The sequence below is a fragment of the Desmodus rotundus genome, chromosome 4 (assembly GCF_022682495.2).
Source record: "Desmodus rotundus isolate HL8 chromosome 4, HLdesRot8A.1, whole genome shotgun sequence".
NCBI classification, from domain to species: domain Eukaryota; kingdom Metazoa; phylum Chordata; class Mammalia; order Chiroptera; family Phyllostomidae; genus Desmodus; species Desmodus rotundus.
The window spans coordinates 26,603,807-26,663,350 of record NC_071390.1 but is presented as its reverse complement, the minus strand read 5'-3'; the positions used below and the strand labels follow the sequence as shown (position 1 = coordinate 26,663,350).

At 41.0% G+C, this 59,544-nt stretch overlaps 2 protein-coding genes and 2 pseudogenes across 3 annotated transcripts; 3 read left to right on the top strand and 1 right to left on the bottom strand.

Moving 5' to 3' along the window:
- Nucleotides 1-7,756: 7,756 nt before the first annotated feature.
- LOC112307378 (NEDD8-activating enzyme E1 catalytic subunit pseudogene) lies at nt 7,757-8,872 on the bottom strand (annotated as a pseudogene).
- Nucleotides 8,873-15,321: 6,449 nt separating this feature from the next.
- On the top strand, nt 15,322-17,059 carry LOC128780720 (vacuolar protein sorting-associated protein 37A pseudogene; annotated as a pseudogene).
- A 593-nt stretch (nt 17,060-17,652) lies between these two features.
- LOC112310264 (cytochrome P450 2C19-like) lies at nt 17,653-46,720 on the top strand. Its single transcript, XM_053922837.2, has 9 exons — nt 17,653-17,864; nt 21,749-21,911; nt 22,087-22,236; nt 29,828-29,988; nt 31,140-31,316; nt 34,776-34,917; nt 37,753-37,940; nt 44,789-44,930; nt 46,204-46,720. Exons 1-9 carry the CDS (start codon nt 17,694-17,696, stop codon nt 46,383-46,385), a joined length of 1,476 nt encoding a protein of 491 aa, XP_053778812.1. The 5' UTR covers nt 17,653-17,693; the 3' UTR covers nt 46,386-46,720.
- A 4,150-nt stretch (nt 46,721-50,870) lies between these two features.
- On the top strand, nt 50,871-53,911 carry LOC128780695 (PDZ and LIM domain protein 1-like). Of its 2 annotated transcripts, XM_053922839.1 has the most exons (3): nt 50,871-51,786; nt 52,886-53,003; nt 53,444-53,911. In XM_053922839.1, exons 1-3 carry the CDS (start codon nt 51,765-51,767, stop codon nt 53,628-53,630), a joined length of 327 nt encoding a protein of 108 aa, XP_053778814.1. In that variant the 5' UTR covers nt 50,871-51,764; the 3' UTR covers nt 53,631-53,911. The 2 variants fall into 2 exon arrangements, with proteins under 2 accessions (XP_053778814.1, XP_053778813.1); XM_053922838.1 differs by lacking the exon at nt 50,871-51,786 and having other exon boundaries at nt 52,283-53,003.
- Nucleotides 53,912-59,544: the final 5,633 nt, after the last annotated feature.

The window sequence follows — 59,544 nt, the reverse complement described above, 5'->3', positions numbered from 1 at the left end:
AGAATATCTCCACTTTAGGGAGATTCAGTCAAAGAAAAGGACAGACTGCAGAGCAGGTTTTTGTTTTGTTTTTGTGGTTTTAAACTGGAAATGTTTACCAATCACAGTTATGCTGGCTAATCGTCAGGACGTCAATTGGTTGCCTAGTTCTACTAAGTTTTCCTCTCTCAAATGAGAATGTAATGGTAGGTTCACCTCTGTCTTCACATCTCTAATACCTTTTCCCTTTGAACCTTGCTCCCTAGATACTAGATAATAAGTGTCAGGAAAGAACTTTTGAAAGTTGCCACCTTTGCATCTCTATAAGCCTGCCAGTATCTGCCCATGTATCCTTATTACAATGGAAATATTGTCTGTCCAAGCTAGAACCAACAGAAAACCCTCACTTGAAAGGTTGATGACTATATTTGCTTTTTTGATTCTCTCATTCTTTGTTCCCTGAACCCACTGTGGTTGGATTTTCATCTCTCATTGTCCCATTGGAACTGTTCTTTAAGGTTTGCAGTGGCCTCACTGACCTCATTTAACTTGATATTTCAGTAGCATTTTAATAGTTACTTGATATTCAGCCTCTCATCATCATGAGATTGGGCACTTAATCAGCCTTTTAATCTGGTTTGTTCACTAAATATTTAGGAGCATGTTGGAAACATGAGACAGGAATACAGTTATAATGAACCGAATGAACACACTGGATAAATACTCAGTTTTCTAGAATTAAGGAAAAATGAAAGACTTCATAGTAGATTAGTTTATCAAGTGCTATACAGAAGAGATGAGGAAAACCACTTGGCTGCATCAAAGGAAAATCTAAAACTAGATTACTTATAAAGAAACAAAGGTCACTTAGCAGATGTCTTACTTCAAGAGTGAGTAAAATAAGCAAATTTTCAGTATGCACAAGGAAAACAAATTCTAACCTAGAAGCTGATATTCAACTAGAGTACATGAAGGTGAAGGGACAGTCAAGATTCAGGCATGCAAGTTTTATGCAAAAAAAAGTGAAGGTACTGACCCAACCCTGCGAAGTGTTAGAAACAACCTAATGTGGAATCCATGTGTCCTAATGTGGCCCTTAAGTACCCTACTGAGGATCACTTCAATATTTCCAACCATAGACGATAAGCAGCAGGGTTATTGGCAGATGGAGGTGTGGATGGATTTCAAGGCAGAAGCTGATGGGACATAACAGGCAGCCTATACTTCCAGGATTTGATGTGATCCAGGTCTGAGGAGAGCTTTTGAACCACTTCCCTTAGATGAGTTTATTGTTATCACTTTAGTTTTAATATATGCATTTATCTGAATTGGAAGTAAGTGCTTTTCTGGCTGTCACATAAAGGTGTTTTTGTGATTCTGGTTTTGTAAACTCATAACACAATTACATTTGGCTCTCATAACTATAAAGTACAAGTTCAGGGAAATACTAGTAACCTTACCTCGGGGATGTAGTAGGGTTTCAATAGGATCTTGCACAAAATGGCATACATTAAATTTAAGTCTCAAAAGTACAGGGAAATGAAGCAGTGTGCATAAAATGCTTAATGCAATGTCTGCCTGGTAATATTTAATAAATGACAGGTACCATCACTTCTACTACCTATTTTATTAATAGCAGTTTACTAGTGGTCATTAGTAAACTACCAAGGAAATGGTGCTCACATGGAAGAGCCAACATCCAAACCAGACTCCATTTGCTGCTAATATACCTTGCAGAATACCAAATATAAGTCTCCATTTCTTGGACAAAGACATCTGATTCTCTGTAAGGGAAAACAGTTACCTTTTTGGCCAAGTAATACTCCTTCCGTTACTACTGTGAGCATGTAGCTGCAATTCTGAGGCATTTTCCTGGCTTGCAGAACCCAAAAATAAGTTTGGCTTGAGCACATTAAGTGAGAAGAGCAATTCTTTTAATCCAGAGTCCAGACCTTTCTAAAAGTTTTGACAATTAATCTGGAAAATTTGGGGTTGTGGGTATAGAATAAAACAATCTTGGTTTTAGCATATAAGGAAAATCAGATTTGAAATGAGAAGACCTGCATTTCAGTTATTTCTCTGTCCAATATACAAACTTGGGAAAGGCAAACTATGTAAGTCCATTTCCTCATACCAGTGGAGCTGATGTTCCCTGCCCAGCCTAGTTTACATGTTTCTTTTGCAGACTAAATACGTTATAGTATGTGCACAACCCTCCAAATTACCTAGAACACAGACAGCAAGAGTCCAGTTGAAAGAAAGGAGGCCATTCTATGTATACACTGTCTGGGGGAGTCATATTTATAATGGAAAAACAAAGTTTTAATTTCAGACTAAAGCCCAAATTATAGCTCTCTCTAGATGTATCTCATATATTAGTGTCTCTAACTGTTCTAGAGCTTGCAGACAAAAGATCATAGAAATAAGAGTCACAAGAAGCAATGCAGTTAAGAGTGAATTACAGAATCAGATTTGGGATCAAATCCTCATTCTATTCCAAGTTAGCTGTCACCATTGAATGGAAATCACTTAACCTCTCCAGGCCTCAGTTTCCTTATCTGTAAAATGGGGGAACAGTAGTAATTCTCAGATTGCTGTGAGGATTATGTGCAAAAGTGTTCTGTGTAGTTCCTGTCACATAAGAACCTCAAATACTGATACAAAATATATATTATAATAGATTTCAATGTGCTCTAACCAAATATCACAGAGGCAGGAAGAAAAAGAAGTTAATGTATCTCTGGGTCAGCCAGCACAGGACACTCAAATTGCGGTGCGGAGTGCACAAGATCCTTTCAGGGAGAATGCAGATCAAAAGTATTTGTCTTTTTCTCTCATTCTCTTACAAGTGTAGAGGCATTTTCCAGAAGCTACATAATCTGTGATGACGACATTGCTTTGATGTCTAGTGGAAGGTGTGTTTGTATGTTGTGTTGCAAGTTGTCTATTAATTTCTAATATGGCAATGTGGATCAATATAACCCTCACAAACAAAAGTTCTTTGGGATCCTCAGTAATTATTAAGAACGGAAAGGGATCCAGAAATCAAAGTGTTTGAAAACTGCTGGTATGAAGGGTGAGCTGCCTTTGTAATGTTCTGTTACTGTTCCTCTTCACTACTGTATTTTCAAGCTCTGTTTGTATTATTGTCTATACATTTAGTTCTATATTTATCCACGTTACACTTATTCCCCTATAGTTCTGTGCAAGATTTTTTTCTGGTACTTTTCAGACGGCTTTACAGAATGGTTGTATGAGTTCACACCCCACCAGCAGTACTGAGGACCCACTTCTCCACATCCTTACCAATACCTTAATTACCTTGCTAATTTTTGCCATTCTGAATGTTGTAAAGTGGCTGCTTCTTGTTTAAATTTTGTATTTCTCCCATTTTCTTCATTTTTATTTTTTTGTATGGGCATTCTTGCCAGAGCTCTGCTTCTATTAATTAATCTTCCCAAGGATCAGCTTCTACTTTTGTTAAATCTGATTCTCTTTACCATGTATCATTGGTTCTCACTTCCATCTTTTTTTTGTCTCATTTCTTTATATTTGATATAAGATAAGCAAACATTGAGTGCTTTTCTTCAATGATTATTGTTTTATAACAGTATTTAATGATGTAATTTTTTTCTCTAAATACTGTTTTAGCTGTATCTCAAATATGGAAGGTAGTGTTTTTGCTGTTACTTAATTCTGTTTTCTAAATTTTGTGATTTCCTATTTAACCCAGGGGTTCCTTAATTGTATATTTAGTTTGCAGATATTAATTTTTTAAAAGATTTTATTTATTTTTAGAGAGAGGGGAAGGGAAAGAGAAGGAGAGGGAGAAGGAAAGAAATACTGATGTGTGAGACAAACATCGATTGGTTGCCTCCCGAAAGCTCACCCATGGGGGACTGGGCCTGCAACCCAGGCATGTGCCCTGACTGGGAATCGAACTGGCGACCTTTTACTTTGTGGGATGATGCTCAACCAACTGAGCCACACCGGTCAGGGCACAGCTATGAATTCTTTTAAGTTGCCTATTTTATTGCTTTCCCCCTGTATTTCATTATAGTCAGAGAACATGATTTGCATGAGGTTAATTTTTTAGGCTATATTGATGGTTCCTTTGTGACCTAGCATAAGGTCAGTTTTGTAAATGTTTCCATTTGTCCTTCAAGATACTGTATATTTTCTAATTATTGAGGATAAATTTCTCTATAATATGTTTCTGTTCAAAGTAGAAAAATCTGATGCTGATGTTATGGAGATAAGCTCATGAGATTTAATTATACTAAAAGTGTCAAAAAATAGAAAATAGTACAGTAGTGAAGGAAATATCCTCTGAGATGAGGACTCAATGGAAATGAGGATGAAAATGGGAAAGTTACATTTGTAAAAGAAGTCATGTTCGTGAGGAAAAGTTTATTGGTCCAAAAAGGTATATTTAAAAAGAATTTTTATTTCCGTATAACTTTTTTAAGAGAGTTACTTTGGTAGAGAAAGATTACAATTTTGTTGAGTCATTCTTTAAATTCCAAATGCATTTTGAGTAGAAAGATCTTTTACCAAAAACATGTTCATCTGGACATAGAAGGCATATCAAGTGATATCTTTTTATGGAAAGAAGAAGGCTAATTCTTTCCAGATCCTGTGACAAGTCTGCTTATTCATCTGGTCTGACCCAATACAGGGACACTCCACCATAGCAGGGAGAACAATGACCTCTGCTGCTATTTAAATACTTTTTTCTCTTTTTGTACCATAATCTAATTTGAATTCATCCAATGATAGAAAGATGTATCAGTGATGGAAAATTTTCATGTGCATGGTCTAGGCAGGTGAAGAGTAGGATAGTCGTCAGTGTTGCCTGCAATGGCTCCCCGGAAGTTCATCCTGCCCATCATCTGTGATCTTAACCTGTGACTTCTGGGTGCTTCAGCAGGAGCAGGACTCCGCATTTCAGGGTGGAGCTTGTGGTCTCTGTTCCCACACTAAACACACCCAATATGGTGCTGATCAAGTGGTCCATGGTAAACACAGACTGTTTAGTGTGCTTTTCCTAGGAATGATGTATTAGAATTACTTGAGAAATAAAAGCCTTAGAGATACCATAATATAACTCAATACAACATCTTTATTTGCTTAACTTCCTTATTTGACAAATTAAGTCAGACAGTACAATAGCTGAAGGTGAAGTTAAATAAGTTGTTAAGGTTTCTTTAAACTGTGGAAAGAAGCAAGCAAAATATAACCAGGGACATTGAAATAAAGAACAAGCTGACAATAACCAGAGTGAAGGAGGTAGGGGTGATGAGGGGAAGGGGAAGGGTCGTCAAGGAACATGTATAAAGGACACATGGACAAATCCAAAGGAGGGTAGGATCGGAGGTAGGGATGTGTGGCGCAAGGTGAGTGGTGGAAGGAAATTGGAGACAACTGCACTTGAACAGCAATAAAAAATGCCATTAAAACAAACTTAATAAACATTAAAAACTCTGGGAGTGGGGGTGGTGACAGGGCAGGGGAGAGCCATGGGGGAAAAGATGGGACAACTGTAAGTGAATAACAATAAAGACTAATAATAAAATCAGATTTATAAACTCATTTGAGTTTATAAATCTGATTTTATTTTATTGAGTCATTTCCTATATCCCCACTTTCTCATTCATGAAATCCAGTCAGTTCTTCCAAACATAATTTTTATCAAGTTGTCATGGCTACTCACTGTCAGTTCTAGCATCTCTTGTCTATTTTATCATGTCTAAATTTCTCATTCAGGCACCAGAACCACCCACCCCACAACTGCATCACTATTCCCAATGTCACCAGTCATTACACCCATGACAGTTCCTCAGTTACAATCAAGATAACCACTGAGAATTCCACACACTCGATCGTCATTCCCTAACCTGTTGTGTCACATCTGATAATCTAAGCCAGTGTCCCCTAACACTGCCTCATCTGGGAAGATGTCCTACTATCTTTCCAAAGGTAAGTCTTTCTCGATTCCTATCCATTCCTGTGTTCCCTCACGTGTTGCATCTTGCATTCATGGAATTTAGTTTATGAATGACAATGTTTACCATTAACCTTGAATGTGTGTGCTTGTTTGTATGTATGTATGTAGTTCAATCTGCTCACAATAAAAACCAGCTTTAAAAAGGTAAATATAAACCCTTGTAAATAATTTTTAGTGAGAATTTCAGACTATCTCAAGACATCAAACATGGTTTGCATTAGTAAGAGGTTGCATAAGCAATTAATACCTCTTTAGGAAGAGGCATTTGTTTTAATATCCCAATTTTACAGGATAGATCAAAACTAATCCACGAGTCACATCACAAAGAGGAAAACTATGGTAAATTTACACAATGGAGCACTGCAGCAGAAAGAAGGGGCTCCTGCCTTTCATACCACCATGGATGGATCTGGAGAACATTATGGTAAGTGAAATAAGCCAGCTGGTGAAAAACAAATACCAATGATATCACCTATAAGGGGAAACTAATCAACAACAACAAAGCAAGCAAGCAAAATATAACCAGAGACATTGAAGTAAAGAACACCCTGACAGTAACCAGAGGGGAGGTGTGAGGGGATAATGGGTGGGGGGGGGGGGAAGGGGTCATCAAGGAACATGTGTAAAGGACACATGAACAAAGCCAAAGGAGGTTAGGGTGGCGGGTGGGACGTAGGGATGGGTGGGGCATGGGAAGTGGTTGGGGGGAAATTGAGAAACTGTACTTGAACAACAATAAAGAATAAAGGGAAAAAAGATGAAATTGCAACAGGGTTTATACCTTTTCCATTTTAACCAGAAAGTAGTCAAAGTCCCAAGGGCTATTGATGTCTAGGGATTCCTGGTGTTTTTTTTACCTTCTCCAAAATAAAGTTTTTTCTGTTCAGCAGTGTTTTTAAATAATTCATTATGACTTCCTGGGAGACAATGTATTAAAAAAAGGGAAAGAATTGTAAAGCTGCAAGAGTAAAAAGCCATTCATTAGTCGCTCTGCCTACATGGACAGGCCTGTATTGCAAATCAGAGACTTTGTTTTGCTACATACTGAATAAATAAAGATAAATAAGACTCGACAGACAAGGAACTGATAAAATGGCTAGAGTCACAGAACACACAATTTACAAAGCAATTCCAAAACCATTTACATTCATTTTCTAATAACTCTCTGAAGGAATTCAGGAGCATACCACCTCTTTCCAGATGAGGCTGTTGAACTTCAGAAAGGATAGTCCACCAGCCTAAGACAAAATAGTGACAGAGCTAGAGGCCAGTGTTCTCCACAGTTTACACCTATTTCTACAGGCACCTAAAAAGTTCGTAGCATTCATACCCTTGTTTTATAATGAAGAAACAGTACATTGGGAAGATTAAGAGAATGCCTAAATTACTTACTGTATTTTTATTTAGGAATTTACAGCCTGAAGAACCTGCACATTGCCTGTAATTATTGGGCCATTCCCGTCCCAGAGTTTATTGTCTTTGCTGTGCCGGTACCTTCATGATTTAATAATACCCTTGGTAGGCACTGAAACAATTCATTCAGGCTGGTAACTTGTATCAAACTAGATAGAGAATGAAGAAATATAGATTCTAGGTCTGACGCGTTCTTTGTGACGGATAAGCTGCTTTGGAAAATATGCATCATGTGTTGGTGATAGTTACTGCTCTACAAAATGAGGAGCTGACTATTTGTTCACCAAGGACTTTTCCAGGTGGAACATAGCATGATCTTATAATCCACACAGGATTTTAGTTGTTAATGATCACACATCATAGAGCAATTCCAGCAATTTCATCTGGAGAAAACTGAATATTTTGTGGAAGCTGGCTACAAGCTGGGCAGTTTTCCTTTCTCTCTGCTTCAAGTGTGTATGTGTACAGTCCATCTACATCATTGAACACCAAGTAATTACTAAGGGGAATATATGCGCTTGTGGCTATTTTAAAAACCTCAGTGGCACACACAGCTGCAATGACTGCATTTGTGGAAGCTACTGCAGGAATGACTCGTTTCACGACCCCTTGAGTGAGTCTGTATGTCACACCCCTAATACTATTATTGTGATGCTCTGTCTAGGGATTTTTGGAAAATTCATTGAATATGATCAGGATCATCTCCATCTAATGGAACCCGTTCTGCAAAAGGTTGCTCTTTAGGACACTGCAATATCCTTACATATTCCACACAGTGTTGTGGTAGCCTGGGCGTACCTGCAATGGTGCACATGGGACAATTGACCTGCAGTGGATAAAGTTCCAGTGTGCATTCAATACAAGCAGTCATTCCAAGCAGAATCACCTGGGCATTCCCTTTAAAACCTTCTGTGCCCCCATCTATCAAAGGGACAATGGAGCTTGCATCTAATGCACCATCTTCATAATTTAGGAGAGAGATCAGCAAGCCATTTATCCATCTTCTGGCTATGATAGAGTCTAGTCCACATACAATTATATGATACTGTTGATAGAAAGTGTCATTAAAATCCTGGATCTTGTTGAAATGGGGAGCTACATTGCAATTAGGAGCTCTGTCATTTAGAAATTCTGCAGCAACTTCAGCTTTAGGTCTTCCAACATCTTGAGGCCTAAATAAAAACTGCCTATTTAGATAGGAAACATCTATAGTGTCCATGTCTATAACATGAATTTGTTTAAAACCAGACAATGCCAGATTTTTCAGGAGCTCACACCCTAAGCAGCCAGCTCCAATGACTAGAACTTTACAGGTATCTAACAAAAACGAGATTCAGTGCTCAGTTCGAAATCAGGGTGTGTGAAGGGTCCAGATCGCTCGAGGAACTTCTTTACGTGGCTCCAGCAACCGTCCCAGTCTCCAATGTCCTCACACCCACCATCAACAGCCATTGGCACCTCGCCATCCGCCATGTTGTTCTCCGCCTCTTCCCAGGTACCCCACGGCAGGGGCAGGGTCGCCTTCCATTTTAAATGAGAAGCTTCCTGTGTAGAGAAGTCTTGTTTGCTGGGCCTTGCTTTTCATTACTGGAAGATTTCATGCCAATCCCTTCTGGTATGTATTGTTTCTGTTGAGAAATCAGCTGACAGCCTTATCAAAATCAAAGCGTGCTTGTAGGTAACTAATTGTTTCTTTCTGTCTTTAAGATTCTCTCTTTGTTTTTTAAACTTTGCCATTTTAATTGTGTTGTGTCTCAGCATAGGCCTCTTTGGATTCATCTTGATTAAGACTTTCTGTGTTTTCTGACCTTGCATAACTTCTTCCTTCAAGTTAGGGAAGTTTTCTTTCATTATTTTGTCAAACAAGTTTTCTGTAACTTGCTCCGTTTCTTCTCCATCTTGTATTCCTATGGTGCATTTGTTGTTACATTTCATGTTGTCCCAAAGCTCCCTTAAACCCTTCTCATTCTTTTTAAGTCTTTTTCTATTTTGTTGCTCTGACTCAGTGTTTTTTTTCTATCTTGTCTTCCAAATCACTGATTCAATCTTCTGTTTCACCCAGCCTGCTTTTAATTCCTTCTGGTTTGTTCTTCATTTCAGATATTGCCTTCTTCCTTTCCATCTGGTTCTCATTCATAGTCACTATGTCTTTTTTCAGGCTGATGTAGTTGTCACTAAGTTCTCTGAGTTCTCTCTAAGTTCCTTGAGCTTCTGATAATTTGCTTGCCTCAATTTCTTTTAGCTCTTTTTCTGAAAATTCCTACTTTCCTTTCATTTAGAGGTTGTTTATTTGTCTCCCCATTTTAGCTGTCTCTTTGTACTTGTTTTTATGTTTAAATAGATCTACTTTGAGTCCCTGTCTTGTTTTGTCAAACAAGTGACAAAGTTACTTGAGCTCCCCATCTTGAGTGGGGTAGCTGTATGTGTTAGGAGTTCTGTTATGGTAACCGGTGATGTTGACTCCTTGATCTCCTGATCTGGATGCTCTAGGGATGTCCTTTGTGTGGGTTACGTGGGCCTTCCTGTTGAATTTGGGTCCTGATTATTGTTGGGTTCATTGGTGGCATCTCCCCTCTGGCTGACTGACTGAGAGGCTCAACTCTCACAATGTTGTGAAGGCTTTTGTACAGGTCCTGACAGGACAAAGCAAAACAACACACAAAGTGAAACCAAAACAAGCAATCCCCTCAACCACAACAGCAATTTCAATGACAAAAGATCAGAGAGTAAGAACAATGTGAAGAGAAATGGAATATTATGAAAAGGGGGAAATAAAAGAAAAAGAATAAGAGAAGACCAAAAGATGGGAAAGTGATTATGGGAGGAGTAAATGGGGCAGAAATCATATGAATAATGATGAATTGAAAGAGGAAAATAGGAAAACAGGAGAAAGGGAGAGAATGACAAATAAAGGAAATAAGGGGAAAATTAGGTAATCAATGGTAAGAGTAAAATAAAAGATATGACAGAAAAAAATAAAGCAATAAAAATGGATGCAAAAGAAATGTTAGAAAAAATACTAATGGAAAGACTGTGAGAAAGAAAAAATAATGAAGATAACAAAAAATAACAAAGTGGAATTTGTCTAAGGAGACTTTGATGCTTGCCTGCTGGATTCTCCCTTTGGCTATGGCTCTCCTGTAATCTCAGTCAGGTGCTGTCCACATCTAGCCCTTGGCAGTCTGTCTGAAGCTACCAGCAATCCACACTTTGTGCCTGATTCCTCCAGGCTTGGCTGGACCCAGGATAGGCCATGTTGCTTTGCACAGCTCGGTTTTAAGAACAATATGAGTATGTCAGCAAACAACCAAAGTCACTGGAGGATCTGCTGTGTTTGTCTCTGCCTGCTGGCCTGCTATTGCCTTAGCCTAGTCATAGACCTTAATGTTTCTGAGACAGCTTCTGCTGGTGTCAGGGGGAAGGGACTCCTGGATCTCCCATGGCAGGTGCATTTGAGACTTAAGACGGTGGGTGTGTTCCTCCACCCCTGAGTCAGTGATCTGAGTCTGTTCAGGATTATTTCCCTGTATTCAGCAGGGTGGGGCCCCTCGTAAGCTTTCGGGTGAGACCTCCAGAGTCCAGATTTTGGGTGTGCTGGAAACTTGGAGGGTGTTTCTATGGCTTTTCCCCGAGGTGGAGACACCAGTCTGTTTCCTGGGAGAATACATGGTATGGTTGCACACTACAGCCAACCTCTGACACACTCTTAGTCTGCCTATGCTGTTGTCTTCTCAGCAGGGTTTACAATGAGGCATGGAGGAAAAGAGAGAATAAAAGAAAAGAGACCCACACAAAACTAGCAAAAAACTGAACCACAGAAAAGGGGAAAAAGTTGAAAGGTGGAGGGAGCAGGATTCCAGAGGGAATGTGGGGCGATGGTAAGAGAATTGCTTTTCCCCTGGGAGAGGCTTGCTTTTTTTTTTTTTTTTTCTTTTTTCTTCTTTCCCCCTCAAGCAAGATGGCTGCTGCAGAATCCAGGTATGTCCTGGCACAGAAAGCCCCACAGCCACTCGCCCGCATCACTCCCTAATGCCTCCCACACTAGACTCTCCTTGTGAGACTGCAGTCTGTACTGCCTTCACTTTGCTGGGGCCCATGGTGAGTGGTTGCAAACACAAGACCTGTGCTTTGGCCCCTTTGAGAATTAAGAAAGAAAAAAGAAAAAGTACTAGTGGCTTTGTGTCTAGCGGGTCTCATCTCTCCCTAGTAGAGACAAACCTCATGACTTTCACTGCTTGGCGCTTCATGCTCTGCTTATTCCAGCCCTGGAGTTCTGTGTCTGGGAGCTTGGTTTGTATTCACCACTTACGTTCTTTCAGTTGTAAGCTCCCACAGCTGTGCTGCTGTCCCAGCTTGCTGCCCTTGTGAATGGACTGGCCTCTTTAATGACCTCACTCTTCCCATCTGTTGTGATAGTTTATTGTTACATTCCTTGGTTAAAAGCCCCCTTTTCAAGTAACCTTCTATTTATTTTAGGTGTCTAGTACTTTCTTTAGTTTTATTTCCAAATTGGTTCTAGGAGGAGGTATGCGATATACCCTCCTACTCTGTCACCATCTTTTCTCTCCCACAGGAGATTAACCTTTTTTAGAATATGTTGATCCTTCATTTGTGGCCTAGCACACGGTCAATTTAGTAAATGTTTCCATTTGTCCTTGAAGATACTGTATATTTTCTAATTATGGAGGATAAATTTCTCTATAATATGTTTTTGTTTAATTAATATTATGCAAATCTAAATATTTCTTATTTTTCTACTGCTTGCTCTGCTTGATTATTTTCTGAAAAATATGTTAAAATCACCAATTAGTGTTGTAAATTTAACAATCTTAGCTTGGGCTTTGTATAATTTAAAACTACCATTAGATACATATGCATTTCTTTTGCCAATCTATAATGTGTCCCTGGGATCACTTTTCATTTGAACTTTGTTTTGCCAGTTATTAATGTTGCCACATTAGCATTCTTTCACTTGATATTCGCCTGGGGTGTCGTTCCATGCCTAGTATGTATGGATTCCTTTAGTTAATGTCTCCAGTAGTAAATGTATTGCTGGATCTTATTTCAACAATGTATTCTAGGACTCTGTCTTTTTTTTTTTTTACTCACCTGAGAATACATTTATTGATTTTAGAGAGAGAGGAAGGGAGAAAGAGGGAGAGAGACACAGAGACAGGGAGAGAGAAGGAGGGAGAGACAAGGAGGGGAGAGAGAAAGAGAGGGAGAGATGTGAGAGATAAACATAGATCATTTGCTTCCTGTACACGTCCTGACCCAGGGTAAAACCCACAACTTAGATATGTGCCCTGAATATGGATCAAACTGAAAACCTTTTGGTGTATGGGACAATGCTTCAACCAACTGAGCTCCCCAGCCAGGGCAGGAATCCCATTCTCTTCATTATTATTCCTTTGTTGTATAATGATGCATATTATTTTTGCATATAATCCTTGTGCTTTTATTTCTTTCTGAATTGTGTTTTCAAGGTTTAGGTCCATTTAAAATTTCTTTGAACTTTTATGGTTGAGATTTACCTATTTATGATTTATTTATTGGGGTGTCAAAGCTTTAGACGGGAGTGGAGAGTATTGATGCAGAGGATAAAACTGCCTTGCAATGGGACCTAGAGTCGAGGAGAGAGATAAGGGGCACCCTCATTAAGGGGCAGTCAAGCATGGGGTGTCCCAGCAAGGAGAGGTGAGGCAGGCACCTCCAAGGACAGGTTGGGGAAGCTGCCTGGTTCAGGGAGCCAAAGTTCACCCAATCTTATGAGAATGACCACATAAGGGAGGCTGTTTGACCTGGGGAATCAGAGGCTGAGCAGGAGAAGAAGGGCTTCCTCTCAGATGGGTGCCCTGGGGTGGAGTATCAGAGCTCAAGCCATGTCCACATCTGGAGCAGTCTGTTGCAGAGTACCAGGGCCTCGTCAGGACAAGGTGGGCATCCACAGGCGGGGTGGCCTGTGACTGTTGTAGCCCAAGTAGGGAAAGGAGAACATCCTTACCCAGGGGAGGGTATGGTGGCAGACATAGAAGATTGGCTCCCTAAGGGAAATGATCAAATAAGTAAATATATTAAGGATAAAGGGAGGCAAGTTCATCATTGTCAGCAAAGGGAGGTATAAACACAGAAAGAGAAAAAAACCCTGTTGTATTGGATTAGAATAGGATATATCAGTATGACTTCAAAGTACCTAGTATATGTTGATAAATACAGTAATAAATATAGATACAAATACATACAATATTACACATCTGTCTCTCTCTACATATGTATGTCTCCCTCTCACACATATGTGTACGTGTGTGTACACACACAATGCATATACTCCCTAGTTATGCTCACTGAGAAGCCTGGCAGCTGTGACACTCCTAACAGTGGGCATACCTAGTGCACAGAGCTTGACTTCTAAGCCACACTTTAGACTAAGAACCATGGTTCTTTGGAGAAATGGCCCACTAGAGAGCTGGGGCAGGAGCAGGACAAATGAGCCTGGGGTACGTGGTTGTGTCAGAAAGTAAGGTATTTCTCAAAGATCGACGTGGTTATGTGAAAACAGAGTCGCTGAGTTCACTTCATCCAGGACTTGGCAACATGGCTTTTTTAGAGTCCAGAGCATGTTACTGAGGCAGCAATTTTGTGCTGCTCTTTGTCCTGGATAAAGGTTTGCCAACACCTGACTCACTCAGCTTCTAGAGTTTATAACACTAAACCTAACCCCTGTTTTCATCAGCCTGTCCTGCAATATTGACCCAGTTAATGTTTAATTCATAGTTACTGATTAAGGTAAGACACAGAACACTGAACCATATGCAGTACACACTCAGTACATGCTGGGGAACTTGCTTGAACTGAATGTTTACTTGTGAGAAAGTGTGCAGGACTCTGTGTCCTTGGGCACGGTGCCGAAACTTCACAGCCAGCTGCCTCATCCTTCAAATGGGCATAATTCTACCTTCGGCAATGGCAACCGAGTGTATCAAAAGAGATGTGATGGATGTGAAAATTCTGTAACTTGTCAGTCTCCCTGTTACCATGAGGGACAAAACATTGTATAAATGAGGACTTGACAAGTCTTAATTTTCCTTACTAAAGGACCGTAGACATAATCGTAGTGATGTAGTTAGGACAAAATGTTGGTGTCTTTACAGAGTATGCCTTTGGACAAGCATTACTGTTAGCGATCTAGTAAGGCATATCATTGCAGTGGTATGTGGATCCTCATGATCTTTACATGTTCCTTGATCGGGTCTGCATGTTATGCTGGTTCGTGCTGTGGGTCTGTTCATTGAAGTCCCTGTCTTCCATCCTCCACAGAATCCATACCTGTGATCCCGTCTAAAATCCCCCTTCCTTGCTGTGCATATGTCATTCCATTATTTTTGGCAATGGCAGGCCAACAAATCCACGGAAGGAGCTGTGCCTGGAGGTGACCAAGAGGTGAGTGGATTTTCAACACTTCCCCCACAACTTCTCTGACATGGGTTCTTCCCTCAGTGATGGAGAGATGGAGAGGAGGAGAATCTCTGTCTTTCATTTCTTCTCTTTGTATCCTATAGTCCTCATATCCTGGGACTCAAATAAGGGCTTCTATTTAACGTGAAGTCTATTATTTAGTGAACAGTCAGTGGCACACACACCCAGGTAAACTAATGTTATGGGGGTTTGTTACAATTTTCCTAAAACTGTTCTTGAGGCAGCCATAGGGCCTCGCAGTGAGCATTAGGAAATATAATTTCCAATCCCAGTTTTGTGACTTATGAGCTGTGCGACATTGGATGGATCTCCCATTCTCTCTGGGTTTTCTTCTCCCCACTTGAAAAGTTAATAATTCTCTTTTCAGTGTGTTGTTTGATGTAAAAATGTATGTGTAACTTTACTTAGCTAATTAGTTGATACAATTTGGGCATTCAAGATGAGTGAGTTATGTTCCCTAGTTAATATTTATCTCGGTATGCTGTTAGTACGGTACACTAAAATATTTCAGAAGGCTTTCATTTCAAGGATAAAGTATACTAGTGTTTGCTAAACCATTAAAGGATAAAGATGTAGAGGGGTTGACTGTCCTGGGCAGCAAGTCCTCTCTCTCTGCTCCCCCGCAGTAATGCCTCGAGGATCTGAGTCCTCTCAGCTGGGCTTGCTTAGAGAAGACGCAGCCACCCAGCACTTGGTCCAGGGCATGACGCCTGCTTCTTGATCATGGAGAACATCCAGGCTGAGCAGCTGGGTGAAGCAGGCCAGAACCGTCTAGGGCCTCAGTCCAGAGACCCATGGAGGATGATCTGGCTCTTCCCCCTGACCAGGAGAGCCTCCTCCTCTGCATCTGATTCCCCTGATGGCCTTGGCAGCCTCCAACAGCAGAGGAGGCTCTGATAGGGTCCCTCCAGAGCTCCTGCTCCAGTATAGCTGAAATACAGAAAGATGTGGAATACGGGTTGGCATTCTCTATAAACAAACTGACAGTCAACAGTGTACATGCACTCAGATCTTGGAAAAATTATTCAGAGTCTATTGGGTGAGCTTTGGAAGAATCTTCAATTTTACCTCTGACTTCAGCAGCATTCCCCTACCTATGCAGTAACCCAGGGTGATGCCTCCTTGTGCTTCTCAGGGTTTTCCATTTATTCCTCCATATCCCCCACAAGAAGCTAATAGGACGATCAGTTCTTTATCTGTTGCTGACACTCTTTCTTCATCAATGACAAATTATACAATTGTCAACCCCACTGCTCCTTCATTTGCTGTCCTTTGAAATCTGACAGTACCTGTTCTTCCCACAACAGACACATGAGCACAGGTAAACCAAAGTGGTTTGGGTTACAAGATTCCAGATGTCCCTAATGCATTTCCAGCACTCCCAGAACGAAGTGTGACACAACTTATAGACATGAATGAACAAGAGGAGATATTACTAGAACAGTTTCTTACTTTCCCTCAACTAAAACAAGTTATTACTGACAAGGATGACTAACTAAAACGTATTGAGTAGCTGGCAAGAAAAAAATCTGCTTTCGAAGTGCAGCTTGTAAGCCAAAAGGCAGACTGTTTCAGATAAGTATGAACTACTTACACAAAAGAAATCTGCTTTTGAAAAACAGATGCGAAGACAGCAGGAACTTCGTGAGAGCTGTAGTGTGAGTGCCATACAGGCAGGAAAAAAGTAGGTGCACAGGAAGCTGAGGAAGAATCTGACAACATAGCTGAAGATTCCTTGGGAGGAAAAACTGAAATACGTGATTTTCTCACTAGCTTCGTGGAAAAGAGAACAATTTGCCATGGTAGAAGAGCCGAGGAAGAGAAACTTCAGCAGGTGATAGCAATGCACAGCCAGTGCCCTGCTCTACTGTAGACGTTCCTGGGAACATAAACTGCCAAGAGAGAAATGGGACACGTAACGAAGCACATTTGTATTTATGATTTGCAAATCGTCATTCCCCACAGCAGTTGAACACACAGCTATACTCCACAGAATATACACAGAACTGAGACTGATTTTGTGCAGGTCAGAATGACTGCTGTGATCTTGACTGAGAAAATTTTCTGCACAATTTGCACTAAAAATGTTTATTTGTTATTGATAAATTTATTATATATTATTTAAGTTCCACTGCTGTTCTTCTCTTATTAAATAATTATGCATGTAATTTAGCTAGCTTTGGTAGTTTATACTTACTTCATTTAATTTGTATTTTTATTTGAAACTGCCTCATTTCTTTATCAAAAATGGTTTGTTTAGATATTTTCCCTCTTAAACTTTTATGAAAAATTACTGTTTCCAGCTGTAGAAAGACTCTTATTTTTCCTCATTCTTTCTGGATAACCAAGCCTTCAAAAACAATTTCTTTTAAATATTCCTAGTGTCAGTAAACACTAAGCCTGGCAATGTGCCCTCTCGAAAAGTAACTTTTAAAATGTACAGTAAATCAAAAGAATAAAAAAACAAACATTAAAGGATAAACACTTTTATGTACAAGGATTGCCCCAAAGTTATGAATTCTCACCTGGTCATTATTCTAAGAATCCAGAATATTGAGCAATATTTTAAAATCAAAACATTTACTTCTCTGGTTCTCAACTATGTGGGGTATTTAAAAATAAATAACAGCAGTTTGGCTGTACCCCAAATCTGTTAACTCAGAATCTCCACAGTGAGGCACTCAAAAAAGAAAGATGATAGCAAGTAGACCTAGCTGAGTAATCACCCCGTGATTCACACAGGTAATGCTGGGTAGCAAGGAGTGTTATAAATGTTTGGACTTTAAGCTCTCAGTTGACTTGGTAAGAAGAGACAGCTATGATGGATCCAGCTGTGGTCCTGGTGCTCTCTCTCTCCTGTTTGCTTCTCCTTTCACTGTGGAAACAGATCTCTGGAAAAGGAAAACTTCCACCAGGCCCCACACCTCTGCCAATTATTGGAAATATGCTACAGTTGGATGTGAATAACATCAGCAAATCCTTAAGCAATGTAAGTATGTTTTATGTTCCTCCAGCAGCTTGCAAAGGGTAAGTAAATTAACACCTACTTTTAAACAAAATGTATTTCTTAAAATATATTTGAATAAACATAGTACATTAAATAAAACTATTATATATGTTACTGTAAAGCAAATACACCTCCTGGAGTTTTATTTTTTCTTTCTCATCTATAATAATAGTGAAATAAAATAATGTGTTTTACGAGTGAGGCACATTAGGTGTCTGTATGCTAGAAACAAAGTAGCAAATGACAAGAGAACTGCTTCCATTTTTCTGCATGATTTGCTATAATTTTTAGCTGGAGGTAAATGGTAAGGAAAGTGTTTTGATTAGAGATTTCATTAAAAAAGTTGTCAGAATAAGATTTTGTATTGAGTGCTGGGCACACAATACAATATGCACATGATGTATCATAGAATGGCACATTGGAAACCTATATAATTTTATTAATCAATGTCACTCCAATAAATTTAATTTTAAAAAGTCGTCTACTACATAAGCAATGTGTTTTGTTCAGAATAGCCATAAAAACTTGACTTGTCTGAGGATCCAAAGTAAGCCTGGTGTCAAGAAAGAAACTCTGGGATCAGGAACAGTAAAAGCAAATGAAAGAAAAATAGGTATCAGTGCTGCCTTCCTGGAAACAGGATCCTTTGGCCAGAGCCAGCACAAAACTGTCCATCTGTGCAACGATGGCAGTCCTAGCACTGCCTCTGTGGTGCTCACCTTCCTCTGTGATAGTGATGCCAGTGGATCACAAACTGGGCTGGGCATCGGAATCATCTGGAGTGATTTTTTAAAGCATAGATTACTCATATTTATCACAGGGCTACTGAATCAGAATTCTGGTAATAAAAGCTCTGCAAATGATCCTGAAGTAGTCAGCTGGGTGTTGCTCATATGGTGGTCATCAGGGATTGATATCTGACGGGGGACCGGAAAAAACACGGAGTTTGTATTTTTTAAAAATGTGCATTTATTCTTACATTTAAACTTCAGTCATCTTCATAGTACTCTCCATTTCATGCAATACACCTATTGAGACTTTTTTCCACTGCTCAAAACATTTTTGGGACACTTCCAGTCAAGATGGAGGAGTAGGTAGACATGCTTTCCACCTTGCGCACCACAGAAAGAATTACAACTAAGCAGCAAAAACAATAACGCCAAAAACTCTCAGAAACTCAAACTGTATTGAAGTCCAACAACCAAGGACTTGAAGAAGCCACATTCATCCAGATGGGTAGGAGGGGGTGGAGACCCAGAGACCCAGAGGCATGGAGATGCCCTGTGGTGCTGAGAGGCAGCAGTGGTGGTGCAATGGACAGTCCCATATCCACATACAAATCAGGACGGATACCTTGGGACGAAACGATCACAGCCCCAGGCCAGACCACACAGCCCAGGGTTCCAGTGCCAGGAACAGACATTCCCATAGCTTCTGAGTGTAAACTCCAATGCAGGTTGGGGCAGTGGAAGAAACTGCTGGAATTTCAGGACACTGCTTAAAGGGCCCTCACAGTCTTAGAATGTACACAAACCCACCCATTCTGGGATTCAGCACCAGGGCAACAGCTGCAGGGATGCCAATCGCATATGGGGAGTGGTGAAGTGACAGGAAAAGGGGTGAGAGCTGGGCAACCTCTAGAAGAAAGGCAGCAACACTGAACCCCTTTCTGAGACCTCCCCCCCACAGAGACATAAAGCAGTGAAGAGGGTTGCCCCACCCTGGTGATTATGTAATCCTCTACCCCACACAGTGTACAGGTGCTTTACTACAATAGACCATGCTACTAAGGCCAGGAGCTCAAAGCAGCTCTACTTAATACACAGAAACAAACATAGAGAGGCTGACAAATTGAGGAGGCAAAGAAATACGGCCCCAATGAAAGAACAGAACAAAACTCCAGAAAAAGACTAAATGAAATGGAGATAACGCATCTATCAGACCAAGAGTTCAAAACACTCGTGATCAGGGTACTCAAAGAACTCACTGAGTATGGCAACAACATAAAGGAAGAAACTAAGGGAAATAAAGACAAATCTACAGGGAACCAACAGTGAATGGGAAGAAGCCGGGATTCAAATCATTGAGTTGGAACATAAGGTGGAAATAGACATTCAACCTGACCTCAAGAAGGAATAAAAATTCAAATAAATGAGGATAGTAAAGAAGCCTCCGGGACATCTCTAAACATAGCAATATCTGAGTCATAGTAATGCCAGAGGCAGAGAGAGCAAGAAACTGAAAACTTGTTTGAAAAAATAATGAAAGAAAACTTCCTTACTTTGGTGAAGGAAATAGATATACAAGTTCAGCAGGCACAGAGAGTCCCAAATAAAATGGACCCAAGGAGAAGCACACCAAGGCATATCCTAATTAAAATGCCAAAATTAAAGATAAAGAGAGAATCTTAAGAGCAGCAAGAGAAAAGCAGTGAGTTACCTACAAAGGAATTCCCAGAATACAATCAGCTGATTTCTTAAAAGAAACTTTGCGGGCAAGAAGGAACTGGAAAGAAGTACACAAAGTCATGAAAAACAAGGACCTACAACCTAAATTACTCTATCCAGCAAAGTTATCATTTAGAAAGGAAGGGCAAATAAAGTGCTTCTCACACAAGGTAAAGTTAAGGAGTTCTTCACCAAGCCATTATTACATGAAATGTTAAAGGGGATTACTAATTTAAAAAAAAGAAAATGAAAACTATAAACATTCAAATTGCAACAAATTCACAACTATCTACAACTGAATCTAAAAACAAAAAACAAGCAAACTAGGCAAACAACCAGAACAGGGACAGAATCATAAATATGGCGATCATTTGGAGGGTTATCAGCTGCGAAGAGGAAGGGGGGAATGGGGGAAAACAGGCAGGGGGTAAGAAGCATAGTTAGGAGGTATAAAATAGGGATGTCAAAAATAGTATAGGATGGAGAAGACAAAGACCTTATATGCATTACCCATGGACATGAGCTAAGGGGGGGGTGGATTGCTGGAGGGGATAGGGGTACCCAGTGGAGGGGGAAAAAGGGGACAAAACTGGGAAAACTCTAATAGCATATTCAATAAAATATGTTTAAAAAAATCCAGTTTTTTAACTCATCGATTTTGATGCCTTTTAGTGCTTCTGCCGTTTTTGTTTTACCACTTCCATATAGAGAAAACATTTACCTTTAAGGACTTTTTTTAATTGAGGAGGGTGAGATCACATAGATGGGGAGGGTGTGGCATGGGACTCATGAAAAACTGCTGAACACTCTGCGTGGTGTAGGCAGGTGCGCTCATAAATCACCCATTATGAATTGGGCAAATGAGTTGAAAGAGTCTTCCAAAAAAATGTACTGAGGCTGAACACAGCCTCTCATAACAATGCTAGATGGTACACTGATACAGATGGGTTCCTAGAACACTCACCTAGTGGGGGAAGCCTGTACTACAAGGGGCCCATACTCCAGAAGATAATCCCAGTTTTTTAGGGGAGTCCCCTCATATTACTGAAATAGCAGTGGTCAAATAAGAAGAGGTTCAAATTTTGATCTTCTACATAATAGCTAGGGGATGCTGACAAAGAATTGGAATTTCATTGACATCAGTTTCCTTTTTTGTAATAGCAACATATGAACCTGCTGATGGTGCTCTTTTGAGGATTAATTGTAAAATGTGTACAAATTACCCAGGCCATTTACAGGAACGTAAGTGGCAGCTATTCACAGTCGCCCTCATATTTATTTATTAATTTCAGAAATATGTTAAGCTGTGCCACAGAATAAAAACATAAAATCAGGATGATATCATTTTGAATCAGGCACAATACATTGTCAAAGGGGGACTTTTTTTGCTACTAGTTGCATCTCCTTTCCATTTGCCAGCTCTCCAAAGTCTACGGCTCCGTGTTCACTGTGTACTTTGGCAAGAAGCCCACTGTAGTGCTGCATGGATATGAGGCAGTGAAGGAAGCCCTGATTGATCGGGGCGAGGAGTTCTCTGGCAGAGGAATTTTACCAGTTATTGAAAAATTTAAAATGGGAAAAGGTAGGTGCGTGTGTACCCATATATGTTCAGTTCTATAATGGGGGTGGAGAGGATGGACAACAGGAATTTGAAGATATCTTCAGCAGATTTTGGCCCATGCGTGTGTCTGCCAAGTGTGAGCTTCCTCCTCCGTGCCCAGCCCCTCCATGTCAGTTGCTGTTTCCCCTCCTGGTAGGAGTCGTTTTCAGCACTGGAAATGCATGGAAAGAGATGCGGCGCTTCACCCTCATGACCCTGAGGAATTTGGGGATGGGCAAGAGGAGTATTGAGGACCGTGTTCAAGAGGAAGCCCGCTGCCTTGTGGAGGAGCTGAGGAAAACCAATGGTGGGTGATTCTGTACACTGTAACTCTGACCTTAACAGACTGCTGTGTTCCCTAGTGACGTCCTTGGAAACATTTCAGGGGTGGTCAAATCTTTTTTATGGGTGGTGGTGTCAGCCCCCTTGTGAAGGAGGGAGGGTGGTGTGTTTATGCTTCTTTTGTGTACACCCACAATTGTGCAGACAGTGTGGGTAGAAGGGGTCATTCAATCCTATTTTCTCCTGAACATTGTTTGTTTTCAAATCTGAAATCACAAAGAATAATTTTGAGACCTTTATTGAAAATGTTAGGGAACATTGTTTTTCCTGCAGCATAAACATGGGTTATTTATTCTAGAGCCTTTCACCAGGTGATACTTGTCAAGTGGGCAAGGTGAGAGAATGACTCATCACACCCTTATGGAGCACTGTAACAAATACTCTGTGCTTTCATTAAAAATGCCTGTATTTGCATGCTCAGCCTCACAGGTATCACTAAGAGTGGCCTTTAGGGCCTAGGCCTATAGTTCTGGCCCAAAATGATACCATCTAAGCATTTTCAATGCTTAGTCATGTCTTCATTAAATTCTCATCAATTATCATTTCTCTGTGAAGACAGCACTATTTTAAGACATGGACATTAATTACTTTTGTCCCTAGTGTTTACTGTATTGATTTATGTATTTTTGATACATGCTATACTATAAGTCTTCAAAATACACAAATGCCAAGTTATGAGATGTTTCATTAAACCGGATTTCAAGTATCATCAATAACTACTTACCCTGCCTTCTCTTAGTGGAATTTGGCTCTGTTTTCAGTTTGCTAAACTTTGCCCCAATTTTGTTGGATTTGGGTAGCAAGTAATGGCAAATTTTGCCTTCTACAGTCAGATGTAATGACCTGTAAAGTACTTGTCATAATGAGTCTTATTTTTAGTTTTGAATACAAAGTACTTGCTTTTAAATTTTTCTTTCATATTAAGTGAAAGGAAAAACTGACATTCATATTTCACCTGCGAAACTCATACAGACACAGAAATCACCAAAGCTTTTCAAATTATCCTTTACCTATGAGGCTACAATAAAAGTTGTTTTAAAGCTTATAGCCCTGGAACCATTCACAAAACCGGGCCTAAAAGCTGCTAACTACACGTTTCCTTTCATTCCATTACCCCCCATGTTTAAAAAAATTTTACAGTAAAAAACACAAAAATAAACTCAATAGAAAAGAGGACTTGAATGTAAGTTCTAAAACAGTAAAAATCTTAGCAGAAAACATAGGCAATAAAGTTTCATACATCTGTCACAGCTATAATTTTTGCCAATATGGCTTCTAGGACTAGGAAAACACAGATAACAATAAATAAATGTAACCACATCAAACTAAAAAGCTTTTGCATAGCTAAAGAAACCAACAAAATGAAAAAGGACCTCACTATATGGGAAAACATATTTGCTTAAGATACGTCTAATAAAGGGTTAATTTCCAAAATGTATAAAGACCTTATGCAACTCAAACCAGGAAGACAACCCAATTAAAAAGTGGACAAATGCCCTGCTTCTCCTTCAAAGAGGATTTGCAGATGGCCAATAGACATATGAAAATATGCTCAATGTTGCTAATCATCAGAGAAATACAAATTATAACCACAATGAGATATCACCTCACACCTATCAGAATGGCATCATCAATATATCAACAAAATAGTGCTGGTGAGGATGTGGAAAAAAGGGAACGCTTGTGCACTGTTGGTGGGAATGCAGACTGGTGCAGCCACTGTGGAAAATAATATGGAGTTTTCTCAAAAAATTAAAAATGGAACTGCCTTTTGACCCAGCAATTCCACCTTTGGGAATATATCCTAAGAATTCCAAAACACTAATTTAAAAGAATATGTGCACCCCTATGTTCATTGCAACATTATTTGCAATAGCCAAGGTCTGCAGACACCCCAGGTGCCCATCAGTAGATGAGTGAATAAAAACCAGTGATACACTTACACAATGGAGTACCACATGGCCATAAAAAAGAATGAAATCTCTCTGCAGCACCATGGATGGCCCTGGGTTATGCTAACCAAGCCAGAGAAAGACAAATACCATATGATCTCACTAATATGTGGAATATAATGAACAGAATAAACTGATAAACAAAACAGAAACCTAGGCATGGATACATGGAACAGACTTGACAGTGGTCTGAGGAGAGCAGAGAGAGGGCACCTAATGAAAGAAGGTGAAGGGATTACCCAGAGAACATATACACATGATACATAGACATAGACAACAGTGAGGTGATGGCCAGAAGGAAGGAGTGGTTGGGGCTGGGTGGAAATGGGCAAGTGGGGAGGGATGGGGACATCTGTAGTAGCGTCAACAATCAAAATAAAGTTAAAAGACACAGGAGATCTACTCTCAACAAATTATTAAGCGTACATCACAGTATTGTTAACCATAATCACACTTGTACAGCAGGTCTCTAGAACTTTTCATCTTGCACAGCCAAAACTCTGTACATATCGAGAGTTTGACTACTTAGGTACTTCATAAGTGGAACCATGCATTATTTGTCCTGTGATCCACTTATTTCACTTAGGAAAATATCCTCAAGTTTCATCAGCGTTGTAGTATATAAGATTTCTTTTTTTATTGTTGCTCTAGTACAGTAGTCCCCATTTCCACCCATCATGCCCCACTTCCCCACCCATCCTCACCTCTCACCTTCATACCTACACCCTTTGGCTTTGTCCATGTGTCCTTTATAGATGTTCTTTGATGGCCCTTCCCATTTTCCCCTGTTATCCTTCTCCCTCCTCCCCTCCGGTTACTGTCAGTTTGTTCTTTATTGCAATGGCTCTGGTTATATTTTGCTTGCTTGCTTATTTTGTTGATTAGGTTCCACTTGAGATCATATGGTGTTTGTCTTTCACTGCATGGCTTATTTCACTTAGCATAATGCTCTCCAGTTCCATCCATACTGTCACAAAGGGTAGGAGCTCCTTCTTTCTTTCTGCTGTGTAGTACTCCATTGTGTAAATGTACCATAGATTTTTTTACTCCACTCATTTACTGATGGGCAGTTGGGTTGCTTCCAGCACTCGGCTATTGTAAATTGTGCTGCTATGAACATTGGGGTGCATAGGTTCTTCTGAATTGATGTTTCAGGATTCTTGAGGTGTATCCCAACAGTGGAATTGCCAGATCAAAAGGCTGTTCCATTTTAGTTTTCTAAGGAATTCCATACTGTTTTCCACAATGGCTGCACCACTCCTCATTTCCAATAGTGCACTAGGGTTCCCTTTTCTCCACAACCTGGCCAGCATCGGTTGTTTGTTGATTTGTTTATGATGGCCATTCTGACTGGTGTGAAGTGGTATCTCACTGTGGTTTTAATTTGCATCTCTCTGATGGCTAGTGATGCTGAGCATCCTTTCATATTTCTCACGGCCCTCTGTATGTCCTCCTTGGGAAGTGTCTGTTCAGATTTTTTGCCCATTTTTTAATTGGATTTTTTCTCTTCCTGTAGTGGAGTCGTGTGAGTTCTTTACATATTTTGGAGATCAGACCCTTGTCCGAGGTATCATCTGCAAATGTATTTTCCTGTATGGTCAGTTCCCTTTTCAATTTGCTGATGTTTTCTTTAGCCATGCAGAAACATTTTATTTTGATGAAGTCCGATTTGTTTATTCCTTACGACTTCAAGCGTTCAAGCAACCAGGTCTATCTCCGTGCTGCTCAAGCCTTGTTTGGCAGGGGAGGGAGCGAGCCATTAGTTAACCTGGCTCTCGCCCAGGCGTCCTGCAGCAGGCCCGGAGGGCAGGGCACGGTCCTGGGGCTGCAGTAGCACTGGTCCCCGCACTGGTCCCAGGGACCTTTTTGTCCTGAAGCAATCCCCTTACCATCTGTTTTTTCAGTGTCCTCTATAATTTTTGGTCTCTTATCTTCATAAATGCTGGGGTACTGTTGGCGGCTCACTTTGTTCCTCAGTAGATTGGCTAGGTGTTTCACCTGTGTGCAGGGGGAAGTGAACTCTGCTCCCACCTACCTCGCCGCCACCTTTCCTCTCTGGATGACTTTATTTCTTTTTCTTGTGTATTCGCAATAGCTAGGATATACAATACTATGTTGAATAGAGGTGGTGAAAATGGGACTTCTGGCCAAGATAGAGGCATAGGTAGATACACTGTGCCTCCTCGCACAATGAAAAGAGGGACAAGAAATTTAAAAACAAAAGGCAACTAAAACTGCCAGAAAATTGTATGGAATCCAACAACCAAGGAATTAAAGAAGAAACATTCATCCAGAGTGGTTTGTGGGACAAAGACTGGCAGCCAGGTTGGAAAGGACCCACAACAAGTACTGGAGTACTGGGCAAGGCAGCAGCTAGTAGAGTGAGTGGTCCCACATCTGGGTGTGGATAAACTGGGAGGAACAACTGAAGAGTGAGACACCATGTAACCCAGGGTTCCAACTCAGGGAAATAAAGCCTCTAATCCTCTGACTGAAAACACCTGTGGGGGTTACGGCAGTGGGAGAAACTCCCAACCTCACAGGAGACTTCCTTGGAGAGACTCACAGGGTTCTAGAATGAATACAAACCCACCAACCCTGGAATCAGCACCACAAGGACCCAATTTGCTTGTGGGTAGCAGAGAAAGTGACTGAAAGCTGGCCGAGAGCGCAACAAGCGTCATTGTTCCCTCTCAGACCCCTCCCCCACGTACTGCACCACAAAGCAGCAATGTGGGTTGCCCTACCCTGACCAATACCTAAGATTCCCCACCTTCCTACAGAACAGGTGCCCTGGGACAAAAATAAATGAAAGAACCAATCAAAGCTCCAGAAAAAATACAACTAAGTGATGAAGAGATAGCCAACCTATCAGATGCACAATTCAAAACAATGGTAATCAGGATGCTCACAAAAATGGTTGAGTATGATCGCAAAATAGAGGAAAATCTGAAGGCTGTGAAAAGTGAAATAAAGGGAAATGTATAGGGAACCAAAAGTGAAGGTAAGGAAACCAGGACTCAAATTAACGGTTTGGACCAGAAAGAAGAAATAAATATTCAACCAGAACAGAATGAAGAAACAAGAATTCAAAAAAATGAGGAGAGGCTTAGGAACCTTTGGGACAACTTTAAACATTCCAATATCTGAACGATAGGTGTGCCAGAAGGAGAAGAGAAAGACCAAGAAATTGCAGACTTATTTGAAAAAATAATGAAGGAGAACTTCTCCAATCTTTCAAAGGAAATAGAATTCCAGGAAGTCCAGGAACCTCAGAGAGTCCCAAGGAATTTGGACCCAAGGAAACACACACCAAGGCACATCATAATAGCAATACCCAAGATTGAAGATAGGAGAGAATTTTAAAAGCAGCAAGAGAAAAGGAGACAGTTACCTACAAAGGAGTTCCCATGAGACTGTCAGCTGATTTCTCAAAAGAAACCTCACAGGGAAGAAGGGGTTGGGAAAGAAGTATTCCAAGTCATGGAAGGCAAGCACCTACATCCAAGATTGCTCTGTACACCAGAGTATAAACCTTTCCCACCTGACATGATTTTAAATGGCGTACAGCTAGAGGCATCCAGAAGGGAATGAGAACTTTGAGGTGATTGTTAAAATTGCCAAAAGTAGGAATTCCCTGTCCATGTTGTGAGCTAGGTCTTCTTTCTAGTGATTAATTTTTAATGAACTCTAATAGCAATGAAACTATATGCACTTTTGAAACAAATTAGATTTATAGCATCACAACACTTAATTTTCCTAAAAGTACACCGATGTGCAGTTAGAGAAATAACTGAAGGTTCAGAAACTTTCAGTTTCTATTACATTTGTTCAGTGAATGAGTGAACAACTGCTCTACTCATAGCTGTTTATATAACAACAGTGCTCTAAATATTGAGGGGCTTATCTGGGGCCAAAGGGAGTCCAGAAAGTGGAGTTCCAGCCAAGAAAGATGGTGTCTGCAGTGTGGAAGAGGGACTCAACACAGGGGTCCTGGAGGCTGTTCATTCAGCTGTCTCCCCAGAGACACAAGCTCCAGTCTCTCCTCACACAACTCTAGTCTGCTCTGCCCTTCCTCCACTGGAGCCCAGGATGAGTGGTTGAAATGAGATTTTGTGCATTGGCCATTTAAGAGGGCACCTGGGTCTCTAACAGACTCCTGACTCTCTCTGGTGGACAGATTCCTTGCTGACTTTCACAGCCAGATACTAGTTATGTGGTACGTCTGCCTGGCTTGGTGCTCTGGGTTGGGGAGCCTGGTTTAGGGTAGAGACCCCACACTTCTCCAGGGGAACCCTGAGCTGAGATATCCTTCTATAAAGGCAGCTGCTGCTTGTGGGAGAGAGCCATCACTTTTCACATCTCTGCCCTTGCTACCAGTTTTGATGTTGATTCTTCTGTAAATCCTTGGTTATAAGACATCTCTTCAGCTAATCTTCAGTTGGTTATTCAGGTAAATTGCTCTATATTTTAGCTGTAATTCCAGCTGGTAGGAGGTGAGTATGATATCCTCTTACTCCATTACCATCTTGGATCCTCCATGAGGGAAATATTAGTAAACATTGAAATAAAAATTAAAGAACTCCATTTATTAATTTACCTCTTTTCTTTGTTTAACTTACCTGTGGTTTATGTATGCAAAAATTTTTTCATTGTTTTTTAAAAATTTTCATCAGTTACACTTGTCCCAATTTTTTCCTTTGTTGGTCTCCCCTTCTCCACCCACTCCACTGCTCCCTCAGTCAATCCCCACCCTGTTGTCCATTACCATGGGTCCTTTACAGATGTTCCTTGACTAAACCTTACCCCTTCTTTCCCTAATTTTTCTTCTGTCCCTTCCCCTCTGGTCACTGTCAATTTGTTCCTTATTTCCACACACGTGGTTCTATTTTGCTCACTTGTTTGCTTTCTTCATACAGTTCTGCTTATAGGTGAGATCACATTGTTTTTTTTTTTAACATTGTATTTATTTACCTTTAGAGAGAGAGGGAGGAAGAGAGAGAAACATCAATGTGTGGTTGTCTCTTCAGCACCCCCTACTGGGGACCTGGCTCCAGACATGTGCCTAGATTGAGAATTGAACTGGAGACCCTTTGGTTCACAGGCCAACACTCAGTCCACTCAGCCACTTGCATCTACACGTGATTCTTTCAACTATTCTTTATACATAAAACATTGTGAGGTCTGTATTGTCTCTCTATATCAACACTTAATTTTCTACAGATTTTTCAGACATGAATTTCAGCACTGACAACTTTAATTATGAAATAATATAAAAATGGCCTGTTTAAATGTTTATTTTTTCTTTCTCTTTTCCTACAAATTAGCAGGAACATTGGGTGAAAAGGGTACAAATAAAGGCAGTGGATGTCAACTGAGTATTTTTCAGAAAATCGTTATTTAGTTAGCTAGGTTGAAATAGAATACTCAAATAAGATAAAAGTGATGAGTTGCTTTTATGCATGTTGAATATTTTTCTCTTAGGCAATTCATAAGGCAAAATTGTTTCAAAGTTTCTAAAATTACCTTTACCTATGATTTCATAAATAAAGTGTTTCATATGTCTATTTTAATGGTGTTTTAAAACTGTTTCTCATTCTTTAGCATCACTGTGTGATCCCACTTTTATCCTGAGCTGTGCTCCCTGCAACGTGATCTGCTCCATTGTTTTCCAGAATCGTTTTGATTATAAAGACCATAATTTTCTTAACATAATGGAAATGTTAGATGAGAATATCAGGATTCTGAGCTCTCCATGGATACAGGTGAGGCCCAGATTGTTTCTTCACAAGGAATCCTTTATGCTCCTTTCTCACAAAAGCCCAAATCTCTGTATGTATCAAGCTGTAAAGTGAATGGGTGGACACCACCCATTCCCAGAGTGCAGCATCAGGAAGTGCTCATCTGGGAAGTTTGGCCAAGCCCTTTAATGATAGACTGGAAAAGCCATGGCTAGAACTCAGAACTGGAATTCAACCCACTGACCTTGTCCAGTGGATTTTCTACTAAATTCTAAAGCCCAATTTCCCATAAAGTACTTTGTTACCTTCCCCAAAACATGCCTATAGCACTAAATGGACTTCTCAGGTCCTTTTAAAGGGCTTCCATTACCCACAAGTCTTGTCATCTGATCCACACTTAGTGGCTTCTTCAGTACATTAGTTGGCACTTAGAAGGAAGAGAATATCTCCTTCAAAAAGGGAGAATATTTGGGACCACAGATGCTGCTAGGGAACACTAAAGGTAAGAGTATTTGATGCTTCACTTGGCATCCTGACAAGGTAATTGTTTTGGGGATGACAGAACGATTGGTCATTTAGTGTATGAACCATAAAGAAACATCACAATTTTTACACTGTGCTGAGATGACAGTCTGCCTAGAAGATGATGATGTCATCTTGGAGACATCACTTAACTGCTCTGGTGCAGTTACCTTATATGTAAAATGTTGAGTTGTGTTTCATGGTCTTGTCAGCATCCTCCCAGTTCTAACTACTGATATGCTGTCTCAGGCTACTAGACAGAAATAGAAAGAGCAGGGATTACTTTTGTGTGCTCCATCAGGCTTCCCAAACTCCCTTCACCTTTGTTGTCACCTACAAAATGTGAATCTTTGTATTTCATGCCATCACATATTTCAAGATTGTAGGGAAGAATTGATGTTAAAAGTGAGAAAATTGATAAACAGATGATTTTATACTATGGACATAACTTATGAGTAAAGGAAATGATTATAACTCTGACCCCCTGGTCAGAATTTTCTCCCTCAAAAACACATATCAATGTAGAAAATTACTTATGTATTAAAAATTCATATTTCATTAATATTTACAGTACAGTATCTAACCAGATTTTAGCATATGTTATATGTCTTCATTAAGACTTTTATCTAACATGCTATCATTTTCTCTTCTAGCTCTGCAATAATTTCCCTGTTCTCCTTGACTATTTCCCAGGGAGTCATAACAAAATATTTAAAAATTTTGCTAGTTTAAAAAGTTATATTATGGAGAAAATAAGGGAACATCAAGTATGCCTGGACATTAACAGTCCTCAGAACTTTATTGATTATTTCCTCATCAAAATGGAACAGGTAAACTAACAAGAGCTCAATGATTTGATTGCTTGTATATCTTCTGGTTAATTGAATATTTTTTGTATTTACCAGTGATATTTCAATGGTTAGGCAAGTGACTCTGAAAAGCATTTTAAGGACATACGGTATGCATAAATCTCCACTAAGCATTATGGAAGATATAAGATTAACTTGTTAAAAGTAAATCATCAAATGACTGGGCTACATTAACCCAATTTGGGGTACTAATAATCTACCTGAGGGGAGACACAATGGCTCCTCAGGACACATGGAAACAATTACAAACATGTTAGGAAATACAGAATAGCATACTGTGAAGAGGGACATGGTCACTGCACACAGTGCATAAATGAATGGAAAAGGCAAAGCCAAAGAGGGTCAGGACTGAGTGTGGGAGGTGGGGTGGGTGGGGCAGGGGAGACTGATGGAGTGAAAATGGAGACAACTGTACTTGAACAACAATAAAAAAACTTTTTGAAAAGACTGGTTTAAGCAGCTGGGCTTCCTGTGTGTGTCCAGTGGTTGGAAATAAATCTTAATATATTTAGAGTGAAGAACTGGGGAGGCACTTTCTGATGGGTGAATGGTGGACATAGAAGTGCAGATGATGTGGTGATAAATAGCTGGATGGAAGAAGAAGACTTAGTTGAGTGTAAAGTAAGTGAAATGGCATAGGAATGGAGTTGGAGGTTGGTATTGGTCAGCATGAATCCTGCACCATTTGTTTCTTTTAAGATTTTCTTTATTTTTAGAGAGTGGGGAGGGGAGGGAGAAAGAGAGGGAGAGAAACAGCAATTTGTGGTTGCCTGTCACATGTACCCTGATTGGGAATCAAACCAGCGACCCTTTGGCTTGCAGGCCAGCACTCAGTCCACTGAGCCACAATAGCCAGTGCTGTTGGAAAGACTTTTTCCCACATGAATTGCCTTGGTACTCTCATGAAAAATCAATTTACTGAAGTGTAAGGGTGTATTTATTCTATTGCAATTCTATTCTGATAATCTATATGTCACACCTTATTCCAGTGGCACACTGTGTGGTAGTCTTAATTACTAGCTTTTTAGTAAGTTATGAAATCATGAAGTACGAGTTCTCCAAAACTGTTGTTTTCAAGACTTTCTAGCTTCTCGGTCCCTTGATTTCCATGTAAATTTTAGGACAAATTTCTCAGGGTCTGCAAAGAAGCCAGTGGTATTTTGTTGGGGATTGCATTAAATTTGTAGATCAGTGCATAGAGTTACCCACCATTATAAGAATTGATGTGAAATTTACATACCATACAATTAACCATCTTAAACTATACAATTTAGTGGTATTTAGTGCATTCCACACTATTGTGCAACCACTAGGTTGCTCTAACTTCAAAACTTTCCCACACTCTGCAGAAACACACCACATCCATTAAATGATCTCCCCATTTCTCCTACCCCATCATGTGTTAACCTGTAATCTGCGTTATGAATCTGCAGGTTTGGCTGTTATGGAAATATCATATTAAAAACACTCATAGCATTGTGATCTTTTGCTTCTGGATTCTTTCACCTAGAATAATGTTCTGGAGGTTCATCAAGTTATGATATGTATCAGTATTTTCCTATTTTTGTGGCTGAGTAATATTCCATTTTATGTACATATCATGATTTACTAATTCATCATCTATTGATGGATGTTTGTGTTGAGTACACATTTATTCATGGATATAATTTAATTTTGGAGGGTACATTTCTAAGACACAGAAACGATGAGACATATGGTTATTTTATGTACAACACTTGAGGAGCAGTGAAACTTTTCTTCAGTGACTACAGCATTTACATTCTCACCAGTAGTGTCTGAGCAGGGTTTTCATTTTCCCACACAGTTGTCAATGTTTATTTTCTAATTTTTTGGTAATTATTAAAGCTATTCTAGTTAATATAAAGTTGTAACTCTTGGTTCTGATTTGCATTTCCTTGATGACCAATGATGTTGAACGTATTTTCCTGTGCTGTTCCCCATTTGTCCATCTTCTTTGGAGAAATGTCATTCAAGCCTTTGCCTCTTAAACATTGGGTTGCTTCTCTTTGTTGTACAGCTCTAAGAGTTGTTGATATAATTCGGGCAGTAAATCTTTATACATATGTGACAGGGAAATATTTTCTCCCATTCTGTAGCTTGTCACTTGACATTCTTAATTATATTAATTATATCCTTTGATATACAACCTTTTTTATTTTGATGGAGACTGGTTTACGTATTTTTTCTTTTGTTTCTTTGTCATCAAATCTAAGAATTTATTGCCAAGCAAGCCTCAATTTGTGAAGATTTTCCCCATGTTTTCATTGAAGAATTGTATAGGTTTTGTTTTCGGATTTAAGTTTTTTATTTATTTTGAGTTATATTTTGCTTTCGGAGTAAAGTGGAGCAACTTCATGCATTTCCATGTGGTTATCCAGTTGTTCCAGCACTATCTGTTGAAGAGACTCTTCTCATGAATTAAATAGTCATGGCACACTGTTGACAATAATTGGCCATAGGTGTATTGGTTTATATCTAGAATTCAATTCTATTTCTTTGGTTTAGTTTTCTATCTTTTTGCCAGAAGTTTGTTGTTTTGATTACGGTAGCTTTGTAGTGAGTTTTCAAGTTGGGAAGTTGCGTCCTTCCCCTGTAGTTCCACAGGAATTTGGAGGATGGGTTTTTCCATTACTGCAAAAAGGCCTTTGGAATTGTAATGGGATTGCATTGCACCTTTGTATAGTTTCAAGGAGCATCACCATATTACCAATGTTCGATCTTCCAATACTTGTATGTGGGATGTTTTTTTCATTTACTTACTCATTTTGTTTAACAATGGCTTTAGTTTTCAAAGTACAAGCCTTTTACCTCTTTACCTATTTTGACCAATTCAGATTGCGTTTGACTACAAATAAAAGAAAAACCATTAAGAATGGCTTTAACAAATAGTGGGTTTATTGACCTCACATAAAAGGAGTCTTATGACGTGTCAGCACAGGGATAGGACTGAGGTCTCAACACATCAGAGTCAAATACTTTTCATTTCTCTTCACCCACACTTCATTGATACGCTTCATTTTATGATTAAGCCCCCTCACCCCAAAAGTATGTCTACTCTTTCTCCTCCTTCTCATATTTATTTTGCATAAGAAGGAGGAAGTAGAAAGTGACATTAATAGGCTTCTGCTTATATCTCAATGGAATAACTAGGCTCCATGGCTCGCCTACCTGCAAAAGAGGCGATGAAGGAACATTCAGGCAAGTGAGGGAGAGGCAGTAGAAGATGATGCTTGCGTCAACAAATTTACAGTCTCTTGCCATACCACATAGCCATTTGTTTTCTAAAATCGCACCTTGCAGTTAATATGTTGCCTTAACTTGATAACAGTGTGACTTAGTTTGGATGAACTGTAATTCTGACAAATTAATGTGTTAGATATTTCATCAAACTATTCCTAGGAAAAGCACAACCCACAGTCACTGTTCACTTTGGAAAACTTGACAATCACTGTATCTGATCTCCTTGGAGCTGGAACAGAGACAACAAGTACCACCTTGAGGTATGCTCTCCTGCTCCTGCTGAAGCACCCAGAAGTCTCAGGTATGCCAGAATTGGTGGGAGGGGCAATTTCTGAAAAGGTGTGGGCAAGTGCATTCTATCTTGCTTCTCTCAGGGAAGTGTCATTATTAAAATGTCTGTTTGACCTGCTTAATATTCCAGGTTTAGAGGAGGGATGATAATGGACATCTTCCTATAACACAGAGAGGTGACTGAGAGGAGTGAAGACCCTGTGGGCAGTAGCAGAAGCAGTAAAGCAGTGTCTGGATTTCACAGGAGGTCAATGTGGCAGGCCCAGCCAGGATGGATTCACCTGGGACTGCACTTTTTAAAATCTTCATCTGAGGATATGTTTTTTAATTAATTAGAAGAGAGAAAGGGAGAGGGAGAGAAACCTCGATGTGAAAGAAACATCAATCTGTTGCCTCCCATATGCAGCCTGACTGGGGAGCAAACCCACAACCTAGGTATATGCCCTGACTGGGGATCAAACACCAAATGTTTGGTGTAAGGATGATACTCCTACCAACTGAGCCACCCAGCCAGGGCGAGGACTACATATTGGTTTTTTATGAAAAGGTTATCCACTTTCAACAGTAGGTATATTCTTGCACAGACCTCTCCTCATTCTGAAAATGCAGGGTTCTGGTGGAAACTCTCCTTACTGAAGCATAAGTTAAAATCCAAGAGATTTAGTGAGGCTGTCTGAGATAAGTTCCACGGTCTAGAAAATGTTCTAAAAAATTAGATTCTCAAAAATACTGTTACTCTGCAGACTTAAGACGCTGTGAGCCCTGGCTGAAGTGGCTCTGTGGGTTGGAGCATCATTGCGGAGGTGGAATGATCACAGGTTCAATTCCTAATCAGGGCTTGTATTCAGGTTGTGGATTCAATCCCCAGTTGGGTCATGTTTGAGAAGGCAACTAATTGGTGTTTCTCTCTCTCTCTTTCCCTTCATTTCTCTGAAAAACCAATTTTTAAAAAATATCCTTGGGTGATGATTTAAAAAAAATATTGCGTAAAGGAATTTTGTTATTCGTTCTTTATTTCAATCTGACACTAATCAGAGAGGTGGAAGGAGAGGGATAATAGGGGATAGTAGGGGGGCCATCAGGTTCATGTATGAAGGACACATAGACAAAGCAAAGGGGGTGGGTTCAAGGGTGGGAGGCAGGGATGGGTGGGGCAAGGGGAGTGTGGTAGGGTGAAAATAGAGACAAATGTACTTGAACAACAATAAATAAATAAATAAATAAATAAATAAATAAATAACTTAGAACTAGTGGAAAATGATAAAATAAAATAACTACATTATAGTAGGAAAAAGAAGGGATTTTGTTATTTCAGAAGTCTGTTTCCAGAAAGGTGGTGATTGCGAAAATAAGAATTTCTGGGGAGAAAGTCAATAATTCAATATTTTACACAGCATTTCCTGTCAGAAATTTCCTTTTTTAAAGTTTTTTATTGTTGTTCAAGTACAGTTGTGTCCATTTTCACCTCACCATGCCCCACACCCCACCCATCCCGGCCTCCCACCCTTCAACCTACCCTCTTTGGCTTTGTCCATGTGTCCATTAGACATGTTCCTTGATGTCCCTTCCCCTATTGTCCCTCTCCCCTCTCCTCTCTGGTTACTGTCAGAACTTACTTTTAAACAGTATGGTCATGCATAGCAGTTTAGAAATATACATTATTTTGTCCTGTGTCAAAATCCCACTAAAATGATTATAACCTACTACAAATGAGAAGTAGTCTTCTAAAGCTAGATTGAGGAGGTCAGGAAACAGCTAACAAATCTCCAACCAATTTCTGAAACACGGAGAGCATGCGAAGGGGAGATAACGAACTCGATAGAGAGGACGAAATTGTGACCTCAGTGTCAGAAGAGGAAGATACACGAAGAGGAAAAGTTATTTGTGTGTCCCTACATCCCCGTACGTTCTGGTATTTAGAAGTACCAAGGGTCAACAAAGGTAGAGGTAGACACAGGCTGAAAAAGGTAGCTCTCCCTGCCCAGGCCCCTTTGACTGCTTCTTTTGTCAAGTAACTGTTTTTGCCCAACACAATGAGGGGGGTTTACTCTCTGGAGACATGGAACGTGAGAGCCCTACACTCAGGGACACTGGACAACGACAGGGAAAGAGTGAGGTGTAGGGCTGAAAAGAAAGTTTTGGGAAGAATCTTTCTTGAACACAGAGACTCTTAACCTAACTGGGCTGGGGGAAATGGAGTAAGTGGAATTGTGTGTGTGTCTGTGTGTATTTTGCATGAGGCGGGCTTGGAGAAGTAAATTCTCTCTTTTCATACCAGGAAATCAGATATTGCCTTAAAATATGTGAGTGAGAAATAAAGTGAATCATTGTTTAGAAATTGAACATTCATTTCAGGAGAAACCGCTAGAATGTTCATCTCGGTCACACTGTCGAGCTGGAGGATGGAGAGAGGACCATTACAAGTCGTACACACGCACAAACAACACGTACACACAAAACACACCTTGTCACTGAGTTTTTCAACCCACAGATTATTTTGATAGAAAACTAATACTTGATTTCCTGTTTTTCTTCCTGCAAAGACTGTAATTTCTTGACTTATATTCAGCTTATATTTTGAAACGTCATCATTTCTGTTTATATTATCATGTATGCTGACATATAGATATGGGTTGATCTTTGTTAAGTGTAGCTTGTAGGAGAGTTACAGGTATCTACTGTGGCAATTATTTCTTTTTCTCTAGGTGTATTTTGGGGCATATAACTGAACTGATGTTTATAATGATGTTGAGGCACCTTCATAGTGCTTCATATTCCCTGGACCAGTATGTAATTCTGGTATGCATTTTTCTCCTTTTCCATCAGTCTTTCTTGTGTCTTACAGCTAAAGTCCAGGAAGAGATTGACCGTGTGGTTGGCAGAGACAGGAGCCCCTGCATGCAGGACAGGAGCTCCATGCCCTACATGGATGCCCTGGTGCACGAGACCCAGAGATACATTGACCTTCTCCCCACCAGCCTCCCCCATGCGGTGACCTGTGACATTAAATTCAGAGACTACCTCATCCCCAAGGTAAGATTTGTTTCTCTTATACTGACCTCAGTGGTCTTGAAGTTCCCATTTTCACAGTATGGGTTTCATCCTGCACCAACACAAGGTGAGAGAAGGGCAGAAATCAGACATGTGGCCGCTTGATGGACTCCGTGTGGTTTCCAGTTCAGACTATAAACCTTTAAAACAGGTTTGGACACCTGGCACTGTAGGTCTTCCAGATTTGTTCTGCTCTTTTTCAAATCTGTTTATCTTTAGAGAGGAGGGAAGGGAGGGAGAAAGAAAAGGACAGAACATTGATGTGAGAGAGAAACTTCGACTCATTGCCTACACTCCCAGACCGGGGACCAAAACCTCATCCCAGGCATGAGCCCTGACCAGGAATCAAACCAGAGGAATTTTGCTTTGCAGGACAACACCCATCCAACTAAGACACACCAGTCAGCGTTGTTCTGCGTCTTTAATATTGTTTGGCTAATTTTAGCTGCTTACATTTCTAAATGAATGTTAGAGTCAGTTTGTCAATTTACCAAAACAATCTGCTGGGATTTTTATCAGGACGAAATTAGATCATTAGGAATTCCTAACATCATGACACATTGAATCTTTCAGTGAATAGATATGGAATATGCTCCTAGTTGGGGGTTGGGGGCTTTTCAAAATTTCTTCATTTTTTTTAGGATGTTGGGCATTGGCTCGCAAATCTTTTGTTTCCTCTTTCATAGGTACTTAATGTTACTATTGTTATTATAAATTTTTAAATTCCTTTTCCATTTTTAAAATCTACTACTTGGAATTATAATTGATTTTATTATTTTGATGACCTTATACGTAGCAACCTTGCTAAATTTAAAATCATTGGTGATAATTTGTCTTTCGATTGATCTGAAAATTCTACATATATTATCCTGCTATTTGAGCTAATATCTTTCTTTAATGCTTATTTCTGTTTTTCAGGGAAGAGGAGGTTTAATACCTCCCTATTGAGAATGATATTTTATGTACATTTTGGTAGACATTAGGGTTCTTTTAGATTTTATTTATTTATTTTTAGAGAGAGGAGAAGGGAGAGAGAGAGGGAGATTGGGAGAGAAACATCAATGTGTGGTTGCCTCTTGGGTGCCCCCTTCTGGAGACCTGGTCCGCAACCCAGGCATGTGCCCTGACTGGGAATTGAACCTGCAACCCTTTGGTTTGAAGGCTGGCACTCAATCCACTGAGCCACACCAGCCAGTGTGGTAGATATTCTCTGTTAGATTGGAAAGTTTGCCTTCTTTTCTCATTCTCACAATTCTTTGTCATGAATGTGTATGTAATATTTTCATATCAATTTTCTGCATCTTTTGGAATAGTTGTATATTGGACTCACTTTTCCCACTCAAACTATATATTCTAAGTATACATGCTCAGCTGAATTTGATTTGCTACATATTGTTCAGGTCTTCTAATTCATATTGATAAAAATATTTTGGTCTACAATTTTTCCTCTTCAAAATTTTCTTGTCATATTTCTGATGTAAGGTATGTTGGACTCACCAATGCACGTGAGAAATGTGCCATAATGTGGGTTTATTTTGATTGTCTTCTCGTCTTCTTCTTGTGGCCACTTAGTCATGTCTTTGAAATGCATGGCTTATTATTTCTCAATGTCTTGGACTATCAACGGAACACTTCGCAATCATGTGAGGCTGATTTGTGCTTTTTTTTTTTTTTAAGGGGGGGGGGTCCTATCTAAGGAATATTTGCCAAAACAGGGTCTCAAAGATTGACCCTTATCTATTTTTGAGACTTTACAGTTTTAGCACTTTCGTTTAGATTATTGATCCATTCAGGGAAATTTTGACTTATGGTGTGATGTACTCGTCATCCTTCTTTTATCTCTTTAAGAGTATTCAATTATTTGAGCAACATTTGATGAAAACACACTGGCTTTTGTATTTTTTTGTATCTTGAAAATTTTCTTGTATTAGTGGTTTAAAAATATACAAGGAAGCCCTGATTTCCTTGGTTGGAGAGTTGTGCCAAACACCTTAAAGTTGTGGGTATCATCCCCAGTCAGGGCGTGTACAGGAACAACCAATTGATGTTTCTCTGTCTCACATTGATGTCTCTCTCAAAATCAATAGAAAAATAAACTCAGCTTAGGAGATACAGAAGGGAATAATTTTAAACCTAGAGTTACAGACCTTTTATATGATAAACTTGAGGGGATTTTTCCCCAACTCTGCAGGATAAAACATTTTAAATCTAAAACATATGCATACATATAATATATAAATTGTGTATAGATTTATTTTCATATTTATCTATTTATCAATCACTACCTCAATATTTCAGCTTACTTATCCCAGTAGCAGTGATTTTTGTATACAGAAAAGTAATAGCATTCATGCTCAGAAGTCATCATCGATAAAACAATATTATCTAACGTATAGCCTATATTTAAATTTCCAGTTTTCCTAGAATATCTTTTATAGTTTTTCATTGTTGGCAATTAAGTTTCCAGGCAAGGGAGAAGCATAAATTTGGTTATCTTTTCCCTTTACTCTCTTTCTTTCCTTTCAATACATATAACTTGGTGAAGGGTCTAGGCCAGTAGTCACGGAAAATATTCCTCAGGCTGCTTTTGTGTGACTGTTTTCTAGAGATTAGATTCCCGTTACAGTCTTGGCAAGAGACCTACAAAGGTGCTCTGCGTGTCCCACTGAAATTCATTGGGGTGGATGGTGGCTGGGACACATAATGTCACTCACCCCCTTATTGGCTATGCTATGTTCTTCACTTAATAAAGTGGTATCTGCCACATCTCTCCATGGCAGAGGTTCTGTTTTTTATACTTCATTAATAAAAATCTATAGCATGGTACTTTAGGACTTTGTGAATATCATCCTTTTCAATTATTCAGTCAACAGTTTTAGCATTAATTGATAAAACTTGACTGAATTAATAATCCTACACTGAGTTGTTGCAAAGTGATGTGTTTTTTTGGTCTGAGCCAGCTGTTTATATAATAGGAGGCGGAGCCATAGGTTTTCATGGGGGGTGGAGGGGGCAACCAACATCGCTGCCCTGTGACGCTGTACATGGGGGAGGGGTTAGAGAGGGAGCAAGGGCGCCTGCTCTGCTCTCTGCCAGTTTCAGTCACTTCCCCCACTACTCACAATCAAATTGGGCACCTCTGGTGCTGATTCCCGAGTGGGTGGGTTTGTGTATGTTCCAGGACCCTGTGGGTCTCTGCAATGAACTCTCCTGTAAGGCTGGGAGTTTATCCCGCTCCTGCCTCAACCCCACAGGTGTTTTCAATCAGAGGTTTGAGGCTTTATGTCCCCATGCTGGAGCCCTGGTTTGTGCGGACTGTCTCACTCCCCAGTTTTTCTCCTGGCTTATCTGCACACGAATGTGGGACTGCCCACTCCACCAGCCACCACCTCACTGGGTCGCCACCTACCGCCTCACTGGCCAGCTGCAGCCTTGCCCGCCCTGCTCCCTGATCCACCACCTCTCTGGGTCCACCAGCTGACACCTTCCTGCGAGTCCTCTCCACCCAGCTGCCAGTCTCCGCACACCCCTATGGGTCTGGATGAATGTTTCTCTTTTAACTTCTTGGTTGTCAGACTTCCATACAGTTTTATTTTCTGTCAGTTCTGGTTGTTTTTTGTTTTTAAATTGTCCTTCTTTTGGCTGGGCGAGGAGGCACAGTGTGTCTACCTACACCTCCATCTTGGACTGCAGTCCATTTCTTTCCAGTTTTAACATTCTTTCTACTTCCAGCCAAAATGGAGGCATAGGTAGATACACTTTGTCTCCTTGCACAACAAAAACAAGGAAAACAACAAATTTAAAAACAAAACACAACAAGAATTGCCAGAAAATTGAACTGTATTGAAGTCTGACAACCAAGGAGTTAAAGAAGAAACATTCATTGAGAATGGTAGGAGGGGCAGAGACCAGCTGCAGGGGTAGAGAGGAGGTGTGACAAGGCAGCAGCAGAGGACCAGGTGGGCGACGCTGCAGCTGGTGGACCAGGGCAGGCAAGGTGGTGGCTGGTGGACCAGGAGGTCCCATATTTGTGTGCAGATAAACCAGGAGGAAAAACTGGGGAGTGAGAAAGACCATGCAACGTAGGGTTCCAGCGTGGGAAAAGAAAGCCTCAAAACCTCCAGCTGTAAAAACTGGAGGGGAGAAACTCACAGCCTCACAGGAGAGTTCCTTGGAGAGACCCACAGGGTCCTAGAATGTACACAAACCCACCCACCAAGGAATCAGCACCAAAAGGGCCCAATTTGCTTGTGGGAAGTGGGGGGAGGGACTGAAAGCCACCAAGAGCCAAGGAAGCAGCACTGTTACCTCTCTGACCACTCCCCCACATGCAGTGCCACAATGCAGTGACCTGGTTACCCCAAACTTGTGAATAGCTAGCTAAACTCCACCCCTTGCAACCTAACAGATGCACTGAGACCAAGAAATGTGGCCCAAATGAAAGAACAGATCAAAACCCCAGAAAAACAGCTAAGCAGGGAAGACATAGTGAACCTATCAGTTGCAGAGTTCAAAATACTGGTAATCAGGATGCTCACAGAAATGATTGAGTACAGACACAAAATAGAAGAGGTGATGGCTATGCAAAGCGAAATAAAGAAAAATATACAGGGAACCAACAGTGAAGGGAAGGAAACTGGGACTCAAATCAACAATTTGGAGCAGAAGGAAGAAATAAACATTCAACCAGAAAAATGAAAAACAAGATTTAAAAAAAAATGAGGAGAGTCTGAGGAACATCTGGGACAACTTTAAACATCCCAACATCCAAACTGTAGGGATGCCAGAAGGAGAAGAGGGAGACCGACAAACTGAAAACTTATTTGAAAAAATAATGAAGGAAAATTTCCCCAATCTAGCAAAGGAAATAGACTTCCAGGAAGCTCACAGAGTCCCAGAAGAAGTTATATTGAAGGAGAAACACAGCAAGACACATCATAATTAAATTACCCAAGATTAAAGACAAGGAGAAAATCTTAAAAGCAGCAAGAGAAAAGGAGAGTGTTACCTACAAAGTTCCCATGAGACTATCAGCTGATTTCTCAAAAGAAACCTTACAGTCAAGAGGGGGCTGGAAACAAGTATTCAAAGTCGTGAAAAGCAGGGACTTACAACGTAGATTACTCTGTCCAGCAAAGCTCTCATTTAGAATGGAAGGGCAGATAAAGTACTTCCCAGATAAGGTCAAGTTAAAGGAGTTCATCTTCACCAAGCCCTCAATATATGAAATGTTAAAGGGACTTATCTAAGAAAAAGATCAAAACCAGGAACAGTAAAAGGACAACAAACTCACAACTATCAACAACCGAGCCTAAAAAATCAAACACAAACTAAGGAAACTAGAAGAGGCACAGAATCATGGAAATGGTGATCATAGGGAGGGTTATCAGCAGGGAGGGGATGAGGGGAAAATGGAGGATAAAGGTACAGGGACTAAGAAGCATAATTGGTGGTCACAAAATAGGTTAAGAAGAGTATGGTAAATGGAGAAGGGAAAGAACTTATATGTATGACCAATTCACATGACTAAGGTGGGGGGAATGCTGGAGGGAGGGGGATGAAAGGGAGAAAAGAAATGGGACAACTGCAATAGCATAATCAATAAAATATACTTAAAAATAATAGGCATACAATGTTATTATTAATTTCAGGTATATAATACAGTAACTCAACATTTACTTTTTTGTAATTTCCTTTTCTTTTTTTGTCCTTGTATCTTTTAATTTTTTAACTTATTATTATTGTTGTCCAGTTACAGCTGTCCCACCTGTTTCCCCATTGCTCTCCCCTGCCCCACCCCGCCCCACTCTCACAGTCAGTCCCCACTCCATTGTTCCCATGAGTCCTCTATTCATTTTCCTTGACTTGCCCCTTCCCTTTCTTTCCCATCAGCCCTCTCCCCTCTGATCACTGTCAGTTTATTCTTTATTTTCATGTCTCAGGTTCTATTTTGCTTGTTACTGTGTTTACAGTTTACATTCAATCTTAGTTTGTATTAGCTTCAGGTGCTTAGCATCGTTAGACCATCATATACTTTACAAAGTGTTCCCCCCTCAGAGACTCCAGTACCCACCTGCCACCACATACACTTACAACAATATTATTGACTATAATGCCTACGCTGTACTTTTACATCCTTGTGACTCTCCAACATTTATCTTGTGATGTGCTCGCCACACGGAGTTTAGTGACCATCTGTCCCCATTCAAAGTTATCACACTATTATTGATTATGTTGCTCTTCACCTTTTTTATCCAACCCTCTACCACTCTGCCCTCTGGCAGCCATCAGTGTGTTCTTTGTTTCTATGTTTTTAAATTAAGACAATCTACATGGCGATGATAGCACTAATCGTTGCCACTGTACTTACTGTTGTTATCACAGATTTTTAAATTAGATCAGATGTCTACTTATAAAAGCCCTATGAACAGATAACTCCAGACATTTTCAGCTCCAACAGAGACTTCCATTTCAAACCATAATCCAAATATGAGGTGAGTGAAGATTTAAGTGTAAAATAAAGTAGCTGGTGGGGTCATACACCAGTGTCCAAACAGGGTGAAAAGCAGGATGGATTCAGAAGGTTAGACACCCTAGGACCCAGGGCCTCCGTTCTTCAAATGCTATTGGAATTCACGTTAGCAACAGCACTGCCACTGGTCTTAAACTGATCATTGTTTATTACTTGTTCTCTCGGGCTCAAAATGCTCTGCCTTCTTTGGACCTAAGACTCCTCATGCATAGATCATAATTTTGGACTAAGTGACTTGCAACCTTTCTTCCAGCTCCATGACTTTTCCATAACTCAGTTTATCTTCTCTTCTTTCCAGGACACGACCATAGTAACATCTCTGACTTCTGTAATGCGTGATGCCAAACAATTCCCCAACCCAGACACGTTTGACCCTGGCCACTTCCTGGATGAGAAGGGCAACTTTAAGAAGAGTGACTACTTCATGCCTTTCTCAGCAGGTAATACAAGTTTGTTTTCTTTTGTATTCAGAGGACAGGATACTTTGGGGGGAACAGCTGGAACTGGTGTAGTGCTCACTGTAGGACTGGTAGGATTGCTCTTTGTTCATTACCAGAAGCCCCACTGCCAATACCCACACACTTTCCTTCCTCATCGTGCAGCCCCACTGTGAGGCCAGATCACTGGCTCTTTGGAGAGTTGACGCACTTCTTCGAAATCAGAAACGAACTTGGAGCTTGGTGCTGAAAGAGAAGTACATGCATCCCAACCAAAAAGAACAGTGTTATGTAGAACTTAAAACTTCAGGGTGCGTTGGAGATTGATGAAGAGTAGGTATTCTTAGAGCAAGAGCAGAGGGTGTGAAGAAGGATCCTGAAACATCAGACTAGGAACAGAAAGTACTATCAATGTATGTGTGTTTCCACAAAAAGATTGATGGACACTCGAAATAGAAGTTACACTGTGGAACTCTTAATGGAATATTTGGCATGGTGCTGATACTCAATAAATATTTGTTGAAAGAAGAGTACCTGTTTGACCAATCCAAAAGAATCTGTGCACCCCAATGTTCATAGCAGCACAATTTACAATAGCCAAGTACTGGAAGCAACTGAAGTGCCCATCAGCAAACGAGTGGATCCAAAAACTATGGTATATTTACACAATGGAATTCTACGCAGCAGAGAGAAAGAAGGAGCTTATACCCTTTGCAACAGCATGGATGAAACTGGAGAGCATTATGCTAAGTGAAATAAGCCAGACGGTGAGGGACAAATACCATATGATCTCACCTTTAACTGGAACATAAGCAATAGAAGAAAAAAGCAAACAAAATATAACCAGAGACATTGAAGTTAAGAACAATCTAACAATAGCCAGGGCGGGGGTGGGGGGGTGGGGGCGGGGACAGTGGGTAGAGGGGATTACAGGAACTACTATAAAGGACACATGGACAAAACCAAGGGGGAGGGTGGAGAGGGGGGAGGGAGGTGGGTTCACCTGGGGTGGGATGGAGGGATGGGGAGAAAAGGCATACAACTGTAATTGAATAACAATAAAAAAAAAAAAAAAAAGAGTACCTGTTTGGATAAGGTGGGTAGGATGTTAGGTGGATTGGATATATGTCCACACTTTTTCCATGCATTTTTCCAACTATTCTGCCTTCCCTCCCCCCATTCAACCACTAATCATACAATTACTGCACATTCTCTTTCTGGCATCCAGAAAATGAGCGTTCAAGGAGTATTTACTCTGTGTGTGTGTTATTTTCAGGAAAACGGATGTGTGCAGGAGAGGGCCTGGCCCGCATGGAGCTGTTCTTATTCCTGACCGCCATTTTACAGAAATTTACCTTGAAACCTGTGGTCAACCCAAAGGACATCGACATCACCCCAGTTGTCAATGGGCTTGCTTCTGTGCCACCTCCTTACCAGCTCTGCTTTGTTCCTGTGTGATGGAAGAGCAGACCTTCTGGCTGCTGCTGTGTTGTCCTCTACAACTCACACACTCCTGGGGGCTTTGTTCACTTCCTTCCCACTTCACCTTCTTCCCAAGAATGCCTTCTCTGACCTGCCCTCTCACATCTCCCCATTCCCTCCAGTGAGCTTCCAGCCTCCATTCAAGAAAGTTTCCTGAGTTGCACTTCACATGTTTATCTGCTATTCTTTATACTCTGCTACTGTCCATACTCAGATCCTCATGTGTAACCCAGGTATGATAATTACTGATGAGAAGATTCAAATGAACACATGAATGAGAAAGACATATAAATATTAAATGTTAACAGAAACGTCTTTGGATATTTGTGTGTGTGTATGGTTATGTCTGTGATCTGAAGGAGGGAGGGAGGGAAGGAGGGAGAGAGAGAGTGAGAAACAGAGAGAGAGAGAGACAGATAGGAGGAACAGCAGGTAGAATACAAGGGGAGGAATCAGGGAATCAGGGAGACCAAGGTGCCTAAGAAGAGTGTATTGGCTTGTCTTTTTATGTGTCAATAAGCGTTTCCCTTCTATGGATATACCTACTATAATTATGAGCATTTTATTTAATATCCTTTCCTTGGTGGAAATGATTTCTAGGAGTAGAAGTGAATGAATTCAGTACTTTCTAGTCATGACTCAGTGGAATTTCGGAGTGCGGAAGAGGAGTATTGAGGACTGAAAACCTGGAGACTGGAGGAGAGGTTAAAAAAAGGATAATTTTGTAATCTGTTTTCATTTCTTTAACAATACTGGTCTCAACTAATATTTTTAACCATTTCAGGGAGGTTTTTTTAAAAGATTTTATTTATTTATTTTAGACAGAAGGGAAGGGAGGGAGAAGGAAAGGGAGAGAAACATCAATGTGTAGTTGCCTCTCACACACTCTAACTGGGGACTTGGCCTGAAACCCAGCATGTGCCCTGATTGGGAATGGACCCAGCAACCCTTTGGTTCATACGCCGGTGCTCAATCCACTGAGCCACACCAGCCAGGGCAGAGGGTTTTTTTAATGAAATAGTTGTATGTGTTAGTCAAGTGAGGTTTAGATAGATAAAAACTCAAGGGAGATACATCTTCTTTACCCTGTTCAGAGGAATTGTTGGGGCTTGGGAGGAGGGGGTAAGTAGGTAGCAAGTATAGATTCAATTTCAAATGTTTTCTGATCTAAGCTTGTACCCCCATAGACATCCCTGAACACCTGGAAGGGCTAATATGTAGAGAAATGATGTAAGTGACTTATTGCCCAGGACCGATGGTGTGATCCTTAGGCTTCTAAGAGGCTGGCTGGGCTAAAAGTATAGCCCAAGGCCTGAGTCATATTTTTTTCACATAGATTGTTTTCCTTCTAAAAGGAATTTGTATTTAGTATGGGTTAACTTTTTCAAAAATCACTGATAGCATTACTACTCAGAGATAATAATACAATTTCATGTATTTTCTTTGTTCTCTTTTATTACCTTTCAAAAATGATGTTAGTTCTGAGGTAATTTCAAAAGTGGAAAGAGAGAAAGCAATAAATATCATGATGAAAATCACGAGCTTGCATTCAAACTCCTGAGTTCAAATTCTGCCTCTGGCTGTAGATGGGTGACTTTGAGCACGTTTTCTTTGATTGTTTAGGCTGTTCCGGTTGTCCCGATGTTTCCCCCTAGACCACCTTCACCCAGCCGTCCCCCACTTTTGTGGTCAATTCCCACACTATTGCCCACGTCCATGGGTCCTTTCTATAAGTTCTTTGACGAACCCCTTCTCCTTTTTTCAAACAGTTTCCACCTTCCTCCTCCCCTTTACCAGCTGCAGTCTATTCTGTGATTCTATGTCTCTGGTTCTATTTTGCTCATCAGTTTCTTTTGTTCATTAGATTCCTCTTATAAGCGACATCATATGGTATTTGTCTTTCACCAACTGGCTTATTTCACTTAGCATACTGGTCTCCAGTTCCATGCATGCAGTTGCAAAAGGTAGGAATTCCTCGGGCAAATATCAGTAAAGGTAGAAAGAGAATAAAGAATATTATAAGAAAGAAAAAAAACTGTGATGCGACTAAAGTAAAGAAAAACGATTTTGAGAGGATAGAGGGAGGAGAAATAATAAGAGTGAGGAATAGAAACAAGGTGAAGAAAGGGAAAAAATAAAATTTGAAATGAAAATCAGAAGGGGAAGGAAGCAGGCAAAATGGGATAAGAAAACAGAATAAAATGAGACTTGAAATAAAAATACTGAAACAATAGGAACAAAATTGAGGAAAAAGAAAAAATGTTCAAAAGCTATGCAAAAGAAAAACACAAATAATGAAAAGAATGTGGTGGAATTCATCTCAGCAGAGTTTGGTGCTGGCCTGCCAGCTCCTCCTTCTGGCTATATCTCTGGTAATATCCCCTGTGGTCCCCATCTAGCTCTAGGCAGCCTGTTCAAGGCTACAAGTGATCCACAGTCTGTGGCTGTCTCCTTCAGGCTTTGCTGTGTATGGGATGGACCTCTCTGCTCTGAACTGCTGGCTTTTTATCAGCACAGGGCCCAGGGGTGGGTTATCCAATGTCTGAAAGCACCGCAGGTACCACCTCCACCTGTCTCTATCTGCAGTTCTGCCATTAGTCTTAGCCTTGCCACTGACCTGTCTGTTCCTGAGAGGACCTCTAGTGCAATTGGGAGGATGAGACCCCTGGATCATCCCCTGGGAGGCACAGTTCAGCTTTCAGGGAAGATGCAGGGAATGTTCCCCTGCCCCTGTGCCACACACTTAGTCTGTCCTCGATTATTTCCAGGAATGTACAGTTTCTGATGAGTTACCTGTCCATTTCAATGAAGGTCCAATGTGTATAACAGGGTCAGCTCTTTCCCGCTTGGTGCTGACGGCAGCTCTGAAGAAGATCTGAGGCTGGATGGAGCCCTGAAAATCCCTTGTTGCACCCATTTGTGCTCCCTCTGCCCAACTGGTTTCAATGGAACAGGCCCCAGGGAACCAGCGTGGCTTGTTGGGCTGAGAAAAGTTCAGAAAGTCCCCGATTGGAGTTTCTCTCTTTCCCCTGTGGAAAGGTGCCCTGCAGGGGGAACTTGGGCCTGGCAGGACTGTTCTGCAGAGTTTCCCTGTTGGATGTGCTGTTTGCAATACTGCAGGTAATGGGTGGGCACACCTGTCTCTTCCCAGAGATTTGTACTCTCCTGGGGCAGGGTCTGCCTGGCTGCAAAGAATCTTAGGGGCTCAACTCTTGCCCAACTAACACCCAGGACACTGCCTTTGCATCACACAGAGTCCAGACTTCTATGTTCTGCACAGCTCCCAGGCTGCTCATTGGCCAAGCTGGGTGGGCCTCAGCAAGCCCCTTGTTGAGCAACTTTCTGATCTCTCTACCCAGCTGGACTCAGTGGGGACAGACTCGGAGATCTAGTGTGGCTTGGAGCAGCTGAGAAAATTTCAGAACCAGTCTCAGAGCAATTTTCCCATTCTGCAAGGTTCCTCTCCACAAGCCACAGCAGTAGCAGCTGATTAGCTCATGATGGGGAGCAGGGTGCCTCTCACAGACTTGAGACTGGGGAAACTGGTTTTCTTCCCTACTTCACTCAACAAGATGTCTGTTCTGGTCTCCCCTCCCTATGTTGTGTCAGTCCCTGATATCTCTGCCCCAACACATCATCACCATATCCCACACTGTGCACCAGCGAAGGAATTTGGAGGCTGTGCTTCTACATGGCACCGTTTGGAAAACATCTCATTTTTAACGGAGGGCAGAGGACTTTACACAAAGTAGGAAACTCTGATGCTGAAGTTATGGAGATAATATTATGAGGTTTAATTGTACTAAAAGTGTCTCGATGTGCAAAAACACAGAAAATGATACAGTGGTGAAGGAAATACCCTCTTACATGAGGACTCTATAGAAATGAGGAAAATGGGAAAGTTACATTAGCAAGAGAAATGTTCATGAGGGAAAATTTGTTAGCCCAAAAGGGAATATTTTTTTAAAAAATTTATTTGTGTATAACTTTTTTATTTAGAGAATACATCTTTAGTAGATAAAGATTACACTGTTGTTGAGTCATTCTTCAAATTGCAGATGAATTTGAGAAGAAATATCTTTTAACAAAAAAAAAATTATGCAGGGTCCAGCAGAAATAAAGCCCCTTTTTTATTACAAAATCTTTTGTTACAAAATCATAAGCATGTAATTCTGTAAAATAACAATCTCACATCCAAGCACACCATATGACATTTTAGGTGAAATGTTCAAATTAAAAATATAACGTATTACATCCATAACATTACCCTAAGAACCACACTCAAGAAGGCGTCACTTCTGCCAGACCCTGTATATTTATCTGGACATGGAAGGCATATCAAGTGATATCTTTTCAGAGAAAGAAGAAGGCTAATTCTTTCCAGATCCTAAGACAACTCTGCTTATTCATCTGGTCTGACCCAATACAGGAACACTCCACCAGAGCAGGAAAACAATGACCTCTGCCCTTTAATTCTCCACTATTTAAACACTTTTAAATCTTATTGCACCATAATCTAATTTGAATTTAATTCATTCAATGATAGGAAGATGTATCAGTGATGGAAATTTTTCATGTGCATGGTCTAGGCAGGCGAAGAGTGGGATAGTTGTCAGTGTTGCCTGGCAATGGCTCCCTGGAACTTTATCCCGCCCGTCATCTGTGATCTTACCTGTGACTTCCGGGTGCTTCAGCAGGAGCAGGACTCCGCATTTCAGGGAGGAGCTCGTGGTCTCTGTTCCTGTACCAAGCACATCCAGTATGGTGCTGATCAAGAGGTCCATGGTAAACACAGACTGTTTAGTGTGCTCTTCCTAGGAATGATGTATTAGAATTACTTGAGAAATAAAAGAGCCTTAGAGATACCATAATATAACTCAATACAACATCTTTATTTGCTTAACTTCCTTATTTGACAAATCAAGTCAGACATTAGAGAGTGTAATTGCTGAAAATAAAGTTAGATGAGTTGTTAAGTTCATTCAAATAGTTAAAATAGAATCAGGGTTACAAGCTTTCAATAAGTTCTTTCCGATTTCCCACTTTCTCTTTCATGAGAGCCAATCAGTTCTTTCAAACATAATTTTTATCAAGTCATCATGGCTACTCACTGTCAGTTCTAGCATCTCTTGTCTATTTTATCATGTCTAAATTTCTCATTCAGGCACCAGAACCACCCACCCCACAACTGCATCACTATTCCCAATGTCACCAGTCATTACACCCATGACAGTTCCTCAGTTACAATCAAGATAACCACTGAGAATTCCACACACTCGATCGTCATTCCCTAACCTATTGTGTCACATCTGTTAATCTAAGCCAGTGTCCCCTAACACTGCCTCATCTGGGAAGATGTCCTACTATCTTTCCAAAGGTAAGCCTTTCTTGATTCCTATCCATTCCTGTGTTCCCTCATGTGTTGCATCTTGCATTCATGGAATTTAGTTTATGAATGACATATGTTGTTTATCATTCATCTTGAATATGGGTGCTTGTTTGTATGTATGTATTCAATCTGTTCTAAATAAATAACAGCTAACAAGGTAAATATAAAATCTTGTAAGTCATTTTAGTGAGAATTTAGAACCCAGGCATGTGCCCTGATTGAGAATCAAACTGGCGACCCTCTGGTTTGCAGGCTGGCACTCAATCCACTGAGCCACACCAGCCAGGGCTCCTGGCGCTTATTGAGACCTTGTGTTAGGCTCTGTGGACTGTTGAAAAGTATACAGAACAGGGTTCTGGAGTTCTGTTAATCTGAAATCGTGACAGACATGTGTGTACACAGCTGATGAACATAACAAGACAACTAGGCCACATCATGGTAAAGAAATACGTGACGTGGAAACCTAGCCAGCCAAGTATATAGCGATAGTAGTAAAATTAGAAGCTCACCATTGTTGACAGCTGCCGAGACAGGGCTCTGCAGACCTGATGAACTGGCTTGTAGTCGGTTCAGCACCCAGCAACCCGGAGTTTATTTTATACACATAAACCTGACTGCAGAAAGGCTGCTCACTGTGCTCTGGCTGCTGGTATCAAGCTCCACTGGAGTGACTTTGTTCTTGTGAATCAGATTTCTTCCTAAATACGGACTTTCGGGGCTTTACTTACTCTGTCTGAGGCATTGTTAAATTCCCATAGTGATGTTCACATGTATTTAATCAGAAGGTCATGTGTGTGTTGAGTGCTGACCACGTGCCAGGGACGGTAGGAGGGCTTTATGTGCATTTTTAAATCTTTTTGTGCCACTGTGAAGGGGGGAAAAAAGATGTGTTTTTCAGAAGAGGAAAGAGGGAACCAGAGAAGTTAAGTGACTTGCCCAGGATCACACAGCAGACTCAGGTCTGGTGGACTCCATTGCCCACGACCTTGCTGGAACATGCATATAAACGGCTCTGAGAACTCAGTGATACTTATGCAATCCTGCGGTGCCGCTCTTCCTGACCAACCGAGTGTTTGCCTCACTGTAGGGGATCCCAACAAGCCCTCGGGATTCAGAAGTGTTAAGGCTCCGGTCCCCAAAGTGGCCGCATCGATTGGCAAGGCGCAGAAGCTGCCCATGTGTGACAAATGTGGCACCGGCATTGTGTGAGTATCTGCCGCCCCCAGGCACTGGGGGGCCTGCAAGTTGAGTAAACTGTGAAAATAAGGAAATGCTGAATGTTGCACACTTTGGGTGTGATGGGGAAAAAATGCCTCCAGAAAATATGGAGGAGAGAGGCCAGGTAGGTTCTGTGTCCCCGAGGCAGGTGGTGAAGGTTTTCCTTGGCCATGGACCCTTGGGGTATGAACACACAAAACCCAAAGAAGCAGATCTGCTCTGTTGAAGTAGGAGATACTCCTGGAAGTTTTCAAGAGTAATGTCTCTGGACCCCAGGAATGGGAGATCCCTTTATCCATGGAGGCCAATTGAGAGGCCCTCATCTGCTTTTTGAGGGGCCTCTTGGGAGGAGCCCCTGGCCCTGGTGTGCCACCTTCCTGTGCTTGTCACTAATGGAGCCACTTCCCTCCCTCCCTCCCTCCTGCAGTGGTGTGTTTGTGAAGCTGCGGGACCATCACCGCCACCCCGAGTGTTACGTGTGCACCGACTGCGGCACAAACCTGAAACAGAAGGGCCATTTCTTTGTGGAAGATCAAATCTACTGTGAAAAGCACGCCCGAGAGCGGGTCACCCCACCTGAAGGCTACGATGTGGTCACTGTGTTCCCCAAGTGAACCAGCATGACTGCTCAGAACCCTCTTCTCCACGTAGCCCCTGCTGCTGTTTGTTCTCTCAATGCTCTGGCCCTCTCCTCTCGAGGAAGTACTTGCTCACTCTGGTTTTATCTCTGCTCATTAAACGCTGTGTCCCCGCCTTTGCTAACTGACTGTCACTGCTGAGTGATGCCTGCTTTTATAGCACATGGAAGACTGTCTTGTCCATTGTCCCCTTGCCAGCATCTCTCTGCCTTCTCTTCACCTAGGTTCATCTTTACTGCAAATGGACGGCCAAATTGGAACTGAAATGAATTTGATATTAGAGTCAATAAATTTATAGACTCTAGGGCAGTGTGGTGTCCTTTTTCATTTGACTATGTCCCCTATTTCCTGTCTCAAGCCAGATGAGATTTCTGAAACCTTTCCTCCTGTTTTGGATTTCCCACTTCTCTGAGGTTTGCAGGGCCTTCCCTCCAGGTCTGAGAAATGTGGCATCTGAATGAGCCTGTTCTTGCATTTCTTTGAAGCTTGCTCCAAATTATCTTTGTACCTTTTGTGCTACTACAAGACCCTCGATGTTTTTCAGCTTTTTCTCTCTTCAGCGCCAAGTAGAGAGAGTCCACAAACGTTTGGTGAATTACTCTGTAAATGAATGCTTCATCACTGTCTAATAGAAGGAGGATGCAAGCCATGCATGTCATTCAAAACTTTCTAGTAGTCACATTGAAAAGAAAAACAGATAAAATTAATTTTAATAGTACATTTATAGTGCCATCTATCCAAAGTATCGTTTCAGCGTATGCCACTACGTGTTGTGTTGGACGACACCACCTGAACCTTAAAGCAGAGGCACCGGGGGTTCTCGCTTCCCTTCTGTGTGCCACATTCTGATGCCTTGTCCCCAAAGTTCACCACATCTCTTCTGATTGCCTTGTGCTCTGGCTTCCCTGTTTGGCCCAACCTCCACTGGGACTGTGGTTTAGGGGGCGCCCGGTTGATCTGTGCAGCCAAACCCAAGGACCTATTCTTCTTTCTTACCATTTCGGCCACTCAGTGACATTTCCATCACTGTTCACCTAGGGCTTTGGTTTGCATGATCCTGAACTTTCTAGGGGCACCTTCTGCTTCTCTTGACTGCTGGGTCTCTATTTGTCTCCTTACCAAGGTCAGGGATGACTCCTTCCTCGGATGCTGCCTTTTCTTTGCTTATGAAAAACAACCTGATTGAAGTTTCAGGAAATCAAAGCAAAGGCCTTTGAAAAGTTTTTCTTTCTACCCTTATTCTCTATTGATGATAAGGCTGAGCATTACTTAAATTTTATCTGCATTTCCTTTTCCCCAGACGTCTGAGCTGTTCCCAGTTTCCCCAGGTCCGAGGGGCTCAGAGGAGCATGCCCTTCCTCCAGAGCTGCAGAATGGCTGGATGGGGGCATGAAAGGACAGAGGTGTCCTGACCCCTGCCCGGGATCAGGAGATCACTGGTTAAGGGGTAACCGGTCACAACTTTCTTATGTCACTGGGGGTATTTAGGACTGGCTTTCATGAACAGAGGCACTGGATAGAAAGCAAGAGTATTTGTTAGACACAAGGCTTTTAAAGGGTATTTGCAAAAACTAAATATTCTCTTCCCTTGTGGAAATACATCTAGTTTGGGAGGTACATCTAGTTTAGGAAGATAAATTAGAGCCCTAATAATCTTTTGTTTTAGGAATAACAATTAGGATCTAGTAATTGTTATGGCCAGGTTCCAGAGCCTTAAAAAGAGGAATTTTCCAGTCCCTCTAGAAGTCTGTTTCTTACATTTCAATGTGCATGGGAATCACCTGCGGACCCTGTTAAGAGGCAGATTCTGATGTCATTATTAGGTCTCAGTGAGGTTGAGATTTTGCATTTCTAGCAAGTGATGCTGATGCTTCTGCTCTGTGCATCACATTGTGGAGGCAGGTTTTCTAGAACACTGACTTTGTCATAACTCAGGAGTAATTAGGCTACAATATTGCAATTAGGCAAGATTGGCTACAATATTAGGCTATAATATTGCAATTCAGTTGACTGTTAGGGAATATATATCACAATATATTTTTAAAGCTTTTATTTATTCATTTTTAGAGAGGGGGAGGGAGAGATAGAGACCAACATGGCAGAGAAGAGAAACATGGATCAGTTGCCTCTTGCTCACCCCGACTGGAGGAGACCTGGCCTGCAACCCAGGCATGTGCCCCGACCGGGAATCAAACCAGTGGCCTTTCAGTCTATGGGACAACACCCACATCCACTGAGCCACACCAGTCAGGGCACTACAACATATTTTTAAATTCAGGTGTAATTATGAACAATAAAATTCATAGGTCTTTGACTTTTGATTGTATACCTCAATCAAGATATAGAGCCATTTCCATTGCCCCATAATCTTTGCTTTCCTTCCTTCCCAGTCTATTTCCTCCCTCCCCTGACCCCACCTCACGGGTAGCACAGCCCAGTGTAAACACAAGGTTTCCCAACTTGCCCTCCCTCGCACTCCCACTGGCTCACCTCCTGACTTCTTCGGGGTTGCAGTCATGGAGTGGATTGTTCTCCGTTTTTGACCTTTTGACCTTCATCCCAGCTGCTCTCTTGGCTGGAGTCATGCTGCATGTCACGTAGGTCTGCAGGCTTCGTCTCTGAAGTTCATTGGGTTTCATGGAAGCATAGCTTAATTTTCCTTTCAAAATGGAATGTGAAATAATTACACCGGGGGTGAGAAATGAGTGAGTAAAACACTGGGTAATTTATTTCTGAGCGTGGATTCAGCCCTAGGGACAGGTGGTTAGATTCGCTGAGAACCTTGGTAGTCACTGCCTCCTGCACCCTCACGCCTGGGAGGCAGCTGGGCGGGCTGGATGGCCTGTAGTTCCTTACTCACAAATTACAACTTGTTTATGTACAAACCTACCCATCTGCTTCGGTAAACTGCACCACCTTCTGGTATTTGCCCTTTGGCCCCCTGGGCACACTGTCCCTCTTCCCTAGGGGGTGGCAGCTCCTGAAGAAGCATCTGAGGCTGAGAGGCAGGGGGTGACCTGGGCTCTGGAGGCTGGGCTGCCCCTTCCCTGGCTTAGCCCCGGGAGGTCCTGCTGCCTTAGAGGATCCCCTGTGCCCTTCCCTGCAGGAGAAGGGAGAGAGGGCAGAGCCAGGAGGAGTGAGTTACTTGACCCATGTGGCAGTCTTCACTCACTTCCCTAGTGCCTGCTGAGCTCTGACTCTGTGCCAGGGCCGGGAGCACAATGGTGAACAGACAGACCAAGGCCCTGCCCTTGTGGTGGCTATGTTCTCGGGGGAGACAGACATTAAAGAGACAGACAACTGCAAGTATAACTCATGGGGAGAGCGGAGAAAACATGGAGAAGGATGCAGAAGAGTAAGGGGGTAGAGTGCTGGGGTGGGGTGGGCTGTTGTAAGGGGAGGGGCAGGGAGCCCCTCTGAGGAGTCACATCTGAGCCGAGATCTGAGCATTTCCACATATACAGTCTTTAAAGAAGATTAAAAGTAAATATTAGTCTATAATATTCTAAACCATTTTCTGCAAGTAAATTCCCAAATTCCCTTTTCTGCAGATTCATGCTTTCATCTGGGACCATTTTTCTTCAGCACGAATAATTTAGTCATAATTTTGGGGTGGTTGCTGGTGATAAGTTTATGTAGTTGCAGATTGTCTAAAATATATTTTATGTAGCCATTTTTATTGGTATGTATTTTCTTATTGATTATTTTTTTAAAAAAAGATTTTACTCATTTACTTTAGAGAGAGGGGAAGTTAGAGAAACATCGATGTGAGAAAAACATCAGTCAGTTGTCTCCTGTACGCACCCCAACCAGGATCCCAGCCTGCAACCCAGGCATGAACCTGGACCCGGAATCGAACCGGCAACCTTTGGCTTTGTGGGACATTGCCCAACCAACTGAGCCACACCGGTCAGGGCTATTGATATACGTAGTTTTAAGAAATCAATTGTAAAAACTTACTACATTATTTTTCAAATATTTTCTTTTCTTCATTTTGTTTCTTCTCTCCTTCAAAGACTCTCATTAGACGTTTATTTGACTGTTGAATATCACAAGGCACTGTGGTGCTTTCTTTTCTTTCTTTGTTCATTCTTTTCTCTCCCTGCTGTAATTTGTATAATTTTCTAAAATTTATATTCTTATTTAAATACAGTTGGTTACAATCTTATATTGGTTATGTTAGTTTCAGGTGTACAATACAGTGATTTAACATTTTTATACCTTGCAATGTGATCACCCTAGTAATTCTAATAATCACCTGTCACTCTATAAATTTATGACAAAACTATTGGCTCTATTGCCCTACCCCTTTTCCCTCATCCCCCCGACACCTCCCTATGGTAACTGTCCCTTTGGCCTCTGTGTGCGTGAGTCTGCTTGTTTTGTTTTCGATCCGTGTATAACTTCTGTTGAAACTCTCCTTTACTTTATCCGGTTTGCCAATATGCCCATTCAACACACATTCTTTACTCCAAATATTGTAGCTTTAAATTGTGAAGCATCCATTTGGTTTATTTGAGGGTTTTCTTTCTCTGCTAAATTTCTTTAACCTTTTATCCATTATTGTCATTTTCCCACATTTATCCTTATTTTCCTACATTCTTTAATGTATTACAGTAACTAAAGCCTTTACCTACTAATTTCAACATCTTCATCATCCATAGGTCTGTTTCTTCTGATTGATTTTTATCTTGATTATGTCATATTTCTTTGCTTCATTATGTGTCTCACAAATTTTGACTGCATGTTAAAGACCCTGTGTACAACAACAGCAGAAATTAAATATTCCTTTCCCTGAAGAGGCAGGCCCTTTCTTCTATAAGACAGAGGGAAGATCTGAACCCTTTGCACTAAACACAGGTTTGGGTGTTTGGGGGTTAGGGGTCAATTTCAGTCAGTTCCAGTTAACCACTAATTTCATTATCTTCATAGCAGGATTAGGCCTGTTTATCAGCAGGGCTTGGGATCCAGCCTGTGAAATTACAAGGTCTTTCTTTTCTTACCAGCTCAGCCCCCGGCGTTTCACGCATGGGAGATCTAATCTTCCAGCCCAGTCCCAGGGCCCCGTACTGTCTGGGCACTTGACAAAAGTCTGGTGGAAGTTGGCTGGCAGTGAAGAACAGCTTTATGTCCAGGGCACCTCCAGATTACTATCTGTCACTCTACCAAGGGTGCCCAACACTTTGGTGTCTCTGGGCCACACATTAAATACATTGCAACACGTAATCACAAAAAAAATCTCATGTTTTAAGTAAATTTACAATTTTGTGTTGGGCCATATTCATAACCATCCTGGGCCTCATGCGGCCAGTGGGCCGCAGGTTGGACAGCCTTGCAGCTCACTCAGTCATTCAGAATTCAGCCAATTTCTTCTCTCTGGAGAAAAAAATGAGTCATCCAGGAAGAGCCCATCCTCTTGGAATTGATTTGCAGCCTCAGCTCTCTGTTAAATAAATGTGATCTTGTTCCCCTGGATGGTGTTGCTCAGTGGATTGAGTGCCAACCTGTGAACCAAAGGGTCACTGGTTAGATTGCCAGTCAGGGCACATGCCTGGGTTATGGGCCACGTCCCCAGTAGGGGGCGTGGGAGAAGCAACCATACATTGATGTTTCTCTCCTGCTCTTTCTCCCTTCGCACTCTAAAAATAAATGAATAAAATCTTTTAAAAATGTAAGATATTGTTGATTTTAATATTTGGCCTCTTCAAAGAGATGGCCCTTGTTGCTTTCCTCTCCTGCTGCCCTGGACTGGGTGTGGTCGTGAGGATGAATCACCTAGGTGGTGTTTCCGTGCATTTTACTCCCTTCTCATCTTTGTGTGTGATGGCGTTAGAAAACTCTTCATCAGGCGCTGCCCGGGGGGCTGGGTAGAGAAGGAAACCTACGACTA

Bases quoted from the DNA above. Each gene is read 5' to 3' on its own strand.
- LOC112310264 (XM_053922837.2), top strand. From the start codon at position 17,694: ATGATGGATCCAGCTGTGGTCCTGGTGCTCTCTCTCTCCTGTTTGCTT. The intron at 31,317-34,775 runs GTAAACTAACAA...AACTATTCCTAG, and splicing joins TCCTCATCAAAATGGAACAG to GAAAAGCACAACCCACAGTC. The intron at 37,941-44,788 runs GTAAGATTTGTT...TCTTCTTTCCAG, and splicing joins GAGACTACCTCATCCCCAAG to GACACGACCATAGTAACATC.
- LOC128780695 (XM_053922838.1), top strand. From the start codon at position 52,795: ATGCATATAAACGGCTCTGAGAACTCAGTGATACTTATGCAATCCTGC. The intron at 53,004-53,443 runs GTGAGTATCTGC...TCCCTCCTGCAG, and splicing joins AAATGTGGCACCGGCATTGT to TGGTGTGTTTGTGAAGCTGC.